The sequence below is a fragment of the Tasmannia lanceolata genome, unplaced genomic scaffold (genome assembly GCF_043159265.1).
Source record: "Tasmannia lanceolata isolate RefF3 unplaced genomic scaffold, GAP_Taslan_0.1 ptg000037l, whole genome shotgun sequence".
NCBI classification, from domain to species: Eukaryota; Viridiplantae; Streptophyta; class Magnoliopsida; order Canellales; family Winteraceae; genus Tasmannia; species Tasmannia lanceolata.
The window spans coordinates 27017058-27082959 of NW_027518714.1; the positions used below are offsets into that span (position 1 = coordinate 27017058).

General features: G+C 39.1%; 4 protein-coding genes across 5 annotated transcripts in view; 3 read left to right on the plus strand and 1 right to left on the minus strand.

Moving 5' to 3' along the window:
• LOC143861356 (uncharacterized) overlaps positions 1-151 on the plus strand; it is a 540-nt gene extending 389 nt beyond the window's left edge. The window contains exon 1 of the mRNA XM_077372284.1: positions 1-151. This exon is cut by the window's left edge and continues 389 nt beyond it. Coding sequence (XP_077228399.1) covers positions 1-151 — 151 coding nt within the window.
• A 7512-nt stretch (positions 152-7663) lies between these two features.
• LOC143862271 (uncharacterized) lies at positions 7664-21518 on the plus strand. Its single transcript, XM_077373279.1, has 7 exons — positions 7664-7797; positions 7931-7993; positions 18749-18841; positions 18944-19249; positions 19376-19458; positions 21003-21093; positions 21192-21518. Exons 3-7 carry the CDS (start codon positions 18787-18789, stop codon positions 21302-21304), a joined length of 648 nt encoding a protein of 215 aa, XP_077229394.1. The 5' UTR covers positions 7664-7797; positions 7931-7993; positions 18749-18786; the 3' UTR covers positions 21305-21518.
• A 3237-nt stretch (positions 21519-24755) lies between these two features.
• LOC143861148 (putative B3 domain-containing protein At5g66980) lies at positions 24756-39686 on the minus strand. Of its 2 annotated transcripts, none has more exons than XM_077372077.1 (4): positions 39567-39686; positions 33574-33958; positions 33369-33493; positions 24756-25333 (listed from the first exon to the last, which is right to left on the minus strand). In XM_077372077.1, the coding sequence occupies exons 1-4, from the start codon at positions 39639-39641 to the stop codon at positions 25070-25072; spliced, it is 849 nt and encodes a 282-aa protein (XP_077228192.1). In that variant the 5' UTR covers positions 39642-39686; the 3' UTR covers positions 24756-25069. The 2 variants fall into 2 exon arrangements, with proteins under 2 accessions (XP_077228192.1, XP_077228191.1); XM_077372076.1 differs by having other exon boundaries at positions 33369-33517.
• A 2002-nt stretch (positions 39687-41688) lies between these two features.
• On the plus strand, positions 41689-46592 carry LOC143862405 (LRR receptor-like serine/threonine-protein kinase EFR). Its single transcript, XM_077373449.1, has 2 exons — positions 41689-44488; positions 45922-46592. Exons 1-2 carry the CDS (start codon positions 41809-41811, stop codon positions 46296-46298), a joined length of 3057 nt encoding a protein of 1018 aa, XP_077229564.1. The 5' UTR covers positions 41689-41808; the 3' UTR covers positions 46299-46592.
• Positions 46593-65902: the final 19310 nt, after the last annotated feature.

Below are 65902 nucleotides of genomic sequence, written 5' to 3' on the forward strand. Positions count from 1 at the left end.
TTGTGGAGCTGGCCTCATCCTCACCGGACCTGATGACTTCACTGCGGATTATGCCTTAAGATTTGGATTCCGCGCATCCAATAACGAGGCAAAGTATGAAGCTCTCCTCGCCGGAATGAGCCTTGCAATCAAACCGGCGCCCGGAACTTAAAAGCATACTACGATTCTCAGCTAGTCGCAAACCAGATTCAGGGGGTATACGAAGCTCGAGACGAGCGTATGATCAAGTACCTCGCCAAGGTCCGTCGACTCGCCAGCAAGTTCAAAAGTTTTGAGGTCATCAGAATCCCCAGAACAGAAAATGCCAAGGCAGATGTGCTGTCGAAACTAGCCGCCTCCGGGTACACCACTCTTGGAAGCATATGTATGGAGTATCTACAGAGATCAAGTATAGAGAGTGAAGCCGCGGAAATAATGCAGGTCGGGAATGAGCCGTGCTGGATGGATGAGATCATCAGTTACTTTGGAAACCCAGTTCGTAAACTTGGGTACTCTCTGGAAACCCAGCTTAGAAAACATGGGTGCTCTCAACCGCCTAAATCCCAGGTTATTAAAACTAGGGGGCAAGCCGGATAAGTTACTCAGCTAAAGCTTATCAGAAAGAGGAGAACAGATATGGACAAGTATGATTTCATTGATCAAAATGTGAGGCCTCAAGGGCCATTACAGAATTAGCCTCAAAAGGCTGTAAAAAAGTGTAGGGTCTCAAGGACCATTACAAAAAGAAGCAGAAAGAAATACTAAGAGGCATCTGGGACAGAGGCAGTGTCAACAGGGGTATCAGCAGCAGTATCGGCAGGGGCCTCTGGCTCCTCGTCAACAATCCTCGGCCTGGAAGGAAGAGTCAGATTAGCCATCACCAAGTTCGGGTTGCACGCCGGAGTTCCTGGAGGCAGTCGTAGTACCCAAGACTATAAGCCTCACTCGACAGGCTGAAGAGTTCGGCCTCTTTCGCCTCTGCGGCCTCCTTTACTGCCACTTCCTGCCTCTCTTTGGCTCTCCTCCTCTGGGCGTCCATGGCCTCGGCAGCCTTGTCCAACTTCTGCCTCTCTAGGGCCAAATCCTCCGTCAACAGCTTCTTCTCAGCTTCCACCCGTCCGATGCTCGTTTGGAGCTCCTGGACCTCACGGGCCAGCTTTCCGTTCACCTCTTCAGATTTGGTGATGGCCTCGGAGAATTTCTTGCTCTTTTGGTTGAGATCGTTGTAGTATATCCCAATCTACAGACATAAACAAGCATTAGTATAGGAAGAAAGCAAAAGACGGACAGAAAGTAAACAAATTCATTACCTGATAGAGTGAAGAGAACACCGCCTCTTCGCCAGTAGCCGGCGGCTCGTGGATGACCTGTTGCTTGTCCTTCCCAAGGAGACACTTGTTCACGATCTCAGCCGCTACTCGGCTCTTGTCCAGCCCAATATCGTCCTTCTGAACGGCCCAATTGGGCCGAAAAACATTGTCACTCAACCTCACGGGTGGACGGGCTCCAGCTCCAGTTCCAGTGGATGTACCACCGGATTTAGAAGAACCACCTCCCTGAGCAAAGGGGCCTACTAACCTCACTGTGGTTTTTGCCTTCTAAGCCGGGGGTGGCGCAGTGTCTCGTGACGGAGCTGGACTCGCCAGCTCATTCGCCTTTCTCTTTTGGCGCTCTCAGAGTGCCTGTTGAGCCCCTTCCTGTGCCCTTGGCTGGGCTCCTTGCCTTATCTTCTCGACTGTTGATTGTTTCTTCATTTCTGCAAATAAGCAAGCAGTCAGAAGTAGATAAAAGGAAAAACAGCAATTTTAAGAGTCTAGCTACATACGTGCCGGAATCGCGATACTTATACCAAGTCCGACCAGGATATCTTCTCTTGAAAAGTCCAAACAGTGAATGAGACCTGTTCGCTCCACTTCCTCCCGCATCAGGGCGAGCGTCCTCTTATCGTCGCCCTCAAAAAGCGGCCTGCGGCTCAGCCCGGTGGTATCCAGAGTGTCCCACACTGGAGGAACTAGCCAGGCTTCGCTGGACCCCGTGTCCCTAACGTAGAAGAACCTATTCTTCCACGAGTGTATCGACGAAGGGATACCAGTAATGATTTTCAAATCAGGGCACTGGCTAATATAAATCCAGCCCCCTTCCTTGTGCCTCTTCAGGTGTGCACAAGCACGGAATAGAGGCACGGACACGCCCCTCTTCAGCCGGCCATGAACAAGGTACAAAAACCCAGTCAGTAACCGCCATGAGTTCGGAGCCACCTGGGCAGGAGCCAGTCCATAATATCGGAGCACCGCGACATAAAAGGGGTGCAAAGAAAAGTGAAGCCCTGCTCTCAACGACTCTTCATAAATGCAAAGATCCGAGCTTTCGTTACACGCCTTATCTCCCTCTATTGCCGCTTTCAGCTCGAACGATGGGGGCACACAATATTTATCTCTAATGTCCCTCAGCATGGACTCGGTGAGGTAATTTTCCTCAACTAGAGCCCGCATGTTGTACTTAGGGTTGGCCTCCATCCGTGCTCTAGCGATAACCTCCACGGCCCGGCCAGGAAGGAACGTTGTCGACGCCTCAGCAACGTCACTACCCCCACTCCCCCCCACTCGGTGGAGACTATCAGTCCGGAGTGGGGTGGCGTTCAGATCTAATATCACTTCGCCCTTGTCCCCTCCGTCGTCGCTGTCTATAATATCTACCCAAGCGGCCGGACTAGCCATTACAGGCTTCTGAAGCGGCCTAAGCTCTGAGCTACTACTGGTGGAAGACTCAGAATCAGACTCGGAACTTGAACTACTATCAGACATGTAGAAAAAGGAGGGACTGAGAAGAATACCGATGAGTAGAGAGCTTCTAAATCCACGCGCAACTCCAACCACGAACTACGAAGTCAAACTGCGAAGCCGAACTCACAGAGCAAGAGAAGAGGAGAAGGAGAAAAGATAAAAAGTGAAAAGTGAAGAATGAGAGGTAAAAACCTCATTTTATAACTTTTCGAAGGCGGTGGGGCATTAAATGCGATGCACGCGTTTCGAGGGCCTTCAAAAGACGCCACGTGTCCCTTATTAATGACGGACACGTTCTCCCAGACAAAGATGTGATTGGGCAGCGCGTATGAGCGTGTATCTCCAAAAGACAACCGGACTGGATTTCTGCACGTCGGACTGGATTTCCGCACTCCGGACTGGATTTCCGCACGCCGGACTGGATTTCCGCACTCCGGACTGGATATAACACGTTTCTACAAAACGACAAAAACCAGTCAGGCCCAAGCCGGACTGGACGCAAGACAACAAAAACCAGTCCGGCCCAAGCCGGACTGGATATAACGCGTTTCTACAAAAGGACAAAAACCAGTCCGGCCCAAGCCGGACTGGATATGACACGTTAGCTAAACGACAAAATCCAGTCCGGCCTAAACCGGACTGGCGAACTCCGGACTCACCTCCAGCCGGACTGACTCAACTCCGAACTGGATTTCCGCACTCATCTCCAGCCGAACTCCGGACTAACGAACTCCAGACTCATCTCCAGCCGGACTCCGGACTGGATTTCCGAACTCAAAATCCAGCCGGACTCCGGACTGGACTTCCGGACTGGAATTCCGGACTGGACCTCCGGACTCAAATCCAGCCGGACTCCGGACTGGACTTCCGGACTCCGGACTGGACCTCCGGACTCAAATCCAGCCGGACTCTGGACTAGACCTCGGGACTGAATTCTCCGATTCACTTCCACACAACACCTACCCATCCAGATAAGCGATCAACCACACTTTCCCAAGTCACTCAATGACTTGGCAAACTGGGGGGTAACTGATGGGGTGTAAAGCTCCAGCCTCTCACAGGCCGCCACCTGTCCCAGAGTAGGTGAGCTCCAGCCTCTCACAGGCCACCACCTGTCCTGGAGTAGGTGAACTCCAGCCTCTCACAGGCCGCCACCTGTCCCAGAGTAGGTGAGCTCCAGCCTCTCACAGGCCGCCACCTGTCCTGGAGTAGGTGACCTCCAGCCTCTCACAGGCCGCCACCTGTCCTGGAGTAGGTGAACTCCAGCCTCTCACAGGCCGCCACCTGTCCTGGAGTAGGTGAACTCCAGCCTCTCACAGGCCGCCACCTGTCCAGGACACCTATCCTGGACACCTCACCAGGTTTTCCCCTATAAATAGGGGTTCAAAGCTCAAACCAACGGATAATACGAAAAACCCTCTCCACCCAAAACACTTAAGACTAGCTTTGCACTCCTGCTCATACTGACTTGAGTGTCGAAGGGCCTGTCCGGAGTAAAACCCGGGTTGGTCTTCTGACCTCGCTTGCCTTGTGCAGGACTCAGCCCTCGTAGCAGGACTCAGCCACTTTGCTCCCCTTCACTCCGGTCCCTCGGGACTCAGCTCCTCTGGTCATCCAGCTCAGCTCTTACGTCACTGTCGTACCTGTTACCGATTTTCGGTCTAACAAGTAGATTTTACCAACGGAAAGTGACAGTATTTATGTTACACTCCTGCATCAACATACCTAGAAAGGCAAGATGGGTTTATAATGATCTTATCAACATGTTTAAATCAAGTTTAAACATTGGTTCTAAGGATAGGTCTTGTCTTTGTTTCTCTTGGTGTGTTTCCTATTCATGTGATAGGGTTATTGTCTTTTTTGCTGGTTCGAATATATTTCGTATTCTAATAAACCGGTAGGGGTCCCCGCCAAACCCTAGCTTGCCTAAAAAAAAAAAAAAGAAGTTTAAGGTTAATTAGGACAAGTTGAAAAGAAAAGTGGTAGTCCTACATGAAGCTCAATGCGACAATATGAGAAAACCCAACCCAACCTGAGAAACTACCTCGGGTAGGGCCGGGTTTATGAATCATGGGTTTTCTTCTACCCGTCCTGACCCGAGATTGTTTCTCGGGTAGGGTTCTTAAAAACCTGACCTGCCCAACCCGAGTTGCAACCCTATATTTATAGAATAGCCGAATCTGGATATGACCCGCCAACGCCAAGATAAAATTTCGATCTCATTATTCTGTTGATCCAGCCCGTTGACACCCCAGTCATTCTGTTGATCCAGCCCGTTGACACCCCTTGTAGTATAAATCTTAGGGGATTTTTTTTTTTTTTTTTTGGGGGGGGGGGGCGGCGGGGGCGGCGGGGTGTTTGGTTACATGGATCGATTGCAGTATTGGTCTCACATGACAATCATGTTATTTATGAACGCCACATTTTAGCAACAGATGTTAGAAACGTTTCTGTTAGGACCCCACATTTGCCCACTTAGTTAAATTAGGCTTTGCTTTTTACTTTTTTTTCCCAAATAGGGTTTAAGGTTAAATAAGTTAATCCAAGGTAATCCAAGGTCTATTATGAGCAAGTTGTAGTGCATAGGAGACCTAATCCAAATCTCCTAGACATAAATAAGTGGGGTTGCTTAGTGGGAGCAACACACGTAAAACACTTAAAGGGTACATTTGGGTCGTCGGAATTGGAAATCAGTCGGTATCAGTATCCAATTCTAATTTAGGCAATTCATGGGTTTGGTTTGGTTTGCAAAATGGAATGGGAAACAATACTTAATTCCGATTGGAAGAAACGGTGAAGTATTTGGCACCTTTTGTTTCCCGCCGAAGGGGGTGGTATTCTGATTCCTAGAATGGAGAGAAACAAAGAACAACGTTAAAATCCCCCCCTAGAAGTTATAAAATAGTAGGGGTATTTTGGTCATTTTAGTATAAAATTTTATATTCATAAATTCCTTTTGAGAGAGGTTATTTATAAATAGATATCCAACCTATCATGGGTGAAAATGACCAAAATATCCCTAAGGCATGGAAAATGAATAAAATATCCTAATGATATAAAAAAGATCAAAATATCCCGCAATGTTCAAAAATGGCAAGAATGCCCCCGTGTAATGAAAAATGCCCAAAATACTCGGAGTCGTGGAAAATGAAAAACGACATAAAATGATCCAAATACCACATATTTGGTAAAATAACCAGAATAACCCTGAGTGAAATACCCCTTATATCGGGTAAACTGACCAAAATACCACTGAGTGGTGAAAAATGACTAAAATACCCCTATAACATAAAAATGATAAAAGATAACACATTTCGGATAAAAATGACAAGAATACTGTAGATCATGGAAAATGACAAAAAAAACTATGGTATAAAATAACCAAAATACCCTATATCGGCTAAAAATGATTAATATACCACTAGTCATGATGATGACTAAAATACCCCCATGACATAAAATTATAAAAATGATCAGAATACCTCATATCAGGTAAAATGGCCAGACTACCCTTGAGTTATGGAAAATAACTTAAATACCACTATATCGGGTAAAAATTAGAAGGGGTTTTTCCTGAAAGAGTAGCCCACTATGCCGTATTTGGAAAAAGAGTAACCTACTTTACTAATTCGTAAAAATAGTAATGATATTTGGCACTTTTTTTGCAAATGAGGTAAGGCTGAGGGTCACTACACCGAATTCAAACTTAAGATTAATTCAAATTTAAAAATGACAAAATTACTCTGCATTGAGAGAATGTTGGGAGTGGCATTTTGATCTTCCTACAGCCCCTTGGTTTTAGAGTTTTTATATGGTGTGAGCTCGCATATAGTTCAGTATGTTTCAAAAATTATTGTAAGGCCCTCACACCATAGGATGATCCAAACTGTCCATTTGATGAGCCCCAAAGTTAATAAGTTGTACACTTGTACTCACTAAGGCCCTCTTTTAAGAACCAGTTGTGAGTCCGAAACTGATTATTGGATTAGAATTTTTTTCAAAGGTGATAGAAAAACTTAGGGAGATGGATGAGAGGACGGAGCAATAATCATCGAGACTAGCCGGGATTTGAATAAAGCATTCACAAGTATTCTTTCACCCTCATCGATCACTACACTCCCATTGTATCGTCATTGAACACTGGCTGTGGGTTGTAAGGGGTAAAAAGAAGGTGAATTTATCATTGAGATTTATATGCTGTTTGTGCGTGTAGTCCTGCATTTTTCAAACGGTACCCTTGTCTCCATAGGATGATCTTACCCCTAAAGCATATAACACCATTTATTCGAGTTTTTATATGGTGTAAGCCCTTATAGTCCCTTATTTTTCAAAAAGTACTGTACAGACCACATCATAGGATGATCTAAACCGTCCATAAGATGGAACACAATGTAAATAGGTTGTTACTCAAAAATCATTTCCATAGGATGATCACAACCCTCCGATCTAGAGGTTTTCATAATTTGCAGTTCATCTATAGATCGGAGGGTTGGGATCACATCCTATGGAAATGATTTTTGGGAAACAACCTATTTACGCTGTTTCCATCTTATGGACGGTTCGGATCATCCTATGAGGTGGTCCATAAAAATAAGGGACTAAGGGCTTACACCATATAAAATCTCATTCATTCCCCAATTTTTGTTTCAGAAAAGGGGCGATAATTTCCCTCAATAGGAATCAGGAAGATGCGCCCCCCTTTTAACGTGAATTGTGGGCAACTTTAAAGCTTTTGACGTAAAATCACGTTGACAGCGGGTCGAATCATCCTAATGGAGGTGAAAAAATCAACTACATTTCAAACAACACAATTTTCTCCTGGATGTCTGGTCAATCTACAATAAGCCGAGGGTATTTTAGTATTTCTGCACTCTAAATTTAAACCACGGTTGCCCCTTCTTTTTCTTTTCATGACCGTTGCTTATTTGGTGATCTTTTATCGAAGAGGGTTTTCTGCAGACGCGTTTTGTCTAAGAATATTTCAGATTAGCACTAGAAAAAGAGATCCATTTTCATATACATTTGTTTCTAAAACGTATGATTTTCTTATCTATTCATTTCTGACGTTGAATCCATCTGTTCTCTACTATTTTTTGTTTCCTTTTTCTTTTATTTTTTTAGGGTTTTCTTGCAATCTGAAGCATAAGACTCTCCTTCAATCTCTGCAGACTATTTCTTGGTGGGAGATTTCATAGAAGGGTTTCTCTGAGAAAAAAGGGTTCGATTTGCAGGTACTCATTTCTGAAAATTTTGAAGTTGTTTCTTTTCCTGTTTTACATATATCTGTTCTTGAATCCAGTCTTATCTGAAAAAATTGGTGTCCTGATGGGTTTTTAGTAGGGCTATTTTGAGATTTGTAACCTTCAAACTCATGATATATCCAAAGAAGGGATTTGGGGTTTTTCTTGTTCTTTTCTTTTTTGAAAATAAGTAGAAGAGATGCCACTCTTAAGGTTGGGTATTTTCCTGCTGTTTCTGAGGAACTGAGGAACTGACATAATTCGTGTTTAAACCTGGTTGGGTATTTTCCTGCTGTTTTTGTTGCTAGTTATTGTTTGTGGAATTTAAGGTTAATGAACATGTTTTTCTTTTCTTTTTTTTTTGGGTATTTTAATCAAGAAGTCTGGAATGTGATATAAATGTTGACTTTTTATGTGAAAAAAGTCTTTTTGTAATTCAATCTTACAAGGGGGTGTTTTTAGTCATTATATGTACGCTTTTGGGCTTCCCTCCAAAAAGACTAAAGTCATGAGAAAACTTTAGTCCTAGATGGGAAGTGTGAGAGGATGAGAGTGGCCATATATATACTTTCACTCTCTTAACCTTGTGAATAAGCAAGAGGTCATGGGGATCCTACGTGCACGGATCGCCCACTTGGGTCCGGTGGGCTTTTGATCTTATCACACATGCGCGCCGCCCGGCTCGGCCGGCCGCGCGCGTGGATCTAAGGTTTTTCTTTTTATTTATTTATTTTTTCCTTTTAACGGTCAAGAATTTATTTATTTTTGTTTTAACTCTTTTTTTACCGTTTGAGGTTCCTTAATCGTGGTTTAGTGACCGTTTGGAAAACGTCTCTCACGCACTAAAAGAGTGCGACGTTTCACCCTAACGTGTCAATTAACTTTCTATATAAATCGGTTTTAGAGAAAACAGAAAGACATCCTTGACGGATTCTTCTTCTGCTCTTTCTCTTCTCTGGTTTTCTCTCTGGTTTTCTGCTCAAGGCTTTTGGCAAATATAAGCGAGTTCTTAGGCATTCGGGCTGCGTGAGTGCACACCCCTGGAGCGAGAGTTGTTGTATCCTGGAGGCATACGCCGAGACGCCCATCTGCACCGTTGATTCGTCATAGTGGGGGCGAGATTTACCTTAAGGACAGTGAAGATTCTTCGTGCCTCAACTCGATAAGTGATCTAACGATTTCTTTTTCCTTTACAGATTATTATTGCAGAAAATAGTATTATTGATCTCTGTTTTCAAGTTGTGAGATTAATTTGTTATAAGGTATTCTCGAATCCTAAATTACAGATTTGCACATCAACTTTTCTAACAATCTTAAGGCAAATCTTCGATCTGTGATCTGTAATTTTTGGGATTTCGATTATTGGAAATTAATCATCATGGCTTCCCAAACTGAAAGACCGGAGAAATTTGAAGGATCGAATTTCGGCAGATGGCAGGAAAAAATGCGATTCTTTCTGACTTTTCTAAACCTAGACTATATCTTGAATGATCCTGACTCATCACCTGATGAGGAAGAACCTGCTAGAACTCATCTCACTGAGAAAAGAAAAAGAGATAACTATTTCTGTAAAGGTCATATACTGAGTTGTCTCAGTAATCAATTGTTTGATGTATTTTTTAGAATTGAGTCTGCAAAAGTGTTGTGGGAAACTCTAGAAAAGAAATACCTAGTCGAAGCAGCGGGTTCTAAGAAACATATAATTGGAAAATATTTTCAATATCAGATGGTAGATGGAAAATCCATTATGGATCAAGTGAATGAGATCCAGTTGATTGTGTCTGACATTCTTGCTAGAGGAATCAAAATAGAAGAAAAGATACAAATTGGTGCCATTATTGAAAAACTACCACCTTCATGGGAGAAATTCCAAGACACATTATTGCATGACAGAAATGATTTTTCTCTTCAAGACTTGTTTGTTTATCTTAGAACTGAAGATGAAAATCGTTTCAGAAAACAGAAATTTAAGGCCTATGAGTTTAACTCTAAGGCAAATCTCACTGAATCTTCATCTGGAAAGAAAACTTCTTATAAACCTGCATCTGGATCAGGAAAAGGTCATTTCAAGAAAAATAATAAGGATTTCAAGAAAAAGAAGGGTAACTGCTTTGTGTGTGGGAAAGCAGGTCACTATGCTAAAAACTGTCGGAAAAATGATAAGAAGAAAAACCCTCAAGGAAACAATGCGCCTCAGGTTAATGTGGCTGAAGATCAATATCTGTCGGCCGTAGTATCTGAAGTGAACCTAGTTAGTAACGTGAAGGCCTGGTGGGTGGACACTGGTGCCACCAGACACATCTGTAGTGACAAAAGTGTATTTTCTTCCTACGAGCTTGTAGGGGATGGAGAGCAGCTTTTCATGGGAAACTTGTCCTCATCTGTTGTGACGGGTAAAGGAACAGTTCTGTTGAAGCTTACATCTGGAAAAGTTCTGAAGCTCTGTGATGTCCTTCATGTACCAGATATAAGAAAGAATCTGGTGTCTGGGTCACTTCTGATCAAGAAAGGTTTTAAACTGATTTTTTAGGCTGATAAATTTGTAATCACTAAAAGTGGTGAATTTGTGGGAAAGGGTTACTCTAGTGAAGGTTTATTCAAACTGAATGTAACTGAGAACATTATGAATAAAGCTTCATCTTCTTCTGCTTATATTACTGATTCTTCTTGTTTATGGCATGGTAGACTAGGTCATGTTAACTATGCATCTTTAAAGAAAATGATGACCATAGGTTTAATTCCTAAAAGTGATCAAGTAGTAGAGAAATGTGAAGTATGTGTGCAATCAAAGTACTCTAAGAAGCCTTTTCACAAAGTAGAAGAAAGAAAAACAGAACTATTAAATTTAATTCACAGTGATGTATGTGACTTAAATAATGTTTTATCTAGAGGAGGTAAAAGGTATTTTATTACATTTATAGATGATTTCTCTAGATATTATACTGTTTATCTTATTAGAAATAAAGATGAATCTTTTGATAAATTCATTACATATAAAACTGAAGTAGAAAATCAATTAGAAAAGAAGATAAAAATTTTAAGATCTGATAGAGGTGGTGAATACACTTCTAATGCTTTTAGTGAATTTTGTGAAAACCAAGGTATAATACATCAAGTTACTGCACCATACTCTCCACAGCAAAATGGAGTTGCTGAACGTAAAAACAGAACTCTAATGAACATGGTAAATTCTATGTTAGGAAGTTCAGGATTACCTCAAAATTTATGGGGAGAGGCTCTTCTCTCTGCTTGTTATATTCTGAACAAGATATCTTTTAAAGATTCTGACAAAACTCCTTACGAGTTATGGAAGAATAGAAAACCACATTTAAAATACCTTAAAGTGTGGGGGTGCTTAGCTAAAGTTAGGATTCCAGATCCTAAGAGTACTAAGTTAGGTCCTAAGACTGTTGATTGTGCATTTATTAGATATGCACAAAACAGTAGTGCATATAGGTTCTTGATTTATAGGTTAGATCATGTTGATATGCAACCTAACATCATAATAGAATCCAGAGATGCTGAATTCTTTGAAACCTTAGTCCCTTATAAGACTAGTCTAAGTGAGAACACAATTAAAAGACCCTTTGAATCTATAGATAAAGACCATCTAGTGTCTGAAGAATCAGTAGAGCCTAGATGAAGTAAAAGGGCAAGAGTAGAGAAAAACTTTGGTCCAGAGTTCATTGCCTATCTTCTAGAAGGAGATCCAAAGACATATAAAGAGGCAATGTACCTTCCAGATTCTTCATTCTGGAAAGAAGCTGTCAAGAGTGAAATAGACTCCATTTTGAGTAATGGGACATGGATCTTGACAGATCTGCCTCCTGGTTGCAAACCTATTGGTTGCAAGTGGATCTTTAGGAAGAAATTAAAAACTGACGGAACTTTAGATCAATATAAAGCTAGATTAATAGCTAAAGGGTTCAAGCAAAAAGAAGGAATGGACTTCTTTGACACCTATTCACCTGTAACCAGGATAACTACAATAAGAATTTTAATTGCCATAGCTGCAATCTATAACCTGGAAATCCATCAAATGGATGTCAAAACTGCATTTTTGAATGGTGAATTAGATGAGGAGATCTATATGGATCAACCTGAAGGCTTTGTAATACAAGGCCAAGAGCAAAAGGTGTGTAAACTTATAAAATCTCTATATGGTTTGAAACAAGCCCCAAAATAATGGCATGAGAATTTTGATAGTGTGATGCTATCAAATGGATTCATAATAAATGAATCAGATAAGTATGTATACAGCAAATTTAGTGTGGATAGTGGTGTTATTGTTTGTCTGTATGTAGATGATATGTTAATCATCGGAACAGACATTAGTGTAATTAAAGGTACTAAAATTTTTTATCAAATAATTTTGATATGAAAGATCTGGGAAAGGCAGATGTAATCCTGGGTATCAAAATTAAAAGAAACCCAGAAGAAATAATTCTATCCCAGTCTCATTATGTAGAAAAAATTCTTAGAAGGTTTAATCAATTTAATTGTAAACCTGTGGCTACCCCATATGATTCTAGTATAAGATTATGTAAGAATAAAGGAAGTGGAGTAAATCCACTTGAATACTCTAGAGTTATAGGAAGTCTAATGTATTTGATGAACTGCACTAGGCCAGACATAGCCTATGCAGTGGGTAGACTCAGTAGCTATACCAGTAATCCTGGTAGTGATCACTGGGAAGATCTAATTAGAGTATTGAAATATCTTAAAGGAACCATAGACTATGGTTTGCATTTCACTAAATATCCTGTTGTACTAGAAAGGTATAGCGATGCAAATTGGGTATCTGGATTTGAGACCAAATCAAGGAGTGGATATGTTTTCACTCTAGGAAGTGCAGCAGTTTCTTGGAAATCAACCAAGCAAACGTGTATAGCCAGATCGACTATGGAGTCTGAGTTTATTGCTTTAGAGAAAGCAAGTGAGGAAGTTGAATGGCTTAGAAACCTTCTGACTGATATTCCATTTTGGAATAAGCCAGTACCAGGTATTACAATCCGCTGTGATTGTCAAGCTGCTATTGGAAGAGCAGGTAAAAATGTATATAATGGTAAATCCCGACACATTCGTCGGAGGCATAACTCCATAAGACAGTTGTTGAAAAATGGAGTGATAACCATTGATTATGTAAGATCAAGTGATAATATATCAGATTGTCTTACAAAAGGACTAAATAAAAATTTAGTCATGAGCACATCGAGTGGGATGGGGCTGAAGCCCACTGTTTAGATCACCTATAACAGGAACCCAACCTATCTGACTGGAGATCCCAAGAAGTAGGTTCAATGGGAAAAACAAGTTATTTGAGTGATCTGTTTTGCACCAAGTTGAATGTGAATTAAGTTCACTAAGCCTATCCTTATGATGTGGGTGCAACCTGTAACAAAAAGAGGATGAGTTGTAGGAATCTTAATGTTATCTATAGCTGACTAGCTGACTAGCTGATTGTCAGTGGGGTGCGTAGTTACAGGGCACTCCTGATAGATACACCTATATGAGTGTGGAAGTGTGGCCGCTTCCTATGAGAATGGGCTAATTTCTCTAGAGCGCTCATGAAAACAGGACATAGCACATGGCCGAAAAGTGCAACACCGTATGAACTTGCTTATGCCTTCTGTGTTGTGTGTGTGGTATGTTGTCTCAGTTTATTACTAAAAGTGCTTGGTTCAAGATGTATGTTCACCGAGTACTTGATAAACTCGATATACCTACACTAAGTAAAGGTTCAAGTTCAAAAGATACCTCTACTGATGCATAACACATCTTGCCTTGAAATCTATTTACATTTATGATTTATTTATTTCTTGTAATTTTGAATTAGTGGGGGATTGTTGACTTTTTATGTGAAAAAAGTCTTTTTGTAATTCAATCTTACAATGGGGTGTTTTTAGTCATTATATGTATGCTTTTGGGCTTCCCTCCAAAAAGACTAAAGTCATGAGAAAACTTTAGTCCTAGATGGGAAGTGTGAGAGGATGAGAGTGGCCATATATATACTTTCACTCTCTTAACCCTGTGAATAAGCAAGAGGTCATGGGGATCCTACACGCACGGATCGCCCACTTGGGTCCGGTGGGCTTTTGATCTTACCACACACGCGCGCCGCCCGGCCCGGCTCTGCTCGGCCGGCAGCGCGCGTGGACCTAAGGCTTTTCTTTTTATTTATTTATTTTTTCCTTTTAACGGTCAAGAATTTATTTATTTTTGTTTTAACTCTTTTTTTACCGTTTGAGATTCCTTAATCGTGGTTTAGTGACCGTTTGGAAAACGTCTCTCACGCACTAAAAGAGTGCGACGTTTCACCCTAACGTGTCGATTAACTTTCTATATAAATCGATTTTAGAGCAAACAGAAAGACATCCTTGACGGATTCTTCTTCTGCTCTTTCTCTTCTCTGGTTTTCTCTCTGGTTTTCTGCTCAAGGCTTTTGGCAAATATAAGCGAGTTCTTAGGCATTCGGGCTGCGTGAGTGCACACCCCTGGAGCGAGAGTTGTTGTATCCTGGAGGCATACGCCGAGACGCCCATCTGCACCGTTGATTCGTCATAGTGGGGGCGAGATTTGCCTTAAGGATAGCGAAGATTCTTCGTGCCTCAACTCGATAAGTGATCTAACGATTTCTTTTTCCTTTACAGATTATTATTGCAGAAAATAGTATTATTGATCTCTGTCTTCAAGTTGTGAGATTAATTTGTTATAAGGTATTCTCGAATCCTAAATTACAGATTTGCACATCAACTTTTCTAACAGTAAATGTGTAAGGGTCTTTAGGGCAGGGCTAGGAAAAGAAAACCATGAATAGATTACTTTTTTGGTACATGGTTGCGGGGATCCAGAGATGAGTTTTGAAGGTGCTTTGGAGGGGCCATTAGATGTAAATGTGGTGGATTCATTGAGGTTTGATATCCTACTAGATTTGGAATATTAGGTTTTTGGGAAGGATTAGTATAATATGAGGATCATTTTGTGAGAGGATTAGATTTAGGGTGAGGATTGGAGATAAAGCTAGAGAGATATATTTTTTGTTGGTCTATCAGAATTTTCGTTACACGAGAAGTGACTGGTTGTGATGAGGGAAGGAAATGGTGTGAGCCCCCATTCTTAGGAGGAGAACATGCATGAAAATGAGACTGGATTGCTTTCATCCTTGGCTATGTCATGCATCCCTAAGTTGAGTGTTGATAGGACTTGTTTGGGATTGGGGTTTTAGTGTTTTTCTTTTTAGATCCTATTACTGTTTGTTGTTCCAGAGAAGTTGGTATGTTGGTTAGGAAACTGTAGGATTTTAGCGTAGCGGAAATCACAAAAAAAGATAAAGTGGGAAACACGTCTTCGATCTCAAGAATGCTTTGGATCCACAAGAAAAATAGGGTAACTCATTCAATTCAAGAGAAAAATAGTAGTTTCATTTTGGGTTATAACCATATGTAAGACAAGACTCAACAGGTTCCCAAAACCGTAGAATTTGACTTATTGCCATAAGAGTAATTTTCCGTAAAATAATAAAATTCCAAAAATGATCCAAACATGTTGTTTGATTATAAAAAGAACAGACTTAAAATCCTCAAATCGGCTAAGCCGAATTTACCAAAAAGTAGAAAAATAAACAGAAAAGTAAGATATCTCCTTTCTAAGCTTATCTCATGATGGTTTGGAGTTGATCTTCTGTAGCAGAACAACCCTTGTAGAACTCGTCAAGACGATTCCAACGATATATTATTAGTCCCAATCCAATGGTTACATCAAAAGTTATTGTTGTTCAAAGTTTTGACCTTCTTACTTGCCTCTTGATCTTACACATTAGAAACTCTTTAGCAGCTTGTTCTATGTCAAATCTCCCATACTTGCAGAGAACTAGACCTTGAGTTAATCTTTGAATAGGTTGATTTGTCAGGTGGATGATACTCAAACAAGTCTGAAACATTGAAAGTTGGCGAGATATTCATGCCTTCGGGATATTCAACGATATAGGCATTGTCTTTGGTTTTCTTGATTATCTAATAAGGTCCATGCCTCATAATTCATATTCTTAGATAATGTCCATGCCTCATAATTCATATTCTCTACTTTATTATATACGTAACAATTGATAAAGTTTGTCCGTAAGGCTCCATTTCTTTCGACGTAAGAAGGGCATAAAAACAAATTTTACGCCCATTTTTTCACTGAAAAATGAGCATAAAATTTGTTTTACGTCCATTTTACGTTGAAAGAAACACAGCTCAGTGAATAATCACCAAGTTGTCCTCCTGGAATACTTTAAGTCTCTTGTGCTTGTCTGCATTTTCGTTGCATTTGGCATTAGATTCCTCAAGCTGCTTCCTGACATCGGCATGCAAAACTTGGATCCTATCAACCATGTTCTCAGCTTCAATGCTCATACCCGAAAGGTTTGGCAAATCCACCAAATCTGACATGTGCTTTGAGACACGTCCATACACAATCCATGAAGTGTTTTCCTTGTAGACCTGAGCACCATAGTGTTGAAGGCAAACTCGGCATAATCAATCCCACCTCTTGGGCTTATCACTAGTGAGGTACCTCATAAGAACTCTGTCTATGGATGGTATGCATTGTTGTACTTTAAGGATATGTCAAATCTCTTCCTCAATGTCCTCCGAGAGTGACTAAGGAACTTAATGTCACGATATGTAGTAGTGATCATCGGAATCCCATGAAAAAGAAAAAACTCTCGAAAAAAGAGACTGGCTACATGAGTCACGCCCATTGTCTTCTTCGATGAGATTGAGTCATCTTTGAAAACTTGTCACCCAAAACAAACGCAAGATCCATACATCTTTGACACAGGGCGTTTGGCACAGGTAAGGTGGTGTAAAGACCAGTATTTTGATCATAGCCTTTAGCAACCTGACACACATGGCATCCCTACACAAATTTTCCAATGTCTTGCTTCAACTGGGAATAGTAGTACCTTTCCTCCACAAAAGCAATGGTCTTATCATGACCCAAATGTCCTCCTCCTAAGCTGTCTGCATGAAGCCAGTGGATAATTTGCTCCATGAGTGACACCTTGGGATGCATAACTGATTTTCTTGAAAAGTTAACCATCCCGAACATACAATTCTTAAGCTTGCCCCATCTAACACTTGGCCCAAGTTTTCTTGAAATCTTCTTTGCCATGATATGGCTCCTTCAGTCACTCAAAGCTCATCATTACTTCATTAGCCATGATGACAAACAACCAATTACTCCAATTACTTCGTTAGCCATGATGACTAACAACCAATTACTCCTTCAGTCACTTTGATACCATGTGAAACAACCAATTACTCCAAAAGCTTAAGCAGTTGGAGAAGGCGTTATTTAATCTTTTATACTTTAGCAAGCCTAATACACTCCAAAGTTCTAGCTCATAATTCAACCACTTGCCAGCCTCACCCACTCTCACTGAAAAGGACAACCAATCTGCCCACTTGTAATAAGACAAACACCTATGCCGATAAAAGATGCATCACATGCCACTTTGTGGCGAAGGTCAAAGCATCCGACGATTCCGCACTTGATCGAGCTCGTGCGTTCCCTCACTCATGGAGTGTAGATCAAAATCTATCATTTTAATTAAAAAAATTACAAAAAAAAAGGAAAAAAAATAATCAAATCCATCGGATCTTCAAGATCGCCGAAGAACGCTTCCGGATCCAACTGCATCAATTGGTAAATATATTCTCAAAGCAGGTAATGCTAATATGGGTGCAAATGACAACTTTTCTTGAACGAGGGCAAAACTCTTCTAAAACCTCCTGTGTACATTGGAATTTTTCATTCTTCATGCACTTTGAGATGGATGCCACTATAGTGCTAAAATCTTGAACAACCTCCTGTAGAAAGTCGCTAACTAACCCATGATTGGAGAGTCTTTTCTACCATTTCTTCTTCGACCTCCAAATCGCCTGCCTCGGCCAGATTGACTGTCCTCTTAGACATTGATTAGATCTATTCACAGATTCTCCACCTGTATCACTTGATTGGCTGAGGCACAACATATGGGTTCTCTTTGGTAGATGATGTTCCTCTCATTTGCTTTGTCGAGCCACTTCTCGAATCTCAAATTTGTGGGTGTTGTGAATTGATATTGACCTTTCATATGAGCCTTCCCTCGACTCGGTGTGATGAATCAATGATATTGAAAGTCCTTTGATATTCTGATAATGGAACCCTTGCATTGGGCCTTTCTGAGTCTCTACCCTTGTTTCCATCTTGACACTGTCAGATAGGGGCCACCAAACTGGTCGCACTTGGATGGCCAAGCATTATCCACCCATGAACCACGTCACCTATTGTGATTATTGGTATTGTTAAAATAATACCTGATCATAATAATCGGGTGTTGAAATCTTTCATGCATCAATTGCTTTCCCACCAGGTTGAAGCTCGGCCCTTAAGCTTGTAGGCTACCAGCCACAACTTAGACCTAACAAAAATGATTAAGTAGTCCCATGAGCATTTAAATGACTATCATTCAAAAAAAAAAAGCATTTAAATGACAAGCGTCACTCGAGTCAATATTGATAATGGCATCCTATTCATTATGACACCCAGTTGATAATAACACCTGGGTCATAGATGGTCCCAATCAATGTTTTCTTTTTTATTATATAATAGCGCTTTCTTTAGTATACAATTGTTGTTGTAAGGCGTGTTGTAGGCAGTCATGACATTTAATATTGAATATATCTTTTATAAACCCATGATATGGCCCTGTTCTTGCAGTTGGTACAGTTTTAGCAGGTTGAATCAAGTAACTTTCAATGGCTTTTCAAATACCTACTGTTGTTCAAAATGAAAATTTACACATCAAGACAGGTATGATTTGTTTTTAAGTTTTGTTTCTTTGATTTAAATGTTGGGTAATTGAATGTTGAAGTCTATGTACTAGAAATGGCATGATGAGCATTCTACTTTCAGGAAAAGGTGCTTCTGGGGCAAAGCTTGATAATCTCAAACCTGAGAAGAAAGGGCATAAGATAAGAAAAGCATTAGCAGATGTTTCAAATACTGGAAAGGCTTCACTACCCAGGTCATCAAAGGCTTCTTTTTTAAAGGAGAAGTCTTCAGCACGTGGAAGTGACAGCACCAAGTATGTCCCTAGAAGTTACGGGCTGACTAACGAGGGAATACAACGTTGCAACGAATGGGCTAAGGAAGGGATAGAGCATGTTTATTTTACTGGTAACGACCAAATTGCCCTACATGAAGACCTTGAGGAAAAATGTAAGTCCTTATCTATCTGAACTTTCTTTTCAATTCTTCCATTTTTTCCTATATATTTTTCTTGCATTGGTTTTCATGTGTCATATAAATTCATGATGCACTTTTTCACTTGTTCTTTTGACTCAGATGTGAGGAAGGAAGTGGAGGAAATAATGTTTGGCTTGAGTGGATGGACTCAGATGGCCTACGGTCAAGAAAAGGCTGTGAGGGTATGTGGTTGAATTGTTTTATTGTGTTAACTCTTGTTTTTATTTGTGAAGTTCTGCTATCCTTATATGTATATGATATGCATTACTTATTCTTGTGCTTAAGGGGAGAAAAACAGGAAATCTAACTACTGAACAGACCATCCATTCTCCATATATGTATATTGTAAAATCATAAGAGTAGCCTCTCCTAGTTGCAACCGGATAATGCATATTATCATTTACTTATCAGTACAGACATTATTGACATCCCATGCTTTTGTTTCTCGTTAGGTTGCACAGTTCATTCATAAATTACATCAATTAAATTGCACGAGTTATACCCAAATGCAATTAAATCAAACAATTGATTCGTTTTGAAAACTATTTGATTTAAATGGAACTGTAATTTCATATGATTTTGACAACACCGAGCCAATAGAGACAAAGTATCTTCAGGAGTTATAAGTTATAACTTAATACCCCTTATACATTAAATCATAACAAAAAAGCTATTAATGACTGCAGATTTCCTGTAAGTTCTGGGTGAGTGGCGAGAAAAGTAATATTCAAACTTATCTACATAGTTTTACTTATGTTTTAAGTGACATTGTTTAGTTCCACACTTCCACACCCATAACTTGCATTGAAATTCAAACTCATCTCATAATTACGAAATTCCCTGAAGAATTGAAATATTCTTGAAAAAATCCTAAAAGTTTTATGCCACTTTTTAAAAAAGATGATTAAAAGAATTCTTGCATTTTTTAATCAATTGTGAATCTTTTGAATTAAACCTGGATTTTCTGAATTAAATGTGAATTCAGCAAATAATTCCTCATCTTCTCATATATTATTTTTAATCCCGTGGGATATTCAAAATGAAAACTGAACTGACATCTTATTCTAGCAAGCACATGTACTTGGCTATCGTTCCATGCTTCGGTTGTCTTATTTAGAAAACTAATTATGTATGTGTCTAGATAGAAAAAAAAGGTATCTATAGAAAAATGTAAATATCAATATATGTCTAGTAGATAGAAAAAAGCATTTTTTCTAAGAATTTCCCTTGATTTTTTTTATCATTTGCCTCACTAGTTTTAGTTAAGAATTTCCTAAGAATTTTCTAAGAATTTCCCTGGATCCGACCTTTTTGCAACTATATCTCATCTAACAACCTAGTTTTAGTTAAGGTTTTATGAAGAACTTTTTCACTTCTACATCAATAAATTCCATTGGCGGCCAATTGTTATCCAAAATATTGTGAGACTGAGACACACTGACAACCTACCATTGGAGCTCCATCCTGGAGTGCGCCTGCCTTTATATCTGTATAATTTATGTTTCCTTTTTTATCTGGTATAATCTCTGTCCAGTGATTTCAGTTCTTGAATATTTGTTTGTTGCTTCCACATATCTGTAGTTTGATTCCTTTAGCCAACATCATTGGTTTCAGAGTTTCAGAAATGTTACTTTTAACAATTCTTGTTGGGTAGGATTGGATTTGGATCTCTATTTAATTATATCGCATTGAACTTCAAGTACTTTTATTAATGGATCTTATGCAGGGAGTTGGAACACTTTCTAAACATTTTGTGAAGTTGGACTTGGAGCCGGAAGTGCTTCTTCCATCAACTCCCAGTTCATTCTCAACTTCAGGTTCTCTCTCTCTCTCTCTCTCTCTCTCTCTCTCTCTCTCTCTCTCTCTCTCTCTCTCCAATGGGGTTCTTATTACAAGTGTGCGACTTTTCTTTCAGATAATGAATTAATTGATGACTTGTTTTTCGAAGAAGAGCTTCACCCTCCATGGGTACATTCAGAATATGAGCCCAAGTTGAAAGAACATGAAGGGGATGTACCTTGCTTGTGAGGTGTCCATATCTCAAGCCTGCTTGTTCATGATTTTGCTTATATTTTGTTCCAGCCTCAGAATTCTTGTACTGTAGTTAGGGTGTTAATGAGGTCTGGATTTTTATTGACCCAGTTAAAAGATGACCAATGCTATTAAGTATCCTGTAATTTTCTGTTTAACTGATTGCATTCAGATAGTAGATAAACCTATATATAATTCTTATGTTGAAGTCTGATGGGACTATATTAAGTTCATGAAGTTCGTCATTTTGAAAAGCTTTAAAGACTGCAGATAGGATTTTTCTATAGCAGTAATGCTGTTTCGGTCTTGCATCATTTTTGTACTGTCATTATATTTGGATTCTAAATTTTCTCAAGCTTTGATTTTAAGATATCTCCATGAAAATTTTCCGAAGGATTCATTCCCAACTAGTTTGGGACAAAGGCTTAGTTGAGTTGAGTTGAGTTGAGTTTGATTTTAAGATAGGTAGAAGCTAAGATCATTTGATTGTGAGATTTTCATGGTTATAAGAATGGGAAAGGGAAGTGATATATTCGCCCCCTTTTCTTTTCTGTGCTCCCCTTCTAGTCTATTTATGACTGAACTATAGAAGGGTGTGACCAGGGGAGGAAAGGGGGCGAATATATCATTTCCCTATGGGAAATTGTATAGACCCCTTATAGTGGTGGGCCCACATGATGTCCGCTATGCTGTAGTGTTCGTATGTCTGTGTCCAAGATCTTAAGCAGAGAATGAGACCTGTATTTTTTTAGCAGCTAACTAATAACCACTTGCAACAACAGTCGGGAAATAAAAGTATAATTGGATTTGCTAGGCAATTTCGCGGGAAGCCATTTCACGGCTGCAGGAGAGAAGACTTCCACCTCAGACGGATTAAATTAATAACACAAAATCTGCTAAAAAGTGAGCCTATGTGACTGTACTCTCCTCCAAAAGTCAGCCACGACAGTGACACAATCTTTATTGTGTGGAAATCGATTTCACTGAAAACTTCACTTAAAATCAATTTTGAATTTTTGATCCAATTGAGTTACTTTTAAATCTATTTCTGTTGTTTGGTTTCGTAAAATCTGAATCTCTTTTGCGACGTGACAATTTCATGGAAATTATGTGATATAAACATGATTGAGATGGGAGCAATACTACAATGGGTCAATTTGGTTCACAATTGTGTGGAAGTTTCTGTTTTTTAGATTAAACTTCAATCTTAATTGGAAAATGAATTGTCCATCTGATGATCAGATGGAGATGTTAGTGATGTGTGTGATCCAATCGTTGAAGACACTTCTGATGAACACCGTTCATCGATCACTGAAGATATCTCCAATCCACCCAAGTTTGAATGCTTGTATCATTGTGTTAGATCAGGGACAAACCAAAGAAAGACCTAAATTAGGTGCATTTGGATTGCAAGAATTGGGAATTAGAATAGACATTATATTTCATTCCTTGTCAAATGTTATGGTCCTTAGTGGGGCCCGCCTAGGTATGAGACTAGGTGGGACCCAATCTGGTATGGGACAAGTTTAAAGGGCCATGCCTAACACGTTCTATTAGCTCTCGAGCTTTTGGCATATTGATAAGGTACATTAACATTTGGGGCCGTTTGGATACGCGGATTTTAGAATTCAAGTTTTTAGTTTGAAAACAGTGTAAAAGATGGCTCATGATCAAGCTGCTGCTGTTCTAGCAGCATTTCTTGGATTTTAAGTAAGAAAACCAGGTTTTAGAAACCACTCCCCATCATGAGATTTCTAAAACCTGGTTTTCTTACTTAAAATCCAAGAAACGCTGTTAGGACAGCGGCAACAGCTTAATCATGAACTCTCTTTTACACTGTTTTCAAACTAAAAATTCAGATTCTAAAATCCGCGTATCCAATATCAGAGCAGATACCATGTCCCATGTTTGAGTCGGAGTGACTTGTGGAAAGGGATACCTGGAAAAAAATGATAGTGAAAGCCATCACAGAGTGGGCCGCCAAGAATGGCAGATGCCGAACCGTGGTGGAATGTTACGGTCCTGTGTGGGGCCCATCTAGGTATGGGACTAGGTAGGACCCAGCCTGGTGGTATGGGATAGGTTTAAAGGGCCTTGCCTAATGCATTCCATCATCTCTCGAACTTTTGGCGTTTCGATAAGGTACATAACATCCAATTCCCCTGTAAAGGTACATAACATCCAATTCCCCCTGTAAACAGAATTTACATTCCCATTCTAATGTTTCAAAAAGCAGTACGGTTCATCAAAGGAATCAATCAAGATCTCATGGTTCCTCTAGGTTTCTAAAAGGCGGAGAGTGGAGGAAGAAGACGATGATGATGCTAATGAAGTTGAAGTACTGGATGGTGACGAATGCCAACGGAGAAAATGGATGTGAGACGAGGCGTGTAAGAAATGCTATCGATGAGAAATCGGCTAGGGTTTGAAGAGAGAGAGAGAGAGAGAGAATTTTAAGCCAAAATCACATAATACCACCTAAATTTCTAGCATTAATGTTGCTTGTCTCTCTCATTGCACCAAGTTATTTAAACCAAAAACTAGAATCTGCAGAATCATATAAACGTGCATGTGCTTTACGTGTGTTGCTCCGTTAAGCAACCCCTCTTATTTATATTTAAGAGATTAGGATTAGGTCTCCCATGCACTAATACTCTGGCTAATAAAAGACCTTAATTAAGGATTAGCCCAATTAACCTAAAACCCTACATTGAAAGAGAATAACTAAGAGGGCAAATGTCGGCCGCTGTTACTAAAATGTGGCATCCCCAAATAAAATAATTTTCATGTGAGACCATGTTTAACAAACGTGATGCCAAAAAAAAAAAAAACCGGCATGGGAAAAATTCGAGTTTAATACGGTATTGATTTAAAAAAAACATAGTAAAAAAAACAGAAACATAAAAAAAATGCGTTTAAATTTGTCATTTGCAAAATATAATGGGGTAAAATTGGAAAGTGGCAAAAAAAATAAAAAAATTTGTGTTTAACATCATTAAAATGTTTTCCTAAAAAAAAAGGAGGTTTTTTTACTGTAAAAGTTTTAATCAGACTATTAAACGGCATACCAATAAAACGTGTTTTTTTTTTCAAAAAAAAAAAAAAAAAATGCCGTTTAAAATGGAGTTTTACTAACTATGTGTGAGACCAGTGATTTGCTAACGTCCATTGAAGAAGGCATTTCGCGGATGGCCTGTCGCACGTGAAAGCAGCCACACAGGCTCACTCTTCAGCAAAATTTGTTTTCATTCACGAGGTGGCTGTTCTCACATGCAACAGGCCATCTGCGAAATGCCTTCCGCTAGCAAATCCCCAACGGGTCGGGTCAACAGGCTAAACGGATCCAAATTTTACCTTGTCTTACCCGTGTCAGGTCCGGATCCGGGATATTCTATACGTAAAATCCTAGTATCCAAACGGTCCACTTGAAAAAAAAAACATATTGCCATCTGAAACTATTCATTTCTGTTTTTATAGTTGATGTGAAATGTTAAATTTCATACACTGCTAAAACACAAATTTTACATTTTTGTTTGCACTAGCTAAACATAAGCAAAAGAAGAAATTTGCTAGGCAATTTTGCAAAAACTCATTTCCCGGCTCTCTTTTACAGCAGAGAACAACCACCTCAGATGAATTAAATGAATAAAACAAAATCTGTACAAGTTGACTGTTCTCTGCTGCAAAAGTGATTCGTGAAATAGCTTTTCGCAAAATTGCATAGCAAATCCCACAAAAGATTAAAGAAAAAATGTCTGTAATTCAGCCTCTTGCCCGCAAAATCTGAACATGGATGACACTGCGGCTCCCACGACCTCTTCCTTGGATGAACTCAAAGATGCATTTATCTCCTTCTCCAATGTCATTTGCTCTAGCAAAACCACGCCACCCACCTGTGATAATAGCACGACCATCATCACGCCTACTAGTGATTGTCATGTGCCAAAACATCCCACTAGGATCGCAGAGTATCAATCGCGACTTTCCCCTTAGCCCAGTTGTCGTCACAAACTCTTTTGGAATTGTCTACAGTCAAAAGAACTACATGATGATTCTCTTCTCAACAGCGACTATAGAAATAGTAGTAAGAAAAATGAGGCAAAGATAATACTAGGTTGGCTATCTGATGAAACATCGAGAAAACAACAAATATTTCTCAGTTTTAACCCTACGACATAGAAGGAATCGGAAAGGAACATAAAGAAATATTTTAAAGTAAGATCTTTTCTATTTTCACGATTCATCAAGAAATCAAACCACCCAATAATAATAATAAAAAAAAAGGGCTTGGGTGGAGGGTCCGAGGTTGTTTTGTAATGAATGGTTGGAAGACTTTTCTACAACTCCCTTGTTTATTACTCCTATTAAGTTGTATTTCGTTAAGTGGTCTAGTAGTTGAGTTCCATTAACTAGTGTCCGGTGTCTAGTAAGTTGAATTGCATTAACTAAGTCTAATAAATTGTGTTTCTTTAAGTAATTTTTTTTTTCTTCGAAGTAATTTTAGTAAGTTGTAGTGTTGAGAATTGTAGTAGTTAATCTTGTGTAGAGATTTCTATGCGTAGTTAATATTGTGAAGAGATTCCTTTAGGGTTTTATAATATATCAATTTGGTTGAGCATTGCTCATGTTACCTTCTTCTCTTGGTTGTGTTCTTGTGTATTAATTCTTCTTCTATCTTGATCACAGATTACTCTCATAAATTATCTGTAACACTCAGATGCTTATGGGCCAAGTGCACGAGGCTCACGCCATTGCAGGGTCTGGGGAGGGCTAAATGTACGCAGCCTTACCCCTGCTTTGGAGAGAGGCTGTTTCCGTGACTCACCCGTGACCACCATGTCACAGTGGAGCAACCTTACTGTGGCGCCAAGGCTCTACTCAGATGCTTATAGATGAAAAAATTGTAAAATACATTCATGTTAATCATCAACAAGGGGATAACTTAGTTTCTTTTCTTTTTGTTTTTGCTCTCAGAAGACGATATTAATTAAGAAAAGCCAAACAACTATTCTGGCTGTTGTAGTTTATCTGAAACAATAACCAATTCAATTCGAATCAAAACTTTAGGGCAGATTGGTTGAGTTGTTGAATCAAAATGAATCACAGAACCAACTGAATTCGGTCATGTTCCCATAAAATAAGTCTCAAAATAAGCACTGCATAAACCTAGCTTTTATCTGTAAGAGTGTTTTGTTAGTACAGTTAAATAGTTTTTATTTCTGTTAGTAGAGTTATAAATTACTAATGTGCTTAGAATGGGCACTGAATCACTGTTTCTAACTCCTCAGCTCTTTGCCTTGGCCGAGTTATTTTCCAAGTCCAAGTTTTGCACTACTAAGTCAATCAAAAAATCTTCTGACTTGCCCGAGTTAATGAAAATTGACTGCATGAATCATTGACTTGATGAGCCGAGCAAGTCCTTTTACGTGGGCCGAGTTCTTGTCCCACCTTGAGTTTTATAACACTGGGTACGAGTTTTTTTTTTTTTTTTTTCTCAGTAACACTGGGTGCGAGTTAAGCACCCATGACATAATGATGCAATAATGTTACACAATGACATTTTTCTAACAATGAACCTTGTTGTAGTCTAGGAATAATTCATTACAAAATAAATTACAACAAGGTAAGAGTTCCATCTAATTGTCTGTGGTAGATCTTTACGGTTGTCAGGCAATGAAAGTCTTAAAAAACCAGTGACAGACCAATTTGGTCAAAATGGTTACCATAATCACATTTCTGGCTTAGAAAATGGGTGCGCAGAGTGGCAGTCTGGGCGGTGGTGTACTCCTGGGCTTCCCCCGCCATCAGTCCTCTTGTGGATTTCCTAGTTAGATCCAGAAATCTCTATAAAATTAGAAACTTGTGTTTTTCCAACAATGAATCTTCTTTATGTTTTAGGCTATTCGGAGTTGAGGTTTTAAGCCGACCCCAACTAGTTTGGTGCTTCTCGGTAACACTGGGTGCGAGTTAAGCACCCATGACATAATGATGCAATAATGTTACACAATGACATTTTTCTAACAATGAACCTTGTTGTAATCTAGGAATAACTCATTACAAAATAAATTACAACAGGGTAAGAGTTCCATCTAATTGTCTGTGGTAGATCTTAACGGTTGTCATGCATTGAAAATCTTAAAAAACCAGTGACAGACCAATCTGGTCAAAATGGTTACCATAATCACATTTTTGGATTAGAAAATGGGTGCGCAGAGTGGCAGTCTGGGCCGTGGTGTACTCCTGGGATCCCCCCGCCATCAGTCCTCTTGTGGATTTCCTAGTTAGATCCAGAAATCTCTATAAAATTAGAAACTTGTGTTTTTCCAACAATGAATCTTCTTTATGTTTTAGGCTATTCGGAGTTGAGGTTTTAAGCCGACCCCAACTAGTTTGGGACAAAGGCTTAGTTGAGTTGAGTTGAATTGGGGTTGAGGTTGAATAAATCAGCTGTTGAAAAATTACAGGAGGATGAAGTTCGATCTATTTGTCCTTTGCTGACAATTTGCTAACGATGGCAATGCTCGAAAAGGGTAACAAACCAGCGATAGTCAATATAGTGTAAACAGCTGTAAAATACCATTTGTGGATTTACTGGAAAGATTTGGGAATTGGTATAAAAGAAAGATGTATTTCTAATAATGAACCATGTTTTTGCTTGAGGTGGGTTTTTGGAGTTGAGTTTTAAGATGAGCAAGATCTTAGGAAATTAGAACAGGATAGTGTTTGAAGTAGTTGACCTTGCTAGGTCATAACAATAGCAGTGCATTTTTGCAATGTGGAGAACATTGCTATGATGACAACACATGGAATTGATAACAAAGTAGTGACAGACAATCACTTAAAAATGGATTCCATAATCCCATATGTGGCTTTACTAGGAATCTTGGAGAATGAATGTTAATAAAATGAGAGAGTGTTTTTGATGGACTGCCTCGAAAGTTGGTCAGAAGAGGTGGCCAACTGGATAAATTTCTATATTAACTAGCTTTAATAGACTGTTAACCACAATAAGAATAACAAACCACTTGGAATTTTCTCAACTTAGTGAAACAAAGAAGTTGTTCAAGGGATCACTGAATGGGGTAAACTGGCAGTTAGTACTGGTCCACCAGAACTAACTATATCAGTGTCTGCTATCCCTGTTCCAACAGCCTATGTCTTAGCTTTCTTCTTTCTTCTCTTTTGCTTTTTTGTATTGGATCCAGTTCCATCAGTGTTTTCTATCCCTGTTACATAGCCTGTGTCTTGGTTATCTCTTTTTTGTGTGAAAAAGTGTCAAGATTTTATTAAAAGCCAGCAACCATAATACAACCAATACGAGGACAAGACGTCCCCCAAATTGATTACAGCAACCACAGCCCAAACAGAAATCCCTATTCTTCCCTCTCTCATCCACCCAATCTAACAACAACCCTCAACTACGACTGATAATCTCCACCTCTATCCTCCCCATTCCAGCATTTGCTAGATTGTCCACTTGGTCATTTTCAGACCGTTTCATATTGGAGACCTGTGGGACCACAGTCATACAAAGATCTAAAAATCTCCGAAATGATATTTGACAATTTCTAGTTTTCCACGGATCCGACTCCATATTCCTTGCTGACACCAACAAGTTTGTGGAATCCCCTTCAATGATCAGCGGAGCGGAAGAGTCGTGCGTACCAGCTCAAACCCCAAAGAAGTGCTCTCGCTTCTGCCTCATTCAAGTCACATACCCCAACAGGTTCGGAAAAGGAGAGTATAGTGTGGCCGCTAGAATCCCGAAACAAGCCTCCAATACCCACTCACTCCGGGTTCACTTTAGAACTTCCATCAAAGCTAAACTTCACCCACCGTGAAAGGAGAGGCAGCCATTTAGGGGTAATTGAATCTTTTTGTTCTCTTTCAAAGATAACAGTCCGCTAATTCCTGAAGATGTCCCCCGTGGTATATGAAGATAAATTCTTTTTGTTTCTGCCCCATAAGATAAGATCTGCTTGGATTTCTGTTAATAGTCTATCATAAATCCTCCTTTTCTCTTTAAATATTTGATTATTCCTTCTTTCAAAATGTGTGATATCACTGTATAAAGGACTATCTCCAAATAGTCTGTCCCCGCTTTCCAAACGAGCCAATACTCCTATTTAAGATAGTTTTCTTGATGGTCCTATGGAAAACCCAAGCCATGCCAAAGCTTTTGATGATAGAGACATGTAAAGGTGGTCTTGGCCAATCTCTCCAACCCCACCCACACTTATCCTCTATGATTTTGTGCCACAATGCCTCCTCTCCCCGTACCTTAAGAGCCATTTACCCAACGGAGATAAATTGCTCAACCTTATTCTGCCAACACCAATCCCACCCTGTGGACTTAACCACGCAACTTTTGAAGATGACGGAGATTTTACTCGATGTCTTGACCCATCCATAGTCTGCTAATCTAATCCCAATGTCGTTGATCCTAACAAGCTTGGATAGGATGTAGCTATGGTTCTTTCTATTTTTATTTGTTATGTATTTATGGTCTGGCCTTTTTCAACCTCTTTTTTAGGTGGCTGAATACAAGCCTAAGTGGAATAGAGAAATGCATGTAAATGCAACCTATAATGGTGTTCAATTATTAGAAACAGAATTCCCGAAAAACTTGTTAACAGACGGGATTCAGATAAAGATCTTATTTCATTTCTGTTTGAAACCGTAGTGGAGATCTAAACTACAATCTCATAATAGAGATCTCAACAACTCAACAAAGCCTTTGTCCCAAATTAGCTGGGGTCGGCTAAATGAATCCTATAGAAAAAATTCATGAAGAAGGTAAAAGGAATCTACCCGGCTCTAATCCTGGTTCTAGTTGGGTTCTTTTACGTGGATCATTTTCTCCCATTCTATCCTATCCAAGGTCATGTTCTCTGTTATGTTCCTAGCTATCAAGTCTTTCCTCACTGTTTCTACCCAAGTTGTTTTCGGTCTGCCCCTACCTCTGTTTACTCCATCAATTTGGCACGAGTCGCCTCTTCTCACCGGAGCATCAAAAGGCCTACGTTGGATATGTCCAAACCATCTTAAGCGGTGCTCTCTCATCTTCTCCTCAATTGGTGCCACCCCCCACCTTTTTACGAATGTCTTCATTTTTAATTTTATTTAACCTTGTGTGACCGCACATCCATCTAAGCATTCGCATCTCCGCTACACTCATCTTATGCACATGCTGCTTCTTGGTGGCCCAACATTCTGCGCCGTACAACATGGCTGGCCTTACAGCTGTCTTATAATAGAGATCCAATAGAGATCCAACATGGCTGGCCTTACATCTTCTTGGGGCCACATGTGTTTTTGAGCTATAGTTCAGATAAGCTTATCTGAGCTATAGCTCAGGAACACTTTCCTCTCTCTCTCTCTCTCTCTCTCTATATATATATATATATATATATATATATATATATATATATAAGAGGGAAAAGGTTTCTGAGCTATCGCGAAGCCTGCACAGCCCTCTAAATACACCATCTGCGATAGTTAGTTGACTCATTCAACCCATTAATTTTGTAGGTTATAGGTAGGATTATGGTTATGGTTATGGTTATGATTTGTGGAGGTTTTGAAATAGAGGGCTAGAAATTAGGCTGCTATAGATCGAATGGTTAGGATTATGGTATGGAGATGGTTTGTTAGGGACACCCTATCTATGTGAGGTGCTATAGAATGAATGGGTAGGATGAGTCAAACAACATAAAGATGGTGTTTTAGAGTGGCTTGCTCAGGCTGCACGATACCTCAGAAACCTTGCCCCCATATATATATATATATATATATATATATATATATATACACTACATAGTAGAAGAGAAAAGAAGAGAATTTTTTGAATTTTTTTAAAATTCTATAAGAATTACACACCACTTTTTTTGACTTTTTTTAACAAATGCACCCATTCAACCCACATATTTTCAATCCTACCCCCTCCTTTATGCTTTTTAACAAAGGCACCCATTAAAGCCACATAATTTCAATCTTACCCCCCTCCTTCATGCTTTTTTAATAAAAAATCTATAGGGTGATCTTAACCATCCGATTGAAGAGGAATTATGGAAACCTCTATAGATTGGAGGGCTAGGATCAGCCTATGGAAATGATTTTTGGGGCTATTTATGTTGTGTTCCATCACATGGACGGTTTAGATCAACCTATGATGTGGTCTATACAATTCTTTGTCGGCCCGTGCATCGCACGGGGTTTTTTGCTAGTATATATATATATGAGGGCGTGGTTTCTGAGCTCTAGAATACACCATCTCCCATAGTAGTTTGACTCATCCTAGTATAAGAATTACACACCACTTTTTTTGACTTTTTTTAACAAATGCACCCATTCAACCCACATATTTTCAATCCTACCCCCTCCTTTATGCTTTTTAACAAAGGCACCCATTAAAGCCACATAATTTCAATCTTACCCCCCTCCTTCATGCTTTTTTAATAAAAAATCTATAGGGTGATCTTAACCATCCGATTGAAGAGGAATTATGGAAACCTCTATAGATTGGAGGGCTAGGATCAGCCTATGGAAATGATTTTTGGGGCTATTTATGTTGTGTTCCATCACATGGACGGTTTAGATCAACCTATGATGTGGTCTATACAATTCTTTGTCGGCCCGTGCATCGCACGGGGTTTTTTGCTAGTATATATATATATGAGGGCGTGGTTTCTGAGCTCTAGAATACACCATCTCCCATAGTAGTTTGACTCATCCTACCCGTTCATTTTATAGTACCTCACATAGATAGGGTGTTCTTAACAAACTAGCTCCATACCATAATCCTAACCATCCGATCTATAGGACCATAATTTCTAGCCTTCCATTCTAAACCTCCACAAATCATAACCCTAACCATAACCCAACCCTAACCCTAACCATAACCATAACCATAAGCATAACCTATAAACTAAATAGGTTGGATGACTCAACCAACTATGGGAGTAGTGGTTTCTGAGCTAAAATATATTTTCTGAGCTCAGAAACCACTACTCCCATAGTTGGTTGAGTCATCCAACCCATTTTATTTATAGGATATGCTTAGGGTTATGGTTAGGGTTAGGGTTATGGGTTAGGGTTAGAATGAATGGCTAGAAATTATGGTCCTATAGATCGGATGGTTAAGATTATGGTATGGAACTGGTTTCTTAAGAACACCCAATCTATGTGAGCTAGTGTAAAATGAATGGGTGGGATGAGTCAAACTACTATGGGAGATAGTGTATTCTAAGCTCTAGCTAAGCAACCACGCCCTTCCACGGATAGATTGGGTGTTCCGAAGAAAGTGTTCCTAAGCTATAGCTCAGATAAGCTTATCTGAGCTATAGCTAAAAAACACATGTGGCCCCACAATTTTGGGAGATCCAAAGCATTCATTTGGAAGGCCCTTCCACGGATAGGGTGTGTACCAAAAATCAGCCCTATAGGATCATCCTAACCCTGCCATTTGTGGACGGAAAAAATGGGTAGAAACACGGACACACATTGTCTGTCCATTTTCCCCTCCACCTTTGATTGGGATAGGATGATCATGCATGGCTGATTTTTGGTACAAATCCTATCCGTGGAAGGGCCTTCCAAATGAATGCTTTGGATCCCCCAAAAAATGTGGGGCCACATGTGTTTTTGAGCTATAGCTCAAATAAGCTTATCTGAGCTAGAGCTCAGGAACACTTTCCTCTCTCTCTCTCTCTCTCTCTCTCTCTCTCTCTCTCTCTCTCTCTCTCTCTCTATATATATATATATATATATATATACGCTATAGTTGAATGAATGTCCTTAAAAATGATAGTCATTATTGGAATTTGCGCTATCATTTTCTGACTGATACTGTAATTTATTATAATAAGTGCTATTATTTTCTGACAGAAACTGTAAACGAAAAAAAGGAGCAAGTTGATCATCTAGAACTGCTGAAGTTCTAAGATAATTTGTCTTTGTTTTTATTTGCTTGGGTGCTAAGCATTAGAAGTTCAAGACAATTACTATAAATTCTAAAATGTAAAGGCAGGAATGCACAATATGTTAGAAGGTATAAACTCACTATATTGTTTTTGTATACCATAGACCTTGTCAAAGTCACAGAAAAATGTGGACGAGCAGATTTTAAGGAATAACTGGCTGCTTCAACCACTTCTTTTCGTTCAATTGCACGAAGTAGCATTTGTCCTACAATATCAAATAAATAAAATGCTGAGAAAAAAAATGAAAAGTTAGTTTCAAGAAAAGAAAATAATGCAAGAACTCACCATTCCTTTTCGATCTTCTTTTGGAACACATATCCTGAGGTATATGAGTGCCTTCAACAGCATCTCCTCTTTCTTTCTGATTTTCTTTCTCTCTGTAAGAGTAGTCTTCACCACTACTCAAATTCACTAAAGTTTCATCCTTTTCACATCCACTTTTACCATATATCCTAATATCAAAATTTGAATTGCCACCATAGTCGAAAACTAAAAAGTCTCCAATTTGTAAGGAATTATCTTTCACAAAACCCTGCCAACCCTCTTGTAAAAACAAGTCACTGACAACTCTTCTCACTTGTACGTGCCAAAATCTACCAGTAGGATTTCTGAGGATGAATTTATCAATTGACTCTCTACTGAGATGCTTTATAAAAGCTGGTGGTATTCGCTACAAAAAAAAAAAATAGTAGTTTAATCATTGTACAGCCGATCACAATTAAAAGTCATAAAGAAACCAACAAATTAATCATTGTACAAGATCACAAATAAAAGTCATAAAGAAACCAACAGATTAAACATATCAACTTAATCTTCAGAAGATCGCCCTTTCTAATCATAGGCATAAAGCCATGCTAAAGCAGCTTGTGCGAATTTAGCTACTTCCTCGGGTGGACCGCTTTGTTTAGGAAAACCAACTGATGAGCACTCGATGTTTACAGCCACAAAGCATGGAAACATCTCATTTTTCTTTACAATAAAAGAATATATCGCTAAGGGCATGTTTGGCAACCATGAAAATAAAAATTATGAATTATTATGTTTACGTTTTACCCAAAACGTAAGAGAGGTGCAGTGAGGATGTGAGAGACTTGTGAGGGCGAGAGTGATAGGGGGTCGATTTCCAGGGAAAAACACATTTTTACCTGAAAATCAGCCTTGATATAAGCTTTTTTTATACATGAAATTCCAGATGCTTCTCAAATCTGTCTCTCTCTACTCCTCTCACCTGGTAAACGTAAAATTTCATGTTTTTTGTCAAGGTTGCCAAACATGACCTACAGTGATAGGTAGGGTGCAAAGGGAAATTGTGCACACAGGATAAACAAGACACAACAGAGAAACCAAAAGAGAGTCCTGTAATTTTAGTCCTTCTTAAGATCCCTTGCTAAGTGGAGCTAAATGTATAAGCAAAAGGGAAGCTCAATGGTCAAGGCCTTGTTCTTCAACCTAGAGGTGGGAGATTCAATCCCAGCTTACCTACCATATATCTATATATAGGGAAAATGTGAACCCACACACATACACACACACACACTATATATATATATATATATATATATATATATATATATATATATATAAAAGCAAAAGTTACTTTCAATAAGACAAGAGGAGACCATAAGTTTTGATGTATCAAATTCCCTGTTCTCTCCGCCCTCTATGTCCTTAATCATAAAGATTAAATATATATATATATATATATATATATAGAGGAAAATGATTGTACGCTCGACCGTACCTAAAGTTAGGTACGGTAGAGTGCCAAATCACATGGGTCCCACATTTTTGGTGAGCATCTAAATTATTCATTTGCAAGGCCCCATCATAGATAGGGTGCATACCAAAAATCAGCTCCATAGGATGATCCTAACCCATCCATTTGTGGAGGCCAAAATGGACAGACAGTGTTTGTCCACAAATCTGCCCATTTTGGCCTCCAGTTTTGGAGGGGTTAGGATGATTCAATGGTGCTGATTTTTGGTATGCACCCTATCTATGATGGGGCCTTGCAAATGAATGGTTTAGATGCCCACCAAAAATGGGGGACCCATGTGATTTGGCACTCTACCGTACCTAACTTTAGGTACGGTCGAGCGTACAATCTTATGTCATAGACAGGGTGCATACCAAAAATCAGCACCATTGAATCATCCTAACCCCTCCAAAACTGGAGGCCAAAATGGGCAGATTTGTGGACAAACACTGTCTGTCCATTTTGGCCTCCACAAATGGATGGGTTAGGATCATCCTATGGAGCTGATTTTTGGTATGCACCCTATCTATGATGGGGCCTTACAAATGAATAGTTTAGATGCTCACCAAAAATGTGGGACCCATGTGATTTGGCACTCTACCGTACCTAACTTTAGGTACGGTCGAGCGTACAATCCTTTTCCTCTATATATATATATATATATATATATATATATATATATATATATATATATATATATATATATATATAAGCAAAAGTTACTTTCAATAAGACAAGAAGAGACCATAAGTTTTGATGTATCAAATTCCCTGTTCTCTCCGCCCTCTATGTCCTTAATCATAAAGATTAAAATCCCTAAGAGGAGCTCTTCCCATCTAACTGGACAAGTTTATCAGATTGCATGCAATCTCATAACCTTGATGGAAGAAGCATCCAATTTGAAATTTTAAGTGCCTCGGTAACACTATCAATTGGCATTTTAATTGACCCATGGGCTTCGACTTGATTAGATATATTTCTGCAAAGACTTGTGAAACCATTTCAACTCACAGAAGTAGTGTGCCTAAGAAGAACACCATTGTCTAGGAGAACATGTAAGTATGGATATGGTGTCGAATAGAAAACGTTGATTGTTTCTCTGTTTAGAATGATCACAGTTCCACCCCATTAACTTGTCCTAGCCAAGGATTTACTGGTAGCAGCTATATTTCCGCAAAGACTTGTGAAACCATTTCAACTCACAGAAATAGTGTGCCTAAGAAGAACACCATTGTCTAGGAGAACATGTAAGTTTGTATATAGTGATCGAGTAAAAAAGCTTGATTGTTTCCCCATTTAGAATGATCAAAGTTCTTAGGAGAACATAATTTCTAGACTTCTGAATATTTTGGTATAGATATCGGAGCATTCAGTGAAACGCCTACAATGCCAATGTAAAATTTCTCGAAATAGCTGGGGGATGCATCTTCAAGCTACAATGTTTGTGTCTAAGCTATGTTTCACAGCTATTGATGAAACCAGCTTTCATATGATTCCTTTTTCTTTGAAATAAGAATACGTGTTAAAAAACATTCTATCTCCCCGGAACACAAACCCAATCAATAAATGGGATTCGACTTTTCAATGAAAGGCACTAGGAGAAACATGGGCACTAGCCACACAACCAAAATGCAACATCAGATTTGTAGATAGAGGGTAATAATGCACAGCTAGGCATGTTTATCTATTTATCTGGGTTTTAATCAGGGGTTTGCTGAAATTAGAGATTTTGAGTTTAGAAGGACTTCGGAGTGACACTAGGGATTTTTGTTGAAGTTTCTCTTTTACAGACACCTAATGGTGAATAAAAACTGATCGTTTTTAGCAATTGAAGGCTTTGTACATTCACAGATTTTGCAGCCCACATTTTTCCATCACACCATTTTCAAGAGAAGTTTTATGTTATCCTTTTTGAAAGGGTGAGATATTTATAAAAAAGGGCCCAGACATCTAATGGTGAATAAAAACTGATCGTTTTTAGCAATTGAAGGCTTTGTACATTCACAGATTTTGCAGCCCACATTTTTTCATCACACGGTTTTCATGAGAAGTTTTATGTTATCCTTCTTGAAAAGGTGAGATATTTATTAAAATGAAAAGAGAGAGGGCCAGGATTGAACCTCTGGCTCAATGGTCAAGGCTTTGTTCTCCAACCCAGAGGTCGGAGGTTCAATCCCAGCTTACCTATCCAAACCACGCCCCCACCACCACACAAAAAAAAAGGCCTGGGATTGAGATGGTCGGGGCTACAAGAGAAACAACAAATAAAACAACAGAATGCACCGAAAAACACCTAAAACATATGTTGTATGGATTCTTTGCCCCCCTATGCGGAATCCGTGTCAACATGTTTCCACACACGAATCAGACATGGATTCATGTGGGACACATTCGGATTCTTGTCGTAGCCATGTCCATCACTAATCCTATTTCTTCGGGCAAATCCGACTCATCATTGTGTCTTTTAAAATGCAAATCCTATATATTTTCCCTTTAAACTTGTTTCCTTCTCAACTTTTTGTTTATATGAAAGCACAACCCGTACTCTTTTAATAAAAACCCTAGAGCCTCGACCCTAGAACATCCCCCCCTTCTTCTTCGACTTTCTTAATAAAAACTCTTAAGCGTCAACCCTTCATCCTCAAATTTTTCATATATATATATATATATATATATATATATATATATATATATATATATATGAGGAAATGGTTTGTGTGCAGCTACACATATAGCTTATCTGTGCATGGCTGCCACAAACCATGGGGCTGGGAATAAACTTTACAAGTAAAGCAAAGGAAAACAAATCCCTTTTGTTAAATCATTTCCCTTCCTATGTGGGACTAAATGGGTATTTTTATAACTTAAGGAAATTAAGATAAGCATTTCAAAAATTAATGCATAAAACCCAAAATCAATTAGAGGCAAACAGATATTTTTAAAAGATAAGCATTTCAAAATTAATGGGGAAACTCCCAACATCAATCAGAGACATTCTTCACTAGCTTAGTAGCAAGACAAAGAGGCCTTAGGTTATGTTTGGATTGCAACAAAAATTCCTAGGAAAATCTGTTCATTTGACCAATTTAGAGGGAAATGACATGGACGTGGCTTTATTTGGAGGGACACCACTATAAATTGGCTGTCACTTGAAATAAAATATAAAACTGGAATGTTTCAAGTTACTTAAATACTATGCCTTCTTTCATTCATAAAGTATGTCAGGTTCAATACAGATCACAAGTAGGAAAGAATAAAAGAAGCCACAGTCCATTTGCCTATTATTTTAATTACTAAAATCCAAATCTTTTGCCGATTTTCTGTATTTCACACGCACGGACACACTAAAAACCGCGGTCCATTACTGACAGCAGAAATGAAACATGAGACGAAGAGGCTCTGATCAACGAGTCTGAGGAGGTTATCTACATTGGGGAAGTGAAGGACAACGGAATCAATCTAACCAGATTTAGGGGCTGTTTGGATACGTAGATTTTAGAATCCAGGTTTTTAGTTTGAAAGTGGTGTAAAATTCTGGATTTTACAATAAATTATCCTAGATTTTAAGTAAGAAATCCAGGTTTTAGAAATCTCTCCCCAATCCTAAGATTTCTAAAATCTGTAATCAGAAAACGATAAACGGTCTCCTTCTCTCGTCTCCATCCAGGATTTTGAGGAAATCCAAGATTCTAGAATCAGCGAATCCAAACGGCCCTAAGGATCGTAATTTGCAACAAGGTTTTAAATGTCAGTTTCGGTGGAAATTAAGGCCAAAATCGTGTAAAAATTTGACAAAAAATTCTGTTTTCTTAAAATTTCCACTGAAAAGTACAAAATTTCGGTGGAAATCTCTTACATTTTGGTAGAAATTTTGTAAATAAGGGTGAAAAACGAAATTTCGGTTGAAATTTTGGATTTAGGGGAAATGTCGGGGAAATCATGTAAAAATCCGATTCAATGTAATTTCGGTTTCGGTCCAAACTGAAACCGAAATTTCGGATTTCGGACGAAATTTAATACTATGATTTGCAAAAAGAAGGGTTCTTATATTTGAAAGAAGGAGATATCAAGCAAACTCCCAACAATTTTTCTGGGTTTCTTTTCCATTACCTTCTTTTTCACTAGTTAGGTTGTTCAACTCGTTCTGTTCAGGATTTCCACCGAATAAATATCAGCAGCATTGAACTTTCATTGGTATAAAAATTTTCATTTGATTTAAAAGAAAAAAGAACTATCTCAAAATCAGAAAGGTTTCCAGTACTCCTTACTCAATGCAACTTAGAAGTAACAAATAATCAAAACAATTCCCAAATTCGTATTGCATCTCTCTACTAGTTGTAACACCTCTAGACAACAAACACCCAATAAATCTACCAAAGATTTCTGTGAAGCTCTTTGAATAAAAAAAAGCTCTCTAGAAAACAAATACCCAATAAAGCTACCAAAGATTTCTGCAAAACACCTTGAAAAAAATCAAACCTAGAAGCCTAGAAAGTACTAGAGATAGAGAAAGAGGTTATACCAGTTTGTGTGCAAAATCTCCAAGCATGACCTTGAAGAAGGAAGGCCTCCGTACGAAGCTTGGCTTTCTTGCCATGGAAAGAGGTCGGTGTGTATATTAAGTTAAGAATAGAAAAAGAAAAACGAATCGACTATAAAAAAACGGGGTAAGTGATATATCCGCCCCTTTTGATTACTTGGGACACCCCCAATGAATACTTCTGTTCTGACGTGAAGTGCATCAGCCCTTCTGCAGTCATTGATACAATGCTGAAGGGTGTCTCAAGTAATCTTAAGGGGTGTATATATCATTTCCCTAAAAAATCTAGAAAGTTCGTCCTGTTATAACGTCTAGAAAAATTCAAGTTAAGCAAATGGGAGAGTTACACGTTGTGTCGTATCTGCTCATCTGCCGCTTGATCTCAACCGTTCTTTTTTAAGGGGTACGGAGTCACCTTTAGTTGATCTGGACAGAGATCTTCATTGGTTTAAATCTCTTAGTCACTAATTTAGTGACCCAGACCGATAAATTACGGGCGGGCCGGGTGGACGCACGGGTCCAAGTCACTTTTTACCAGGTCTAAGAGGGAGCATGATCAAACCATTCATTGTTTAGACCTGTAATTGATTGGCGGTCCCCAAAAACAAAAACCGTCAAATGATCTAAACCATTGAAATTTAGGAAATTTCATTACAACGCCGTAAGATAGAGGAGGGTTAGCATCAACTGACCCTATTTAGGTCCGAATTATACAAAAAGGGCCTGATGTTAAGTGGGCCTAGCTGTACTTTTTGGGCTGCTCACACTCCTGAACCTATAAAAACTAGTTTAATGGTCCCTTAAGTAGACAGGCAGTACCCAAAAAATCGTATTCAAAGTATGATCCTATCCGTCCTGTTTGAGGAGGTTTCAAATAAACGGCAAGATATATAAAACTTAATAAACTGGAGGGATAAGATGACTCTATGGAGAAGATTTTTGGGGAATGGCCTCTATACATCAAGGCGCGGTCCGGCCCGGCCCAGCAAATTAATGGTTTAGATCATATTTAGATCATCTTAATTATCAGCCATATAAAAAACCAAACTTAAAGTCTTGGAAGAATGGCTTACCGTGATTATGGATGTTTAGCCCCGCCATTGCTTTTAACCATCCATTTCAAGTTCATTAATCCGATGGGTCAAATTGAAGATCGGTTTTAATGGCTTTCGAATGGATGGTTAAGATCCGAAGCAATGAATATATACTGGGAAAGAATTACTTGCCCACATGATTGTAAGCTCAAACTATCCAAACTAGGGTGCAACGAGGGTCGTGTTCAACCCGAACCCAACAGGTTCAACCCAATTTCAGGTCGGGGTGGATTGGTATTTCCTTGGGTTGGTTTAGGTTAGGGTTGGGAAAAGCCAACCCAATTTAATTTCAGATTTGATTAGGTTTGAGGTCGTGATGTTCAAAATTTTAGGGTTAATTTATTTTATTTTATTTTGGTATTTTTTTTGTATTTGCCCTAGGCTAACCCGAACCCAACTTGACCTTATTTGGAAAAAAAAGGCTCTTATTAGGGTTGAGAGATTTGTGGGTGGGTTGGATTAGAGTTAACAATCCTTGACCTGAGGCTCGGGTTGAGTCGGGCTAGGGTTGGAGTCAACCGGACCCAGCCCGGCCCAAGTTGCACCCCTAATTCAAATTGCCTATCACAGACCGACCCAAGGAGCCACCAGTATGAAAATCTACCTTCGTTATTGGGTGTGACTTTTAAGAATCAAGATAGGTTCAGGACTTTTCAACTCATAGGACAGACTTATATATGGATCGAAATCATAATTTTAAGTATGAAAATCTACCTTCGGTGTTGGGTGCGGCTTTTAAGAAATAAGATGGGGAGATGATATTTTCACTCCCATGAATTAGATGCATGCTCCTGTCAAATCACGTTATAACTTGTAAGGGGAGCGTGCCCGTAACGCAGGGGGAGTGAAAATATCATCGCGCTTAAGATAAGCTTTAGGACTTTTCCACTCATAGGACAGACTGATGTATGGATGAAAATCATATGTGTGGACCAAGACTAACAAGAGAAAAATATCGACTTTCTTTCCACTTGACTCACATAAGTCAAGAGAAAACAAAGCACTAGTGGTTCTTGTGGCATAGGATAGGGATGAGGAAATGCATGTACATTTGTTTTTGGGAAATGATATATCACCTCCCTTGTTTTTTATATATATGATGAAGGAGAGTAAGAAGAGCTCCAGCCCAAATGGAGCTACAAGCTAAGATTCTCGGTGTGTTTTGGTCATTTATTCTACCTGCAAATCTCATCTTTTGCACCGCCTCCATACTAGGAAATGAAACTGATCAAATGGCTTTGCTCGCCTTCAAGGGCGGGATAAGAAATGATCCTCTTGGTGCTTTGAGTTCTTGGAATCATACTCTTCATTTCTGCGAGTGGAAAGGAGTCAAATGCGGTCGCAGGCATCAAAGGGTCACCATATTGGACCTTAGAGGGCAGAAATTGGAGGGTTCTATATCTCCCGCGATATCCAACCTCACCTTCCTTAGAGAAATACACCTCCAAGAAAACAACTTCAACGACCGAATACCCCAAGAAATCGGTCGTCTATTCAGGCTTCGGCATCTAAATATTAGCCATAATTCACTTGGAGGGGAAATTCTAGCCAATCTCACTCACTTTGCATATATCTTCGCCATCGCTTTGGAGTACAATGAACTGACTGGGAAAATTCCTATGGAGCTTAGCACTCTACCAAAACTCCGGTGGTTAAATCTGATCGTCAATAATATTACAGGACGAATCCCGCCTTCGTTGGGGAACCTTTCATTTCTTAACCATCTTGAACTAAGTAGAAATAATTTGGAAGGAAATATTCCGGATTCCATCACCCGAATTGAGAGCTTGATATTCCTTGGGTTTTCTTTAAATAATCTTTCAGGTATGGTTCCTCCCCCTCTATATAATCTCTCATCTATTGAGGTGATTGCCATGACGGGTAACAAACTACATGGCACCCTTCCCCCCAATATAGGACTCTTTCTTCCTAATCTTCAATTTCTATTATTATCAAGCAATCAATTTACAGGACCCTTTCCAGAGTCAATTTCCAATTCTTCACAGCTTAGAATGCTTGATTTTTCAGATAATGACTTTTGGGGACCTGTGCCTGAAAATCTTGGGATCCTACGGAATTTGAAGTCACTACTAATATGGGGTAATCCTCTAGGAACTGGAAAAGATGGTGACTTGAGCTTTATCACTTCTTTGACCAATTGTAGTCAACTAATGTTTTTCGATGCAGTCCTAAATGGTTTTGGAGGAGTATTGCCCACATCCATAGTCAATCTCTCATCTCACCTGATTTACCTCTCAATAGGACAAAACTCAATTGTTGGAAGCATCCCTAGTGAGATTGGGAATCTCTTCAACTTACAGACTTTGGGTATGGAACACACCTTCATGACGGGTACAATTCCCAATTCAATTGGGAAACTTTGGAGATTGCAAGTGTTAGGCTTAGACTCAAATAGGTTGTCAGGGAATATCCCATCCTCCATTGGCAATATCACTAAATTAATCAAACTTAATTTAGAAGGAAATAACATCCAAGGAAGCATACCTTCAGCCCTTGGAAAGTGTCAAAATCTCATAGAATTGAGGCTTGCTCAAAATAACCTTCATGGAACAATACCAAAACAAGTTATGGGCCTTTCTTCCCTATCAATAATACTCAGCTTATCTCTAAATTCCTTGACTGGACCCGTCCCTTTGGAAGTGGGTAAGTTAGAAAATTTAGGGATACTGGATGTTTCTGAGAACAAATTATCAGGTGAAATTCCATCTACTCTTGGAAAGTGTCGGAGCTTGGGAGGACTATATATGCAGGGGAACATCTTTCAAGGAACTATTCCTTCTCTTTTCAGTTCCTTAACAGCTATTGAAGCTCTTGATCTTTCAAACAATAACTTATCAGGAAAGATTCCAAGTTTTCTAGAGAGGTTTCAGCTTTTGCAATATCTTAACTTGTCTTTCAATAATCTCGAGGGTGAAGTACCAAAACAAGGTGTGTTTAGAAATGTAAGTGCGATTTCGGTTGTCGGAAATGACAAGCTTTGTGGTGGTATCCTAGAATTACAATTACATGCGTGCGCCGTCGTAACTAATAAGAAACAAGGAAAATCTCTTGCTTCTAGAGTGATCATCCCGGTAATAAGTTCGGCATTATGTTTGATTTTCTTGTTGTGTGTCATTGCTGCTCTTTGTTGGCGGATAAGAAATTCAAGGAAGAAACCAGCTCCCACATCTTCTATGGAGGGTCGACATTTGAAGGTTTCTTACGCGGAGCTCTATAAAGCAACAGATGGGTTCTCTCTAGCCAATTTGATAGGTGCAGGAAGCTACGGATCAGTATATAAGGGAATTCTTGGGCCCGATGAGAATGTTGTTGCTGTGAAGGTCCTCAACCTCCAATTACGTAGAGCTTCTAAGAGTTTCATGGCTGAATGCGAAGCATTGAGAAACATTCGTCATCGAAATCTTGTCAAGATCATAACTTCTTGCTCAAGTATGGATTTTAGGGGTAATGATTTCAAAGCATTGGTGTTTGAGTTCATGCCGAATGGAAGTCTAGAGAAGTGGTTGCATCCAAACATGAATGGAGAACATCAATTGAACAGTTTAAACCTCATTAAGAGACTAAACATAGCAATTGACGTGGCTTCTGCGTTGGATTATCTTCACCATCATTGTCATACTCCAATAGCTCATTGTGATATAAAGCCAAGCAACATTCTTCTTGACGAAGACATGAATGCCCATGTGGGTGATTTTGGGTTGGCCAGGTTCCATTCAAGGGTTGTTCGTAACTCCAAAGATCAGAGCAGCACAATCGAGTTAAAGGGAACTATTGGGTACATCGCTCCAGGTAATAGTTTTACTAGTTTTTTCTATTCCTTCTTACTTTATGATGAGTATGTCGAATCATAATTTAAAATGGTAAGTTAGTACAACAAATATTCCTAAATGTTTTGGATCTTGATATTGATTTTGAGTCCAAAACTGATTATTGGGCTCAAATTTGCATTTAATTTTGAGTCCAATAATCATCTTTGGACTCAAATCATTTTTGAAAATCTAAAACGAACAAAGCCATATCTTTCAACCAAAATAATCAGTTGCTAAGTGGTTGTGCATTTGTCAAACTGTATGCATAATTCAAAAAAATCTCAAAGATAGGATTGCTATCCACTTGGTGCAAAAAGTAGACTTGCATACCAAAACCACCACATTGTATAAAAATACGCAATTTTTTTGGTATCTATGACCATCATTTTTGTTTGTTGGTTATGCAAATACTTACAAAGTTTGGATTTGCAAAAAAAAAAAAAAAAAAAAATCCCGATGAGATAAATATTCAAAAAATCAATGAAGTATTTGGTATTGTTAAAATAATTGATAAATTTTGAAAAGAAAAATTGAGAACATATAAAGAAAATTACCAAAAGCACCTTGATTAAAATTTCTGTAGGAAAAAGCCCAGTTTGTGAAAGAGGTTCCAATTTCCATGAGAAGGCCCTCATCATGATCTTGTACGAGTGTCATAGAGAGAGAGAGAGAGAGAGAGATGTGGATTCATCACGATGAAAGAAAAACAAGATGAAGGAAGAAACTTTACTGTTTCACTTTAAAAAAATTATTTTGGCCAAATTATTAATACAAACACTTCGGTAATTTAGGGACTGATTGCATTCTACAGATGTATTACTTGATAAGTGGTACGTACTTTTGGACCCTTCAATTTTAGTAAGATTCTTTATCTTGTGGAAACCTTCATGTCATGGCGACATAAAGTCTTATATGTCTTAAGGATAATTATAAAAATGCCCTTGACTCCAAAAATTTTAGATAAATACTAAAATACCCCCTTTTCATAAAATTATTAAGGGATTAAACATGTTACAGAATGCACATTACAATAAAGTTTTAATTATAAAAAGCTAAATCTTTGAAGGCTCTATAAATATGCTATGATTAAAAGGTTTTTTGTTGAACTGATCTTTTTCACTTAAGTAAATTGCACTTCAGTGTCATGAAACCTTGGCCATCTACTCATTGGTTGCCAGTAAATATTAGCTTTTGTTTTATATTTAGCTAAATCAGTTATTTGTACTTTATAGTTTGCGCATGCTTAGGCCTTATATTTTTCTCTCAATATTAAACTCTCCATGCTACCAAGGTTTCTACATATGAAGAGATAACTTGTCTCTCATTTTATTGAGGAAAATTTCTCCTTTTTCCTTTTCAAAATCATATCTTTCTTTTGCATAACAAAAGTATAAGATATGTGTTATATTGCAGAATATGGGATGGGAGGTCACGTGTCTATTGATGGAGACGTGTATAGTTTTGGGATTCTTTTATTGGAGATATTCACTGGAAAGAGCCCCACAAATGACATGTTTACGGATGGCCTCACCCTTCACAAATTTGTTGAGATGGCTTTGCTTGAACGAATAATGGAGGTTGTTGACCCACTTCTAGGTGATGAAGAAAGAGCTATAACTAGTACTGGATTAGATGGAGATAAGATCAGTCAATTGGAGCAGTGTTTGAGGTCTATATTGAGGATTGGAGTTGTATGTTCTGCAGAATCACCGAGAGAAAGAATGACAATGCTAGATGTTGCAAAGGAAATGAATGTGATTAGAGACATATATCTTGGTGTTCCGATGTAATGAGAGAAAAATAGGGCCTCACTTCCCAGTGAAGGTTCATTTTACCTCACTAGTTACTAAGTTAATTATTGAAACAAAATGCTTTTCATTAGTGTACAATTTTCTTTTGTTTCTCATTAGGGTGATCCTTTCTATTTAATGCTTACAAGTGTGATATCTTTCCTATGTTTGTATAAAACAATTTGCAGTTTTATTTTAAAGTTTGTGTTGTAAGCTAATGCAGTTTTATTTTAAAGTTTGTGTTGTAAGCTAATGACTTATTGTGAGATTATATTTCTGTTCTGGTTAGTGCTATTACTTGCAAGGGAGCTGATAAATTCACCCCCGACCGGTCCCTATTCACCTCCTTTAATGCCTTTATTAACGTAAAGCGCTAACTAGCCTATTACTTCTTTTAAAATGACAAACATCATACTAGTCATAAGGCTCTCGAATCGTCTCTTCATGATGCAAGGAGACCTGAAACCCCAGTAATGTGAAATTTTTTAGATTTAAATGTTGAGAAATCATCTGTGCTCGTGAATCCTCTCTTCGAGATTCAAGGATGCCGCAAAAACTTGTATTTTGCAAATTTTATTGCCTGTGCAATTTGCAAGAGTTACAGACGATGAGAAAAGCTCATCAATTTCAAGGCTATTACTGAAATAAGGAGAAAACCACTTTGGGCAATTGAGGAACTAGTGAATCTGATTGTGTTGGCATCTCAACATGATATTTCACCAAATGGGTTGAGAAGCCAGATTTCATTTTTGGCCCTTATTTATAAAATTACTAGCAATTTTGTTGACTCCGTGGATGAGATATGGTAGCCTTTTGTCGACCTATTTGGCAAAAAAAAATCCCTATTTATGTTGCCGATCCAGAGAATGGAAGTTCTGCTTGTTTTCTAGTAATCCTGATTTCTGTAAAAGATAATTACTTAAAGCGAATCTCGTTTCTTTCTGTCTTCAATGATCGCCTAGAATGGCTTGAGATATGGGTGGAGATTGAGATCTACGACACACTAGATAAGTTGAGACCAGAAATGGAGGATGAGAAAAGTTAGAAGATGAATGGTCAGGGGGAATAGTGTGATGACTCGTACGGGGACAATTTATCATCTCCCTAAATGGAGTTAGACATAGGGGTTTTTTCTTCATTTAGTTCTGATAAAAATCAAGGACGACAATTGAGATGCCCAACAGATGAAAATTGTCTCAATTTTTTTGGGTGGGTAAGCTGGGGTTTGGCGGGGACCCCGAATGGTTTATTAAATAAAGGAGGGGGGGATGTAATCCCAGTTGACAACCAGAAAGGGTTGAATTGGCTGTCTTATAAAAATTAGAACTTAGAAACATTTGCAATTTAACCCAAGTTTTAGTTTTAGTTAACTTAATAAAGGTAAATTGGTTAATAACAATAAGCACTCAACCCTAGTTAACTAGTTTGGCCAATTATCACGATATGTATATAATAAGCACAAATGTAAATCAATCGAGGATAGTCCCAACACAAAAAAAACACAAATAAAGAGAGTAGGGATAGAGAGAGGTGCACTAAGAGAGAGGAGATGATTACACACAAGATTTATAGTGGTTCGGTCTTAAACCAAGACCTACTCCACTCTTCTCGAGTTGTTCTCCTTGAGGCAATTCAATACCCGAAGCTTTGTCCCAAAGATTCCTAGCCGAGGGTTGACACAGTGCCCTCCAATAAGTATAAGAAGAAAAACAAAATACAAGACCTTCCCTCAATGTGAATTTACAATTTTTAGCTCGCTACATAAACTCTCAAAAGATATGCAAATGAAATCCTGAATCCATCAAAGATTGACAAATAATGGCACAAGGTTTTTCCTCACTCAAATATGTGTTCAAGTAAGTCCCAAGAGTGTTCCTCATAGGTATAGGTAGGGTAGACCCCTTTTTATATAGCCAAGAAGCCCAGACTAGTCATTATAGGCTTCCAACAGGCAACTCGGTCGATCGAGGTGATCGTTGGAAATCTTGTCATTTGGCAGATTTTCAAGTTCGATCGTCTGAGTCCTCCTTCGGGCACCCGAGCAACAGCATCTGGAATTTTCCGTTTTGCGTAGTTAACTTTGAAATTTCATATCTCCCTCTTTATTGTTGGATTTTGACGATCTTGTGCATTCCTGAAAGCTGAGAGAGTCTACTTTTTTTTTTAAAATAATAACTCAAATCTTCATTTTCTTCACTCAAGTCTTGAAATCTTCAATTCTTCTTTATCCATGGATCTCTTTCTTCTTACTTTGTCTCCATACTCCAATTATTCATGCCTTGATCCATGCTTCAATATACTCAATTTTATCCTTCAAGAAGAATTGTCAACAAATTAGTAATAATGACATACTATGTTTTGAATCATAAAAAAATGACTAGAAAAATTGACCAAGGTTGAACCCTTGAGCTAATAGGGCAGAAGCCAGACTTTAAGCTAGATACAAAGATCGGCTTGGGGCCAAACCAAACTCCAAGCTGGATACATCGATGAGACCATATCAGCTCATATGGCAAGAACAAAACTTCCTGCTATATATGACAATGTCGCTACTTTATGTTGACAGATCATCCAACTCACAAGTAGGGCTGGCAATTTTGAAAAAGGGGGGATCCGCCCCGCCCCGCCCCGCTTGGGGAGGGGATTCCCCAATTTGAGTGGGGAAGGGGAAGGGGAAGGGGATTTAAAAAATGAAGGGGAGGAGAAGGGGATGGAGTTGGCCCCGCCCCGCCCCGCATTAATGCCATTTTTTTCTTGTTTTTTTTATAAGTGTTTTTTTTTTTTTGGGAAAACTACTAGAAACCCCTTGGATCAAAACATATCTACAAGATTCTCCCAAAATTTTCATAATTTCCATTAGAACAGTTTTGTCCCTGACATAGCTTTTTATGTTTTCTTTTACCCATAATCCATTGGGCATTGTCCCTCATTATATTAGTATATTACCATTATAAATCCCTAAAATCTCTCCCTCAACCATCACTGTAAGGCAACATTAAATTCTTTGAAAATCTCCCTCCCCCAAATAAAGGCAACATCTCTCTGATGAGTGATGAGATTTTATATGGTGTGCGCTCGTATAGTCCATTATTTTTCAAAAAGTAATGTATGGGCTACGCCATAGGATGGTCCAAACCGTCCATTTGATAGGCTACAATTTAAAAGTACTTTACAGGCCACACCATAGATCATCCAAACCGTCCATTTGATGGGCCACAACGTAAATAGATTGTGGCCCAAAAATCATTTCCATAGGATGATTGCAACCCTCCGATCTATAGAAGGTACCATAATATGCAATTCCTCTATAGATCAGAGGGTTGGGATTATCCTATCGAAATGATTTTTGGGCCACAACCTATTTACGTTGTGGGCCATCAAATGGACAGTTTGGATCATCCTACAATGTGCCCATCAAGTGGAAGGTTTGGATCATCCTATGCCTATGGTAGTATGGTATGCCCATCAAATGGACGGTTTGGATCTTCCTATGGTGTGGCACATACAGTACTTTTTGGCAAGTGGGATTGGGAATTAGGGATCTGCTAGGGACTGGTGATCAATTAAATGAATCTGAGAGCAACCACCTTTGTCCCCAGGTTAATAAAATGAATGAGACAAAATCTTAGCCTATGTGGGTTGTGTGGCTACTCTCACATGCAACAGCCAAGCCGCAACATACCTGAAGTGATTGTCCGTAGCAAATTTTTAGTTTTAAACCTAACATTTAACAAAGTAAAATGAGAAAGTAAAGTGATTGTCCCCGAAGGATGCGGGGCGGGGAAGGGGAGGGGATGGGGATTAGATATTCTCCGTGGGGAGGGGAGGGGGATTCCCCACCATCCCCGCAGTGGGGAGGGGAAGGGGAGGGGGAAAATTCCCCGCAAAGGGGAAGGAGTAGGGGACCCCAACATCCGGCCCCGACCCGCCCCGTTGCCAGCCCTACTCACAAGGGACTGCGGCCGTCTAACCGGGCTTGAAGGATTCATGACGGAGTACGCACCACGCTTCGAGAGGCTGAGAGCTCAAAGTGACACCCAGCTCATTGTTATAGTCGAGAGGCGACAAGTTAGAGTTGAGAGGCTGAGAGCTCACAATGACTCCTAGCTCATAGTCAACCAGATGAGGGGAGAATACGAGGCAAAGGAGCTTAGGATGTTGAAATACCTGGAGAAGGTAAAAAATATCGTTCAGGAGTTTAAGAGATTTGAGATTGTTCAAGTTTTGAGGTCAGAGAACGCAGAGGCTGACACCCTATCTCAGCTAGCCACCTCGAGCTATTCTAACCTAGGAACAATATACATCGAGGTACTCTAAAAGCCAAGTATTGAGGGTGCTGAAGTCGTCATGAAGTTGACCTCAAACCAAGATGGATGGATCAAATCATGGAATATCTATGATCTAGCAAACTCCCCGAGGAAAAGAAAGACGCTTGAAAGCTTATGCTAAGATCAGCTCGTTTCTCACTCATTGGGGATCAGCTACAAGAGATCGTACAAAATGTCGTGCCTGAAGTACCTCCAACCTATGGAGGCCAACTAAGCCTTAAGAGAGGTTCACGAGGGAATCTACGGTAGCCATGTAGGAGGCAGAACACTAGAGCATAAGGTCCCCTAGCAAGGGTACTAGTGGCCGACGATGAAGCAGGACACCATAATACTTGTAAAAAAGTGCGAACGGTGTCAAAAGTTTGCCCTAGTAGCTCATCAACATGCCACGAGTCTGCTCCGATTTCAAGTCAACTACCCTTTTCCATCTAGGGGATGGACATCCTTGGGCCATTTCCATCGGCCACTGGTAGAGGAAGTTCCTAATTGTCGTCAACGACTAGTTCACTAAGTGGGTCGAAATAGAACCCATGGCCACGAGAAGAACTCACAAGCATTCTTTTGAAAGTCGGTGGTTGTGGACCCCGATTCTGAGGAGGCGGTGAGGAAACGAGTCCCCCGTCGGTCCTTTGAGATCTCCACATGAAAGAGAGAGCTCTACCAAGGAACTCTCGAAACGGATGCCGCCCTCATAGCATAGCACGAGTGGCAATAAATGAGATACCTCTTGATCCATGGATAAATCCTCAAACCAAGACGTACCTAAAACAAAATCAGAGTCGTCATCCATGGATAGGCCATGGAACCCCCAAAAACAAATATGCTTTGTATACGATGGATAATCAAAAATATATATGGGCTCGTGCCTGATTACAAATGGAGAAGGTCTGAAGAGCACCCCCAATTCATCCGAGTGCAAGCACTTGGTCTCTTATGCCATTTATTATTAACCTTGAAGAGTTTTGGGCGAAAATCATGTAAAATAGGAATAAATATCCCCGAGTGGACGTCTACCTAAACATGCATGACCCGGGGATAAAATAATAAGCATGCACAAAATAAATGAAAGAAGTGTCATTACAACTAGGTTATGAGTGACATACCTAACTGGTGTCTAAATTCTGGTGAACAAACACATGCATGCTATAGCTAAAAGTAAAAGGTATGTATAGGAAAGTAAGAAAATACAACAAAACGTACAATACAACTCGACATCACATACGATACGACAAGACAAATCCCTAAACTCTAAACGTGCTCCTCGACTCTTGGATGGTCTGATGTTCATCCAAGCCGCCTACGTATCCCTGCCTCTACGAGAATCAGAGTCATGTAGTTCTTCATGCCTATTCTAAACTATGATGCCTAAGACATCTAGACCCATATCCTAGACACGACTTAAAAGACCGAACTAGTTATTAAAGCTTTTTGTGTGATTATTTATATTCCAGTGGATTATAGATTTTAGGACACCCTATATGCCCTAACTAAATGCAGGTTAGCCCTAAGATAATGCAGGTGGTTCCTACAACCTACGTGTAACTAGGCTGTGTGTCTTAAAAAAAAATGGGATCACTAACGCATCCTAGACCTAGTCATCAGTCGGTGATGTGAATCACCAACTGACCGGACGGAGGCGTAACAAACTCCTAACTCTAACACAAACACAAACAAAACACACAACACATCAAAGACAAACTCATAACTCTAAAACTCTCTATCTATGACAAACTCCTAACTCTAGAGGAAGATCTTTTTGAAAACTAGGTTTTAAAGTTGTTTGAATGATTTTTGAAAGATTTACAAAGTCTATTTGCAAAGTTTGGCTGGACTTGGGATAAAGATCCCAAGCTGCACTATGTACCTCGTGGAAGAGGATCAGGCCAACGTAGTTCGAAACAGATTTTCCTAACTACTCCTACAACTTTAACATTTCAAATGTTTTTTATAGTTTTTCAAATTTTCAGATGTTTTTTATGTTTTAAATTTTTTTAATGGTTTTGGAGTTTAAAGTTTTTCAATGTTTTTGTAAATTCAAATGATTTCAATGTTCTTGTGATTGTAAATGATTTCACTGTTTATGGATTTTAAAATTTCAAATACTTCCACCCTTTTGGTCAAAGGCCAAAGGGAACACACAAAGCAACACCTTAGGCTAAAACCCTTAGGGTAAAGGGGAAGCCCCAAACCAACAAACTAGTATCCCAAAACAAGATGCACAATCCACAAACAAGTAAACAAGTGTCCCAAGAACAGAGAAAACTATCTAAAATCCTAATCCCAAGTAAGCAAAGCTCTAATAAGACTATGCTAGTCTCTAATAAAGAAGAACGACAACTTTAAAGGAGAAACTCCTAACTAACAACACTAAAGAAGGGGTGCAAATGAGTCAATGACTCTCTAATAACGCCACCAAAATGAGGGGCAAATGAGCCAAAGACTTTCTCTAGAAGAAGAGGTAACTCTAACATGAGGCTAGGTAAGCCTCCTAGAGGAGAAACTCTCTGAATGAGACAAGATTTGTCTCCAAATAGGGGCTCTATAAATGAGGCAAGGCATGCCTCCTATGATGGAAAACTAACTATTGAGACAAAACATGTCTCCTAAAAAGGAAAACACTCTAATGAGACAAAGTGTCTCTCCTAAAATGAGACTAATGGAATTTGGAAGGTCTAGACATGATTTGGAAGTGATCCTAGAAGTTTAGATGTCTAGGTTGACATGTAGCATAGGTTCCATTCATTTAGCATAAAAAATTTGAAAGCACTCAACACAACAAGCAATTTTCTCAAACAATGCTAAAAATACAAAGTAAATAATAAAAATTGATCAATATATGACTTATGACTTGCTAGCATGCTCATCATATCCCAATACAAGCATTGGAATCAATATAGGCTCAAAACAATCTTTAAAAAAGGCGAAATTTCTAGTATGCAATCTTTCTCATTGACCCCGTCATTTGGGTCTTTGATATTCTTAAAGAGTTGACTTAGGGACACATTCCCTTATCCTTCTTACCTCCTTTTTTCTCTCAAAATCCTAAGTGTTTGGCACTGGAAAAGCGAATGTACACCTTTTGAAATGTGAAGAGAATTCAAAATGGATCCTGGTATGAAAATCAAGGAAGGGGCAAAAAACATTTGGTTAAAATTTGCTAGAGGCATCAAGCCTCAAGTAGTGAGCAATGAAAGAAAAAAATTCTCAGACTCAGCCATTGTGGATATCCTTTTACCCATACACCAAAAAAGAACCCATGCAAACTTAAAACTTTCTTACCTATCCTATTTTTGCTCTCTTATGAATCCTGTCATGGAAGTACATCATACTAGGGGCATCTTTTATGACTTGCGTCATAAAGATATCAAACAGAAGATAATTGAGATAGATATTCTCAGGAGATAGTGACAAGAGAAGCTTGAATGCATTTATATGAGCTAAACTTCTAAATTTCTAAATTGAACTCATTCTTTGAAAGAGTTAATGTTTCAGAAAATCTAGTCCACAGCAGAGTCGCCAGCTTGTGGACCCCGATCCTAAGGAGGCGACGAGGAAACGACGGTCCTTTGGGAGCTCCACATGAAAGAGAGAGCTCTACCAAGGAACTCTCGAAACGGATGCCACCCTCATCGCATAGCACGAGTGGGGATAAATGAGATACCTCTTGATCCAAGGATAAATCCTCAAACCAAGACGTACCTAAAACAAACTCAGAGTCGCCATCCATGGATAAGCCATGGAACCCCCAAAAACAAATATGCTCTGTATACCATGGATAACCAGAAATATATATGAGCTCGTGCCTGATTACGAGTGGAGAAGGTCTGAAGAGCACCCACAATTCGTCTGAGTGCAAGCACGTGGTCTCTTATGCCATTTATTATTAACCATGATTTCAGATTGGAAGAAAAGTAGTTTTTCCGTTGATTGGAAGATTGGGCAAAAAGTAGTTGCCACTTTGATTGAAAGATTGGGCGAAAAGTAGTTTCCCCATTGATTGGAAGATTTGGTGAAAAGTAGTTTCCCCGTGATTTGGAATATTGTGCGAAACGTAGTTTCCACGTTGATTGGAAGATTGGGCGAAAAGTAGTTTCCCCGTTGATTGGAAGATTGGGTGAAAAGTAGTTTCCCCGTGGATTGGAAGATTGGGCAAAAAATAATTTCCCTGTGGATTGGAAGATTGAGAGAAAAGTAGTTTCTCATGGATATGGAAAGAAGAGAGAAAAGTAGTTTCTCAATTATATGAGGATTTTGAAGAAAAGTAATTTCTTAGAGAGAGAGATTTTAGAGAAAAAGTAGTTTCTCAATGATATGAGAATTTTGGAGAAAAGTAGTTTCTCAGAGATAGAGATTTTAGAGAAAAAGTAGTTTCTCAATGATAAGAAGATTTTGGAGAGAAAAGTAGTTTCTCAGAGATAAAGTTTTTGGAAAAAAGTAGTTCCGAGTTTTTGGAGAGAAAAGTAATTTCTCAGAGATAGAGTTTTTGGAGAAAAGTAGTTTCTCAGAGATAAAGATTTTGGAGAAAAGTAGTTTCGCAAAGATAGAGGTTTTGGAGAAAAGTAGTTTCTCGTGGTTACGAAGGTCGAGTGAAAAGTAGTTTCCTTTTGATTTTAAATGCTTGTGTGAAAAGTATTTTTCCTTTGATTTTGAATGGTTGTTTGAAAAGAGTTTCCATATTGTTTGAATGTTGAGGTGGAAGTAGTTTCACCAATATGGTTTGTTATGCCGAGTAAATGGGTTTGAAAAAGAGGCTATCTCACTGATATGTTGTGATATGTTTTGCAGAGTTAGAGTCAGAGAGAGGCTTTCTCACCAATGTTTGTAGAGTTTGAGTGTTGTTGAAAATCCATTTTACTGTTTTACCCTTGTGAATACCATTCTTAGAATCGAAAACCCAAAAGATTTTTTTCCCTTATTTTCAGGCCGGCCAAAATGTGTTGCCTTGTCAGCTTTGTCATTCGTGCGACAAACACACTCTGCCAAAGAGGGCCATCTGTAGACACCCCATTTTGACCGAACCTTAAACTCTCATTTTGAATAAAAATTTCTTTAAATAGGTGTTTTAGAGTCCCAAATTGTAGCCTAGAATAGGTTAGGATCCCATTTAGGTCCCTCTAAAATTTCGTCAAGATCCGTTAAGGTTTGCCTAGCAGACGAGTGTAGTAGATAGTGTAGTGTAAAATAGTGTAGCAGAAGGGAGGTGTATTATCCCGGCCAGAGGGTTACTTGAGAGAAATAAAACGTGTGTAATTTGCAGTGAGCGGTGTCCCTGGGCAATGGAAAATGACACGAATTTATTCCTTAATATTTCATTAAAACTTTTCTTATGGACCACCCTTTGCCCATCCTAAACAAAGTTTAAGTATGCATAAGGTGGGCTGTCCAATATAATTAATGGGGGTTAAAAATTAACCCAAATTCCTATAAATAGAAGTTATAAGCCTCTTTTTAGAATGAATTAGGATTTTCTTGTCAAATACTAGAGAGAGAAAGAGTGAGAAATCTTGTGAGAGAAAATAGATCTAGAAACCCTAACCCTCTCATCTTCTCCAGCGAGATCTCGCCGGAATCCGGCCAAACTCCGGTTGTCCAACCTCCTTCATATCCTTCTCACTCCTATGGTCTTCAAAGCTTTAGATCTTCACTCTAGAACCCTAGATCTATGTTTTAAACCTTAGAACAAACCCTAACTTTTTGTCTTCACCGGCAAGTTTCGCTAGAATCAGCCGGATCACCATAAAATCTGGCCAAAATTCATTTTTCAGCTAAATTCCATGATTTCCGGTGATGAGGCTTCAAATTCTGGCAACCTTAATACAATTCTGGCAATTCTTCATCGATTTCAACGTAAGTTGCTAAAATAGGTTGGTTCCTACATTATTTTAGATTTCTATATGTTGTTGATCATGTAAAACTGCTCATATATGCTGTTGATCGTAGAAATTGAGTTTTTTTTAGCTTTTTTGGTGTGCATCAGCAAAAACTTTTAACATAAGAGTTGTAGATCATCTTGAGTAGATATATTTCGGTATAAAATTCGTTAAAATTTGTGAAGAATTGAGCAAGTTACATTGATTTTAAGATTTCAGCTCAAAAAGGGGTTTAAATGAGAATTTTCGTGATTTCCGCTCTTATCCAATAGGAATTAGTAAAAGCTTTGACATGAAAGTTGTTAAGCATGATGTTTAGAACTATTTTTATGTTCATGATATTTTTCGATTTGAAGTGTGTGAAGAGCTATAGTCAAAACAAGTTTCACTTTCTTGGATTTCTGTTTTCTTGAAATCAGATCGAAAATGTCAATTTTTCGGCCATCTCCAGCAAGAATTGGCCGGAGTGATGAACTAAGAAAGATTTTGGCCGGATTTTATGGTGATCCGCCTGATTCCAGCGAAACTTGTCGGTGAAGACAAAAGGTTAGGGTTTGTTCTAAGGTTTAAAACATAGATTTAGGATTCTAGAGTGAAGATCTAAAGCTTTGAACACCATAGGGGTGAAAAGAATATGAAAGAGGTTGGACAACCGGAGTTTGGCCGGATTCCAGCAAGATCTCGCTGGAGAAGATGAAGAGGGTTAGGGTTTCTAGATCTATTTTCTCTCACAAGATTTCTCACTCTTTCTCTTTCTAGTATTTGCAAAGAAAATCCTAATTCATTCTAAAATGAGGCTTATCACTTCTATTTATAGGAATTTGGGTTAATTTTTAACCTCCATTAGTTATCTTGCACAACCCACCTTATGCATACTTAAACTTTGTTTAGGATGGGCAAAGGGTGGTCCATAAGAAAAGTTTTAATGAAATATTAAGGAATAAATTCGTGTCATTTTCCATTGCACAGGGACACCCCTCACTGCAAATTACACACGTTTTGTTTCTCTCAGGCAACCCTCTGGCCGGGATAATACATCCCCCCTTCTGCTACACTATTTTATACTACACTATCTACTACACTCGTTTGCTAGGCAAACCTTAACGGATCTTGACGAAATTTTAGAGGGACCTAAATGGGATCCTAACCTACTCTAGGCTACAATTTGATACTCTAAAACACCTATTTAAAGGGCTCCTTCCAAAAGGGGTCTAGGCTACATGGTATGCATGACCTCTACAAACAATGTTGAACTTAATAATTTGCAAGCCGCGCCTCCTCAAGTAGAAGATGGTGGACAGGCTACAATCGACGAGGTCGACGAGATTAACCTTGGTACTTCAGAGGATCTTTGACCCACATTCATTAGTGCTCTCATGAGCAGCCAAGAAAAACAACAATATAAAGAATTTCTATTACAAAACAGGGACATTTCCGCTTGGAACTACAATGAGATGCCCGGTCTCGACTTTAATGTCGCAGTACATCGTTTGGCCATATCCAATGACATACGTCCAATCAAGCAAATGCAGCGACGTTTCAGGCCAGAAACTTTTCCACAAATTCTTGCTGACAAATTAATTGCCGCTGATTTCATTCGTGAAGTCAAATATCCAACATGGTTGGCAAATATAGTTCCAGTTAAGAAAAAGAATGGTCAGATTCGCATTTGCATCGACTTTCGTGACTTAAATAAGGCATGCCCAAAAGATGGTTTTCCCTTGCCGATTACTGAATTATTGGTAGACGCAGTCACTGGGCATGAGGTGTTATCCTTCATGGATGGATACTCCGGATATAATCAAATCCGGATGGCACCAGAAGATGAGGAACTCACTGCGTTCCGCACACCAAAAGACATTTTCTGCTATAAAGTAATGCCTTTCGGCTTAACAAATGCTGGTGCTACTTATCAACGGACGATGACACACATCTTCAATGAAATGTTACGTAATCTTGTCGAATGCTACGTTGACGATCTTGTGGTAAAAACCAAAGATAGAAATAATCACCTCAATGATCTTGCCTGCGTGTTTGATCGTTTGAGGAAATATCACTTAAAAATGAATCCTATGAAGTGTGCTTTTGGAGTCTCCTCTGGAAAATTCCTTGGGTTTGTTGTTCGAAAGCATGGTATTGAAGTTGATCCAGCAAAGACAAAAGCAATCATCGAGATGCCACCCCCACGAAATTTGCAGGAACTCAAAAGCCTTCAAGGTAAATTGGCTTATATAAGTCGTTTTATTTCAAATCTTTCAGGAAGGTGTCGACCCTTCTCAAAATTGATGAAAAAAGGAGTATCATTCCTATGGGACCAAGAATGCCAGGAGGCTCTTGACAGCATCAAACAATACGTAACCAATCCTCCAGTTCTTGGAGTACCCATCAAAGGGCATCCACTTATCCTTTATATAGCTTCCCTTGAAGCATCATTGGGAGCGCTCTTAGCCCAGAACAACGAACATGGGAAGGAAATGGCTCTCTACTACCTACGTCGTACCATGGTTGGGGCCGAACACAATTACCCCGACATGGAGAAGGTATGTTTAGCGTTAATTTTCGTCACCCAAAAACTTCGACACTACATGCTCGAGCACACCACCCATTTGATCTCAAAGGCGGACCCGCTCAGATATCTTCTCGGCAAGATGGTATTTTTAGGAAGATTAACAAAATGGGCAATGTTCTTGACACAATTTGATTTGGTGTATGTTCCCCCAGAAGGTGGTCAAAGGTCAAGCATTGGCAGACTTTCTAGCAGCACACGCTCTCCCTGGTAAAGGTACTCTAAATGGTGCGGATGAACAAGTATTTACAACTTTCACATCTTCCTGGGAAATGTATTTTGATGGTGCCAGCAGAAAAGAGGGGGCAGGAGCCGGCATTGTATTCGTCACACCTAGAGGTGAAGCATTGTCTTATTCTTTCACTCTGACCTCAGCATCATCCAATAATAAGGCCGAGTATGAAGCCTTGATTATTGGCCTTGAATTGGCATTAGAACTCTGCTTTGACCCTCTCTCGGTCTATGGAGACTCACAACTTGTCATCCACCAATTAAATGGATACTATGATGTCAAAAAGGCTGAATTAATGCCTTACTTCATACGAGCAAAGAATTGATTCACAATTCAAAGAAATCAGAATTGATCATGTCCCTCGCTCTTACAATCACAAAGCAAGCCTTGCCGCATCCACGGCTCTGCCGCCTAATGAAAGTGTACATGTTAGAGTCGAAGGATGTCGCTTGCTACCCTCTTTGTTGGGTGTAACACTGCCCGAAACTGCTACAGTTGTTACAATTTCAGCACATGTTGAACAGACTGAAGATTGGAGGAAACCATTCCTTGATTATTTGAACCATGGAATTCTTCCCTCAAATTCCGAGGAGAGGCAACGTCTGAAAAAGAGGGCAGTTCATTACACTTGTATTGACGGAGTTCTCTACAGGAGATCCTACGAGGGCCTCCTTCTTCAATGTCTATCCAACAAAGAAGCCAAGTTGGCCCTTGAAGAGGTGCACGCTGGTGTCTGTGGAGCACATCAATCAGGCTCAAAGCTGAATGTCCAACTCAAACATTTGGGTTACTTCTGGCCTTCTATGGTTCAAGACTCCTTGAATTTCGCAAAACGATGTCATGTATGCCAAATCCATGCTGATTTCATACATCAGCCATCTGAACCTCTACATACGACTAACATGTCATGGCCATTCGATGCATGGGGCATGGACATCGTGGGACCAATCAAGCCTACTTCATCAAAGGGACATGCATATATATTGGCTGCCACAGATTATTTCTCTAAATGGGCTGAGGTCATTCCTTTAAAAGAAGTCCAAAGCAAGCATGTGGTTCACTTTATTAAGACCCAAATTATCTATCGCATAGGTGTACCAGCCAAGATCATTTCTGACAATGGTACTCCCTTCAAGAACAGAGAAGTGGATCGACTTTGCGCTAAGTACCATATTAAACATAATTTTACTTCTACATATTACGCTCCAGCCAACGGACAGGCAGAAGCCTTCAACAAGACATTGTGCAAATTATTGAAGAAAACAGTCACCCAAAACAAGCGTGAATGGCATGATAAATTGCTTGAAGGCCTTTGGGCATATCGCACCACCATTCGTACACCCACAGGAGCCACCCCATATTCTCTAGTGTTTGGAGGTGAAGCTGTCCTCCCATTAGAAATGCAAGTAGCATCCTATCGGGTAGCGGTTCATGAAAAGCTTTCGAATGACGAAAGGGTTAAATCTCGTCTGCAAGAATTAGATAACCTTGATGAAGAGCGTCTCCAAGCCAAACAAATTTTGGACATATATCAGGCACGTATCACAAGGGCATTCGACATACGAGTACACCGTCGATCCTTCAAGACAGGTGATCTTGTCATCGCCGTTGTTTGACCCGTGATTGTGACACGCAGAACTCGTAGCAAGTTTGATCCCAAATGGGAAGGTCCATTCGTGGTGCAAGAAGTTTATTCGAGTGGAGCATACAAGATCATCTCTTCTGATGGTGAATACTCTCCACCTCCAATCAATGGCAAATTCCTCAAGAGGTACTACCCTTGAGTGATGCTGTAACTTATACAAACTCTAAGCTTCACGAGTATAAACTGTAAGCCCAACAAATTCTAAATTTTCAAATTTCTAAACTCTAAGCTTCACGAGTATAAACTGTAAACAAAACAAATCTTAAATTTTCACATTTCTAAAATCTAAGCTTCACGAGTAAAACAGTAAGCCAAGTAAATTCTAAATTTTCAAAAAAAAAAAAAAACCATCCTTTGGAACTCACTTATTCCATATTACTTAACAAGCGAATTTTTGTCGGAAAATCTCTCGGATTTCCCGCACTCCGCTAACTATGCATCGTGCAAAAAATCCGAGGGGGGCATTTGTAGACACTAAAAAAAATCCAAGGATTCAATTCCTCGATGATTTCCGGATGACCGACGCTTAGAACAAATTAGAAAGACCTAATTCAATTATTAAATTGTTCTTAAAATTGGAATGTGGTCTTAAAGCATTGTTTGGACCAAAGGATCTGATCATATACATATGGCGCAATTGGACACTTACAAAATGGTTAAATTCAAAGGTCCATAGAAAAAAAGTATTATCCATGACCATCAACTTTCAGAAATTGGACCAATATTTAGTGCATGGACCGTCCTCATGTCCAAAACTAACTCAGATCGGTCCCTTTGCCCATATGGATGTCAAGTTATTTTGGCCATCCATCAACATCGGACCGCATCAGATGACAAATTTTGATTAAGGGTGTCCATGGTTCAGGATTTAACAACGAACTTAAAATGTGACATGGGGTGCTTTCATCTCTACCCAAACCTATGCATTGGGCCACCATTTGAAACTTCATGTTATTAGTGAAATGAAACCACCATTTTACACTTCATATATGGTTGATGGAACAAGGCCACAATTTTACACCTCTTGTTTTAATGGGTTGGGCCCCACCATTTCATACCCATGCATAACATAAGCCCAATGTAGAGTCACATGTAGTTGTGATGTTCCTAGCACATTGGCCCATTAAATCTGAACTAATAAGGTTCAACAAATTCAAGCTAAAATCATTTATTTTTATAGGTGATGGCTTACAAATGAGATATGTGTTTTGAATTATACACAGAACCATGTGGAACCACCACATGATTATTTGTATACGATCAATGGTCTCAATTACATGGAAGCCCCCATTTGGGCCTAACAAATTGAAGATTAAAACTTAACCAGATGGCTTGTAACCATCAGCCTACGCATACACATGGCATTTTTGAGTTTTATGAAAAGAAGATCTCTCCATTTTAGTGGGTGCCACTGTACTTTTGAAAAGTACTAGACTTCATGCATGCACAAATAAAATCTCCAACAAATGGACGTTTCAGATCATCTATGAAGTGGGTCTCGCTGACTTTTTGTAAAGTACTGGACTTCATGCATGCACGGCATGTAAAATCTCCAACAAATGGACGGTTGAAGATCCCAACAGATGTAAAATCAAATTTTAGGCTATTGCCTATCAATTGAAGATCCCAACAAATGGACGGTCCAGATCGCAACACAACACTAACTGTTTGAAATTAAACAAGAAAAGGAAAACGTGCAAGTTTTGGTGGTTTTCAAAACTGCCCAGATGCTCATTTTTGTGGTTAAAAATTGCCATGTGGTTTGACCGTTGTATGCAAAGAACTCTATAAATATGTGTGTTTTGGCACAACAAAAAGAGGATGAATTTCTTTTATACAACAATAATCTGTCCGACCGATTACGTACTCCCATCTGACTCCTTTCCCATAGTCTTTTCCCCTTATCTTTAAAAAGAGAGTGGAAACAGAAACTTTTCCCAAACCAACTCCAGATAGCAAAAAGTCTATCCATCACAGTCTACCGAACCACAAATATCCAATCCTCTCTTTTGATCTACAAGTGTCTGGAAAGGTTGTCCCAAAAACTCTCTTAGATAGATACTTCAATATTTCTATTATTGGTTTCTTCCTCTCTTTCAAAAGAGTAGTGTCAAGAAACTTTCCCTAATTTAGCACTTACTTTGTACTGTTTAGAAACTTCTCTTTCTAAACATTTTTTTTTTCAATTTGACATTGAAAGAAGATAGTTTCAGTGTATTAGCATTGTATTCTTTTATTTTTTAAAGGCATCTTTTCGTTAAGGCATTTGTTTTTTTGTAATCGGGGGTTTTCCTTAGGATATAATTAACAAGGGGACGGGTCCAATGAACTCTACTCTATGAGAGGAATCTCTAAGAGATTGGGGAGGACTTTGGAAAAGTGTAAATAACTCTACTCCTTCGTGGAGATTAGTTAAGCGCACCCCTTGGAAGTGTACTCAATCCCACTCCTTTTCCTTTTATACTCTTAAAATTTTCTCTTGTATTTGCGGATCTCGAAATCATCTTCTCCTTCGTGCTAATTCGAATCTCGACGTTCACACGCTTGTTTACTTGTTTGGGGTTTATTCGTGTATCTTTGACGCTAGTTGCTTTTGCTTTAGGGCTTTGCCCTAGTTTGTGGTTATGCTTGCGTGTTCCCTTTAAGAGTGAAAACATTTAAAGGTTCTAAAACATTTCAGGTTTTAAAATCCAAAAAACATTAGAAATTTGAAACTCAAAAATATTTGAAAACTTTAAAATATCAAAAACATTTGAAAAACATTAAAATCCTTAAATCATTTAGAGTGTTAGGTTTTAGTTATGAGAGTTCGATTTCGAACTATGTTGGCTTGATCCTCTTCCACGAGGTACGTAGTGCAACTTGGGATCCATATCCCAAGTCCAGCCAAACTTTGTAAATAAATCATTCAAACTCTTTAAAAAAGTACAAAAATATTTCATAAACCTGTTTTCGAAAAATCTTCCTCTAGAGTTAGGACTTTGTCCTAGATAGAGAGTTTTAGAGTCCGGGCTTAGTCTTTATTTTATTGTGTGCTTGTTTGTGCTTGTTTTAGAGTTAGAAGTTTGTCCTAGAGTAATAGGAACGCCTCCGTCCGGTCAGTTGACGATCAACATCGCCGACTGATGATTAGAATAGGATGTGTTAGTCCGCCCTTTGTTTTCCTTAGGAAACACAGCCTAGTTACACATAGGTTCTAGGAACCACCTGCATTAGCTTAGGGCTAACCTGCATTTAGTTAGGACATATAGGGTGTCCTGAAATTCACAATCCATTGGAATTTAAATAATCGCACAAGAAACTTTAATAACTAGTCAGATCCTTTAGGTCGAGTCTAGGATAGAGGTTTAGATGTCTTAGGCATCATAGCCTAGAATAGGCGCGAAGAACTACGTTGCTCTGATTCTCGTGGAGGCGGGGATACGTAGGCTTCTTTGGATGAACATCAGACCATCCAAAGACTCGGGCTAAATCGTTTAGAGTCTTAGGATTTATTGTGTTGTCATATTGTATGTTTTGTTGTGTTTTCTTACTTTCATGCGCAGACTTTATACCTTTAGTTGTAGCATGCATGTGTTCGCCCACCAGAACTTAGACACCAATTAGGCATGTCACCCATAACCTAGCTATACTTAGGTGACACTTCTTTCATTTATGTTGTGTTTGCTTATTATTTTATCCCCGAGTCATGCATGATTAGCTAGACGTCTTCTCGGGGATATTTGTTCTCATATCACATGATTTTGCCAAAATTCTTTAAAGTTAATACTAAATGGCATAAGAGACCAAGTGCTTGCACTCGGACGAATTGAGGGTGCTCTTCGGACCTTCTCCATTCGTGATCAGGCAAAAGCTCATATATATTTCTGGTTATCCATTGCACAGAGGATTTGTTTTTTGGGTTCCATGGCCTATCCATGGATGGCGACTCTGAGTTTTACTTTAGGTACGTCTTGGTTTGAGGAATTATCCTTGGATCAGGAGGTATCTCATTTATCGCCACTCGTGCTATGCTATGAGGGTGGCACCGTTTCGAGAGTTCCTTGGCAGAGCTCTCTTTCATGTGGAGATCGAGAGGATGTAGGGACGCGTTTCCTCATCATCCTCAGATCGGGGTCCACACCAGGTCACTCGGAGCTCTCTTTTCATTCCATTTTCGGTTTTCATCGTGGTTTTTCGGTTTTCATCGGTTTTTCGACGTTTTATCGGGTTTTGGGATGGGTGACGACGTAGCGCTACCCCTTCACAGGGATTGTCCTCGTTGAGCCCAATGATAGGCTATGACGACCGCGAGACTTGTCCAATCTTTAGCGGATCAGGATTACTGGGCTTGATTCCTTTAGAATCGCTCCCTGAGTCTATCGTATGTCTCCTTTTCTTTTTCCTGGCATTTTGATCCTCGCATACCGTTGACTCTCTGATTCCTTTCTTTCCTTGCATCTTTTAGCTCATTGTGTGTTTGTCTTTGGTTTCTTATGTGTTACTTTTAGCTTGCTTACTTTTTCTAACATGTGATTAATTACTATTTTCTTAACATTACCTCTTGCATAGTTTACATATACTCATTCACAAGCTTAGCTGTAGCATTATTCATTCATCTTATCTTAATTATCTGCTTAGATATAGCTCTTTACTGCTTTTCCTGCTTATCTCATCATATCTGTCATTATCTGCTTAGTTGTAGCTGTGTATGTGATTGTTTACTGGTTTCTTAGATGCATTGAGTTAGAATTAGATGTGATGAGTTATGATTTGTTTGCTTTCTTTGCCTATCCCTGGGTCATGCATGCTTAGGTAGACGTTTTCTCAGGGATGCATGTTCCCATTTCACATGATTTTAGCCCAAAATTCTTCGAAGTGAACAAAAATGGCATAAGAGACCGAGTGCTTGCACTCGGGCAGGTGGAGGTGCTCTCTGGACCTTCCTCATTCGTCACCAGGCACGGACCCTGTAAATCTCTGG

Coding starts and splice junctions, on each gene's coding strand:
- LOC143862271 (XM_077373279.1), top strand. CDS start 18,787: ATGGCTTTTCAAATACCTACTGTTGTTCAAAATGAAAATTTACACATC. Junction 19,250..19,375: donor TGAAGACCTTGAGGAAAAAT/GTAAGTCCTTAT, acceptor CTTTTGACTCAG/ATGTGAGGAAGGAAGTGGAG. Junction 19,459..21,002: donor GTCAAGAAAAGGCTGTGAGG/GTATGTGGTTGA, acceptor GATCTTATGCAG/GGAGTTGGAACACTTTCTAA.
- LOC143861148 (XM_077372076.1), bottom strand. CDS start 39,641: ATGGCAAGAAAGCCAAGCTTCGTACGGAGGCCTTCCTTCTTCAAGGTC. Junction 33,959..39,566: donor GAGATTTTGCACACAAACTG/GTATAACCTCTT, acceptor TTTTTTTTGTAG/CGAATACCACCAGCTTTTAT. Junction 25,334..33,368: donor TGGTATACAAAAACAATATA/GTGAGTTTATAC, acceptor TTTTGACTGTAG/ACAATTCCAAAAGAGTTTGT.
- LOC143862405 (XM_077373449.1), top strand. CDS start 41,809: ATGGAGCTACAAGCTAAGATTCTCGGTGTGTTTTGGTCATTTATTCTA. Junction 44,489..45,921: donor TATTGGGTACATCGCTCCAG/GTAATAGTTTTA, acceptor GTTATATTGCAG/AATATGGGATGGGAGGTCAC.